The sequence below is a fragment of the Rhamphochromis sp. 'chilingali' genome (genome assembly GCF_963969265.1).
Source record: "Rhamphochromis sp. 'chilingali' genome assembly, chromosome: 17".
Taxonomy (NCBI): Eukaryota; Metazoa; Chordata; class Actinopteri; order Cichliformes; family Cichlidae; genus Rhamphochromis; species Rhamphochromis sp. 'chilingali'.
This window is the reverse complement of record NC_137944.1, coordinates 29,351,321-29,423,409: the sequence shown is the minus strand read 5'-3', so window position 1 is coordinate 29,423,409 and position 72,089 is coordinate 29,351,321. Positions and strand designations below refer to the sequence as shown.

The 72,089-nt window shown below is 38.5% G+C and overlaps 3 protein-coding genes, 1 long non-coding RNA gene and 1 pseudogene across 5 annotated transcripts; 3 read left to right on the top strand and 2 right to left on the bottom strand.

Moving 5' to 3' along the window:
• Positions 1-15,150: 15,150 nt before the first annotated feature.
• Positions 15,151-19,378, top strand: LOC308384528 (C-type lectin domain family 4 member E-like; the record flags this gene model as incomplete). The annotated part of the gene is made up of 7 exons (XM_080863050.1): positions 15,151-15,211; positions 15,335-15,415; positions 18,032-18,145; positions 18,382-18,468; positions 18,707-18,858; positions 18,966-19,090; positions 19,174-19,378. The coding sequence occupies 7 exons, from the start codon at positions 15,151-15,153 to the stop codon at positions 19,376-19,378; spliced, it is 825 nt and encodes a 274-aa protein (XP_080719176.1).
• A 4,515-nt stretch (positions 19,379-23,893) lies between these two features.
• On the top strand, positions 23,894-26,201 carry LOC308384875. The gene is made up of 3 exons (XR_013969415.1): positions 23,894-24,004; positions 24,420-24,512; positions 24,620-26,201. It is a non-coding gene; the product is annotated as an uncharacterized lncRNA (long non-coding RNA).
• Positions 26,202-40,778: 14,577 nt separating this feature from the next.
• On the top strand, positions 40,779-44,359 carry LOC308384584 (uncharacterized protein). Its single transcript, XM_080863122.1, has 6 exons — positions 40,779-40,805; positions 40,913-40,977; positions 41,817-41,939; positions 42,098-42,190; positions 43,656-43,691; positions 43,896-44,359. The coding sequence occupies exons 2-6, from the start codon at positions 40,947-40,949 to the stop codon at positions 44,261-44,263; spliced, it is 651 nt and encodes a 216-aa protein (XP_080719248.1). The 5' UTR covers positions 40,779-40,805; positions 40,913-40,946; the 3' UTR covers positions 44,264-44,359.
• Positions 44,360-53,522: 9,163 nt separating this feature from the next.
• On the bottom strand, positions 53,523-56,501 carry LOC308384586 (galactose-specific lectin nattectin-like; annotated as a pseudogene). The gene is made up of 7 exons: positions 56,468-56,501; positions 56,228-56,350; positions 54,861-54,938; positions 54,302-54,361; positions 54,044-54,192; positions 53,783-53,907; positions 53,523-53,694 (listed from the first exon to the last, which is right to left on the bottom strand). The product of its transcript is annotated as a galactose-specific lectin nattectin-like (transcript).
• Positions 56,502-61,719: 5,218 nt separating this feature from the next.
• LOC308384438 (C-type lectin domain family 4 member E-like) lies at positions 61,720-64,858 on the bottom strand (the record flags this gene model as incomplete). The annotated part of the gene is given in 6 exon segments (XM_080863005.1): positions 61,720-62,105; positions 62,108-62,184; positions 62,273-62,397; positions 62,493-62,644; positions 64,492-64,527; positions 64,843-64,858. Coding segments are annotated over 6 exon segments (501 nt in total). The 3' UTR covers positions 61,720-62,010.
• Between the last annotated feature and the right edge of the window lie 7,231 nt (positions 64,859-72,089).

Genomic DNA, 72,089 nt, shown 5'->3' with positions numbered 1-72,089 from the left:
AAAAATCCTAAAGAACTTTCCTGAAACCCAAAGAATACCTGAACTGTGCCCATGGAAAATTCACTCAATATTCAAAATATTGTTTAATATTAAATAACAAAGGAATAAGCTTCTTTCTTTTGGGGGATCAGGACTATACATAGCATTTCTACAGGTCTCTGATTTGTCAAACCTTTTTTTCCTGTTTAATGTTAGGTATTTGTGATTTTATATACTTTTTTGTTATGTTGACTGTAAAGGTTGTAAAGGTTGTAATGGTGGCTTACTTTGCTGTTTCCAAACTACTGGCTAGTGGAAGTGGATCACTCAGTTTTACTGTTACCAATAGATGTGTGACGTATGCTATGCACAGATACACCCACACACAGGTTGTTATCATCAGATTCCACATTTATTGAGAGTGTCCACGGAATTATAACAGAACACCGTCTGACAGCGGTCGGTTCCCGCAGCGTCTTCCTCCTCCGCTCCTCTCCACCTCACTATATAAAAGGAAGGAAAACCACCATCAGTCCAAATCGCCATCAGCTGTTCTCACCAGCACCGCCCCGTTGAGCTCACTGCACTACTTCTCCCCTGCAGCCGCGCCCCGGACCACACCTCCGCCACAAGATGCATTTAATTTTAAGAGTGGAGTCTACTGTGAAGTAGTTATGAGAGAAGTAAAGGAGAAGAGAGTTGATATGGAGCAATGCATTAAAAACATACACAGTTGTTTAGTGAAAATGTCTGTACAGACTCAGGAACACTGTTCACTGCAATGTCCACAGAGAATATATATGTAGACAATGCTGAGGATTGCATAAATGTGTTCCAATATAAAATAGACCCTCACAAGGCTGACTGTGTCGATCCAGGTATCCTGGTTAAAATGTAAATCTACTTTTCCTTCTCCACAGCCTCCAGCAAAGCCATGGACTCTAGCGTGCCCCTCGTCCTTTTGCTGCTCATGTGCAGTTCAATCATGGTCGAAGCCCAACTCAAGGTGTATGATCTGCGAGCGACTGATCTTCCCACCGTTGTCCTGTTAACCACAGATGCCTATGTCAAGGTGTCCTCTGGTTTTACTTCTCTGGGTAAAACATCTGTACGCTACAATGACGCGAACCCCTGGTGGGAAGAGGAATTCTCGTATTTCAACATTAAGGAAAATGACACGCTGACCCTCAAGGTTTATGACGTAGACTTGGTCTTTGATGCTTTGCTGGGAGTCTGCAAAAGGAAGCTGAAGGTGGGAACCTATCAGCATGACTGCTTCCTGACCAAAGGCGGGACTCTCCATTACACTTATACGCTTGGTTGAAACAGTCAGTAGGCATGCAGAGATTTGTATGACATCTGATGTCCATAGGCAGCCTTCATTTACCACAGCTTAACAATGTAGACTGTTATAGTAGATCTGAAATCCATTTTCAAGGTTTTGATCATGCTCACATTAACCAAAAATATTAAACCTCTTAAAACCTGTAAAGTTTTTCTACTACACTTCAGTCCTTGCTGCCCTGTTTCACCAATTGAAATAAAGTTTCTTGCAATGAAAACATGAAAAAATAAAAGAATGACTAAGCAAATATTCAGAGAATGTCTGACATGTATGATTTAATAAAAGAAACATATTGAGAATATTGTGACTGACAAACAGATTTTTGAAGAGATTAAATATTTCTATCCATTTGAATTAAAAAGAAGTTATGTTGAAATTAATGTTTATATGAGAATACGCCTATGGTTACTAGGATAAATTGAATGAAACATGAAGTGACTGTATGTTCATATACATACATGGAATTAATAATAAGTCACTTTAAGAATGCCTGACCATCGGTTTGTGCCTTGAAGCTCAAGCAAACTTGTGCAACAGGGAAATGATCAAAAACACAGCAACAAATCCACCTCTGAATGGTTAAAAAAACAAATTCTGGAGTGAAACATCAAAGCCCCCAGTCCCCTCTGAGGTTCCAGAAACTGGGACAATCCTTTTTGTCCTTTTTATGGCTTTATAGTGGGAGTAAGGGCGCCCTCCGTTTGCGAGGTGCGCCTGCTGCTTGCGGCACAGGGAGGAGAGGGCGGGGCGGTCCAGAGGGAGTCTTCGCCCAGGGCGCCAAACAGGTTAGGACCGCCACTGCGTGACATTTCTTCTCATTGTGTTTGTTATTTTTCATATTCCAATGAAGGCTTTAAGTGTTTCAGAGTGATCACATACAAGAAAATAAACCTTCACAATAAAACAGGAAATGATAAGACACACATACTAAACATATACGGAAAGATGCACACTAAATCTATCTGTGATATCAGGATTCACCATGGTAACAGGTAAAAATAGAGCAGCACCATCGTTTTAATCCAGTGAATATGTTTCATTGTTGACTGTGATGTTTATCTTCAACAGAGAGATGAAAATAGTCATTGTCCTGTTGCATGACTTAAATTGGGCCAAGCTTTTATGTTGTAATAAAAAACAAAATGTCATTAATCACAAAATGAAAAGCCAGCCAAGAAACACCAGAAACCATTAAATAGTAAAGACTGGCCCTGGATATGCAAGCTGTCCAGGCTGCCCAAGTTGCAAATGATACTCGTGATACTGAGGTTACAGTGAGGCTGGGGCTGCACGAGGCCCACATTCAACTCTGGAGGCTGGGGTTAAGGTTCTTGCCTGAGCGATGGGTGCAGGATGATCAGCATGCTCATGATGTTCTCCATTTTGAGAATACACAGGATTTCCAAGGAACTCAAAATTCTCTCAAAATGATGATCTTGATTCTCAGCCAGCTGTGGAATGGGTTTCACTGACTGCTTCTGAACCAAATATCACAACCAAGCAACTATAAAACCCAGCAAGTCAAAGGGAAATTATTAAAAATACATATGTGTGGCAGTTTGGTCTGCAGCTCGGCTACAAGGGAGGGGCAGTCCAGTGTGTTCAGGGGCAGTGATAGGGGAGGCTGGCCGAGACAGCCGGGATCCATCATTCTAATCATGCCTGCCCTATTTCAGTATTTCAGTAGCTGCTGGGGCCCAGAGAAGGAGTTGGATTTTGAGCAGCTGACTGTGAGGGTGAAAAGTGACATCAGCAGCCAGTAAGAGGAAGAGTGAATGAGCAACAGAGACAGTGACAGTGATAGCAAGACACAGACTACCAGTCAAAGGTTTGGACACGCACTCATTTGATGTTTTTTCTTTATTTTCATGAATATTTACATTTTAGATTCTCACTGAAGACATCAAAACTATAAATGATCACATATGTATTGAACAAAAAAGTGTGAAATAACTCAAAATGTTTCATATTTTAGATTCTTCAAAATAGTCACCCTTTGCTTTGATTCCTGCTTTGCGCACTCTTGGCATTCTCTCAGTGGTCACCTGAAATGGTTTCCCAGAGATGCTGAGCACCTGTTGGCCCTTTTCCTTCACTCTGCCGTCCATCTCATTCCAAAACATCTTGATTGGGTTTAGGTCAGGTGACTGTGGAGGCCAGGCCATCGGGTGCAGCACTCCATTACTTCTTGGTCAAATGCAGCCTGGGGGTGTGTTTGGGGTCATTGTCCTGTTGAAAAATAAACGATGGTCCAACTAAACGCAAACCAGCTGGGCAGCTATTTGACCATGATTCACAAAGTCCCCTCTGAACAGTTGATGTAGAGCTATGTCTGCTACTGTAACGCCGTGTGGCATTTATCTGGGCTCTAATCTGAGGTTCTGTTAACTTGGGATTTCTGAGGCTGGTGACTCAGATGAATTTATCCTCAGCAGCAGAGGTGATTCTTGGTCTTCCTTTCCTCATGTGAACCAGTTTCGTCCTAACACTTGATGATTTTTGCAACTGTACTTGGGGACACATTCAAAGTTTTAGCAATTTTCTGGACTAACTGACCTTCAGTTCATAAAGTAATGAAGGACTGTTGTTTCTCTTTACATAGCTGATTGGTTCTTGCCATAATATGAATTCTAACAGTTGTCAAATAGGGCTGTCACCTCTGCTGCCCTAGTTCACAAACTGCAGCTTGTTTAAAATGCTGCTGCGCGTCTCTTAACTGGGACTGGTAGGTTTGAGTCTATTATTCCAGTTCTTTCCGACATGCACTGGCTCCCATTAAATATTGTATTGATTTTAAAATCTTATTGATCACTTTTAAAATCATAAATAATACCGTGCCCAGCTATCTTACTGATCTCCTCAGCTTTTATACCCCCAGGAGAGCGCTTAGATCAGTAGGCCAAATGCTCCTGGTGGGACCTAGATCTCTGCTTAAGACCAGAAGTGACCGCACATTTGCCTCTGTTGCACCCTACCTCTGGAATAATTTCCCTCGAGCTATTCGTGCTTCTGATCCAATTCAATCTTTAATATCTCAATTAAAAACGTGTTTATTTAGCCTAGCCTTCCCGGCTGCCTAGAGCCCGCATTTGTAAGTGTACTGTATTTTATCGTTTTGCTCTGATTAATGTTTATAATGATTTAACCTTCAGCCTTTTGGCTTGTGCCTACTGTGTGCCTGCTGTGCCTGTTGTATTATTGGTTAGTTATGTCTCCCACCTGTCAGTGTATTTGTACCTGTTATTGCTCTTAATTGGTTCTGTGAAGCACTTTGGCATACCTCTTGTTTTTAAATGTGATATACAAATAAAATTGTATTGTTGTATTGTGTACTAGCTTGACTTTTTCCACAAGACAAGTGATGGTCCCAACCCCATTAAGAAGGCAAGAAATTCCACAAATGAACCCTGACAAGGCACACCTGTGAAGTGAAACCATTTCAGGTGACTACATCATGAAGCTCACTGAGAGAAGGCAAAGGGTTTGCAGCGCAGTCAACAAAGCAAAGGGTGTCTACATTCACGAATCTAAAATATAAAACACATTTAGAGTTATTTATCATTTTTTTCTTTGCTACATAATTCCATATATCTTGCTTCATATATCTGATGTCTTCCGTTTGTTTCTACTATGTAGAAAGTAGTAAAAATATAGAAAAAACATTAAATGAGAAGCTGTGTTCAAACTTTTGGCTGTCAGTGTATATCTATATGGTAACGTGTGGATTTTAAATCATTTAATATGCATCTGTTAATCCTACAACTTCAGCTGCTTGAGTTGAATAGTAAGTAAGTAAGTAAAATTTATTTATGTAGCACTTTTTAAGACAAGAAACTATAACAAAGTGCTTCACATGAAAATGTAAAAGCATATCAAACAAACAATATAACAATATAAAGGTGGCACATGGTTGTGGACGGATGGCTCACTATGAATTCTGGGATAGGTTGGACCACGAAGGATATTTACCTCGCCTTGTTTCTTGTGTTTTGGTATCAGCTGCAATAAAGGCTCGTTTTTTGGTTTACTCAAGTTATTTTCCACGTCCCATTTTGTCAGCATTTAAATCCATTATTCACTCTTCACAAAATCAGCTTCTGCCTGGCTGTTACAATTTTTTGTCTTTTTTACTTCCTCACATGCATACCTAGACTGTAAAAACAAATAATAGATAGTTAGAACAGTATTGGAGGTGAGAGTGAGCTCATGAGGAGGGGCAGAACCCACAAACTGAGTGGAAATGCAGCTAAAGTAAGCATTCCAGGTGAGGCTGGAGGCCACTGTCAAGAACAAAAACAACATAAGAAATCTATAAACAGGAATGCAGGTTAATAGTAAGGTGAGCCTGATTACCACCACAGAGATCTGTTGGTCATTCAGCCAAATACTTCAGGGGTTGATTGCAATAGTTCAGAGCAGGTGTGAGAATGACAGACAAGAGCGCTCCACCTTGATTTGCAACTTGAACTCAGAACCACCACAGGAAAAATTTAAAAAAGACATAAAGTAACCCAATCTGCCCGAGCCATGACAACAAGCAGTATTTTTGTATTTGTATTTTTGTTTTTTACAAAGATTAAGTGAAACCTTAACTGTTACTGGCATGTATAGGTTTCTTATTTTTAATTTACCTAGAATTTGCACTCATAAGAACCATGGGAACCCTCAGAAACCTTGAATTGAAGCTGGAAACTGTAAAAAAAAAAAAAAAACCCTCTCCTATAGGTAAGAATATGGAGCTCATACACTGCAGCATTATATCAACCTTGAACTGTGTGACCATCAGTGAAATTTAATCTTCTGAGACACAGCTATTATTATTATTATTATTATTATTATTATTATTATTAAATGCACATTTTCACTCCTGCTGTCTCCAACTCCTACAAATATGAACAGTAAATTCTTCTTTGCTGCATTCCCTCAAAGATGAGCCCTTTCTAAGATGTGAAGAAGGTTGGGAGCAACACAGGGAAACCTGCTATTATTTATCCACCAGGAAGTTGTCCTGGAGCAAGAGCAGAGACGATTGCAGAGCTGAAAGGGGAGACCTGGTTAAGATAGACAGCACGGAGGAGCAGGTATAAAACATTGCTGTAGGTTCATGTTTTCTGATTCTTACATTTTTGTCATCTTGGCACAGAAAACAGAGTAATGTTAATCAAAATTTCCATTTAGGAATTCTTGGTTGAAAAAATAAGATACAAAATGAAGGATTTGGAGGACAAGTTCTGGATCAGATTAACAGACTCCTCACATGCATACCTAGACTGTAAAAACAAACAAACTGTACTGCCCTGCACAGTGAAAACTAACAGTTAAGGAGGATCAAGTGACAGCAAGTGATCCTTACAGTGGCCTATGCAACAAGTTGGATGTGACACGGTTTCACAGCACTCTGAGAGTTTGGAGAAGGTGGCCAAACAAGACACCATAAGCAGATGTTCCAATTCGGACATATTATATAATCATGGGAGTTGAGCAGGTTGTGTGGCCAGTGTATTGTTGACATAAAGCTGATAAGTCAGCCTCTAAAACATCCTGAACAGCAGGTAACGTGGCGAGAGACAAGACCAAGCTACAGGTAAGAGTTTAGAACTGCTTCTTGCTTTCTGCTCAAATTAAAAGTCTACAGTGTAACGTTTTCCTTGTTCTAATCCAATCAGAATAACATGTGCTCTAAAAGCCATTTGTGACCCTCTGATTTACTAAGATGGATCCAAACTCATAATTCCCAGATGAGTTAGATCAGCAGTTCCCAACCCCCGGGCCGGTACCGGTCCGTGAGTAGTTTGGTACCGGGCCGCGAGAGTTGAGGCTCAGATGTGAAATGTATAGTTTTCAGGGTTTTTATCGGTTTTCAGCGTTATTTTGTTATCATTTTTATCGTTTACTTGGTTTTCCTGGGTCTTTTCATGTGTGTTATGAATACATTTTTTTTTTCAGTACCGGTACTAGTTTTATTTTGTTGTATTTATCCGCGACACCTTAAAGGCCGGTCCGTGAAAATATTGTCGGGCATAAACCGGTCTGTGGCGCAAAAAAGGTTGGAGACCGCTGAGTTAGATCATGTTGTTACTGTTTTTAGTTATGCTAAATGTTTTATAATGTGAACAACAGAAAACATTTTGCTTTGAAAAAGCTTTTTTCCTATAACACACAGAATTGACTGTGAATAGGCAAGAAGACATGTTACACATAGCATGAAAAATCCTAAAGAACTTTCCTGAAACCCAAAGAATACCTGAACTGTGCCCATGGAAAATTCACTCAATATTCAAAATATTGTTTAATATTAAATAACAAAGGAATAAGCTTCTTTCTTTTGGGGGATCAGGACTATACATAGCATTTCTACAGGTCTCTGATTTGTCAAACCTTTTTTTCCTGTTTAATGTTAGGTATTTGTGATTTTATATACTTTTTTGTTATGTTGACTGTAAAGGTTGTAAAGGTTGTAATGGTGGCTTACTTTGCTGTTTCCAAACTACTGGCTAGTGGAAGTGGATCACTCAGTTTTACTGTTACCAATAGATGTGTGACGTATGCTATGCACAGATACACCCACACACAGGTTGTTATCATCAGATTCCACATTTATTGAGAGTGTCCACGGAATTATAACAGAACACCGTCTGACAGCGGTCGGTTCCCGCAGAGTCTTCCTCCTCCGCTCCTCTCCACCTCACTATATAAAAGGAAGGAAAACCACCATCAGTCCAAATCGCCATCAGCTGTTCTCACCAGCACCGCCCCGTTGAGCTCACTGCACCACTTCTCCCCTGCAGCCGCGCCCCGGACCACACCTCCACCACAAGATGCATTTAATTTTAAGAGTGGAGTCTACTGTGAAGTAGTTATGAGAGAAGTAAAGGAGGAGAGAGTTGATATGGAGCAATGCATTAAAAACATACACAGTTGTTTAGTGAAAATGTCTGTACAGACTCAGGAACACCGTTCACTGCAATGTCCACAGAGAATATATATGTAGACAATGCTGAGGATTGCATAAATGTGTTCCAATATAAAATAGACCCTCACAAGGCTGACTGTGTCGATCCAGGTATCCTGGCTAAAATGTAAAGCTCTATTGTTCCTTCTCCACAGCCTCCAGCAAAGCCATGGACTCTAGCGTGCCCCTCGTCCTTTTGCTGCTCATGTGCAGTTCAATCATGGTCGAAGCCCAACTCAAGGTGTATGATCTGCGAGCGACTGATCTTCCCACCGTTGTCCTGTTAACCACAGATGCCTATGTCACAGTGTCCTCTGGTTCTACTTCTCTGGGTAAAACATCTGTTCGCTACAATGACCCGAACCCCTGGTGGGAAGAGGAATTCTCCTATTTCTACACTGAGGAAAATGACACGCTGACCCTCGAGGTTTATGACGTAGACTTGGTCTTTGATGATCAGCTGGGAGTCTGCCAAAGGCAGCTCAAGGTGGGAACCTATCAGCATGACTGCTTCCTGACCAAAGGCGGGACTCTCCATTACACTTATACTCTTGGTTGAAACAGTCAGTAGGCATGCAGAGATTTGTATGACATCTGATGTCCACAGGCAGCCTTCATTTACCACAGCTCAACAATGTAGACTGTTATAGTAGAGCTGAAATCCATTTTCAGGGTTTTGATCATGCTCACATTAACCAAAAATATTAAACCTCTTAAAACCTGTAAAGTTTCTTTTACTACACTTCAGTCCTTGCTGCCTTGTTTCACCAATTGAAATAAAGTTTCTTGCAATGAAAACATAAAAACAATAAAAGAATGACTATGCAAATATTCAGAGAATGTCTGACATGTCTCACCTGCTCTTGTTCCCTTGCTGTTCCTCTCTCTCCCTCTTTGTGCTGACAATCAAGCCAAACACCAACATCATCAAATATACAGTTGAAACCAGATATTTACACACTCTTCAGATAAAAACACACTTTTTTAATTGTAACATCAAATCAGACTGTTACATTACATTAATAAATATTTTAAGAAATTGTTAAAATTAAGAGTAAAGAGAGAAATTGTCTGTATTACCCAAATTGTATTCACAATTGAGCCACACTTATGGAGCTCCACAATTCTTTTCCTGGTGTTTTGGTTGATATCGCTTGATTTTCCCATGTCAAAGAAACAGGCTCTGTGTTTTGCCTTATATGCATCCACAGGTGTGCCACCAATTTACTCACATGGACTCTACTAACCTATCAGAAGCTTCTTAAGCTCAGAATGGAATCGTCTGGAGTTTCTTATTAATTACCAATAAACTTAATATATATGTACTCCTTAATTTGATGAAAGTGATTAAAATAGACAGCTCTTTCTCTCGTTATTCTGACATTTAACTAATTCAAAAGATGTTTCAATATTTATTTATCTTAGAACAAAACAAGTTTACTCTAAATTGATGTTTAACAGTAACAGTAAAAAAAAAAAAAGTGTATGTAAATATCTGGTTTCAACTGTGAATATACTGATGTATGCTGAAAATGCTCTTGTTTTGCATAGAAATATACTAAACAACATACAAAGCATAATATATAAAATAACATCTACCTGAGTTTTTTCTTGAAAGAAGCCCCTTATGTCCATTGTTGTGTTCATCAGTACATACCTGAAACCGATTTAGAGGGCTTTATTTAGCCGTGGAGGGTAATAACTGAAAATATGAAATAAACACACATGTAAGCTAAGACTCTCTAAAAAACAGTATTGTTGTTGTTCGGCTTTTCATTTCGCCATTTGTTGATTCACTCAAAGAGCAAGTAACGTAATATGGGTCAAGTGATCAGTTTGATATCAATCTTTTGTGATAAACCGTCGTATTTACATTATTTGTCCAGTACGGATGATTTGCTTCCTGGTCAAACTGAAGCTCTCCTCTGTCTCCCTGGCTGCACATTTCCAACAGCACACTCGCAGGCAGTAGCTCCCCCCGCCCCCTCGCTTAGTCGCCTAGTGCCCAAGCTCGGATCATACCAAAATTAGGGGGAATTTACGCACAGTCGTAAATTCCCATAGTGTGCGCAATGTGCTTCGAATATTGTGTGTAGTTTTCGTTTTATACAGTTGTCAGTCAGGCATCTAACTATGAAACAAATTACACTCCAAAACAGTCAGAGCTGAAGAGAAACTGAGGGTTGTTCTTATTTTCTTCAATCAGTGACGAATAGTGAGATGTTCTGGCTTTGTGGAGGACTTTCTTATAAAGCAGCAAACTATTTCTCCAGGCTAAATGATGATCCTCTAAATTTGTGACACGCCATTTCCTCTCCAGCTTACGAGTCATCTGCTTTAGGGTACGTGTTTGAGAATTATACCACGGAGTCAGGTACTTCTGATTAGAGACCTTAGTTTTCACAGGAGCTACAGTATCCAGAGTCGTACGTAGTGAGGAGGTGAAATTATTAACAAGATAATTGACCTCTGTTGGGGTAGCGTTCAGATAGCTGCTCTGCTCTATGTTGGTACAGGGCATTGAAGATGATAACAGTGGGTGGATTATATTCTTAAACTTAGTTACAGCGCTTTCAGAAAGACATCTACTTTGATAAAGTCTACTCTCCACTGCTGTGTAATCAATTATTGTAAATGTTATCAGGAAATGATCAGACAGGAGAGGGTTTTCAGGAAACACTGTTAAATGTTCAGTTTCTATGCCATATGTTAAAACAAGATCTAGAGTGTGATTAAAGTGGTGGGTGGGTTCTTTTACATTTTGAGAGAAAGCAGTTGAGTCTAATAACAGATTAAATGCCATGTTGAGGCTGTCATTTCTAGAATCTACATGGATGTTAAAATCACCCACAATAATCATCCTGCTGCAATCAGGTTTCTGTAAGGCAGAGTGAATCGATTTGTTGATCAATTGATCACCTAATATTTAATAATCCACATTTCACTGTTTTACTCTTTGGTTCAGATGTGGATACTTTATTGTTCTTTCTTTGTGATTGTTTATGTTTAAGTTGTTTGTTGCTGGTTTTTAGTTTGTTTTTGTCTGTTTGGGAGCTGACACAGTCTCTATGGAGATGGGTTTTTGGGGGGGTAGCAGGAAGAGAGAAGCTGCAGAGAGGCGTGTAAGACTGCAACTCTGCTTCATAGTATCTCTATGAACAATATTTTTCTGTCGCGGTCTCTAAGTACACATCCCTCTGTCAGTGCGCCCCAGGGTGGCTGTGGCTACAATGTAGCTTGCTATCGCCAGTGTGTGAATGTGTGTGTGAATGGGTGGATGACTGGATATGTAAAGCGCTTTGGGGTCCTTAGGGACTAGTAAGGCGCTATATAAATACAGGCCATTTACCATCCCTGTCTTATGGTGTGCCACAAGGTTCTGTGCTGGGGCCCTTATTGTTTTTAATATATCTACTTCCTCTCCAGCATGTTTTGAGCCCTTTGAGGATATTTGCTACTACTGCTACGCAGATGACATCCAGTTATATATTTCTTTTGAACCTGAAGATGTTTCTAAGCTGCAGATTCTAAATGTGTGCTTAGAATCCATCAAAGGCTGGATCGCTGACAACTTCCTTCAACTTAATGAAGAAAAGACTGAAGTCCTTGTATGTGCTCCGGACAGACATGTACCTAACATAATAAATGCTCTTGGTGTCATGGTCCTGGGTCGTGCGACCCGGTGTTTTGTGTTTAGTCTATTTTGATGTTTATTGATTGTTTAGGTTCATTAAGGTAGTCCAGCCATTTGTATATATCACCCTTGCATTACGTCTCCCTTGCCCTTCGTGTGTTTATGTCTGTGCGTCTTGTACTGTCAAGTTCATGCTGTCAGTATTGTCACCTCCCCCTGTACTACGTCTCCCCGGTTCGTGTCTCATGTTTCCTGTTTTACTTTGAAGGCCTGCATTCACTGTCAGTGTATTCAGTTTCACTCCTCCTGTCCTGTCGTTAAGTTCATGTGTGTCAGCTGCGTTCCCATGTGTGGCCACTTCCCCTGATCATCCCTCATGTGTATTTAGTCTCTGTGTTTCTTACAGTCTGTGTTGCGTCGTCTGTGTTCCCACCCTCCGTGTTTCCATGCCTGGTCTGTTGTCTTCCAAGCCATAGCCTCACCATTGTTTGTTCCCAGTTTAGGTTTCTGTTTAGCCACGTTATCCCTGCTGTATTTGTACACCTTGTTTTCAGCCATATTAAAGGCTCGCCTTCTGTTAAAGCTCACTCCCGTCTGCTCACTTGTGTACGCACCTGGGTCCATTACACGCATTCTCCACTCGGTTCGTCACAGCGGACCGTGACACTTGGTCCTCTTTCAACATTTGTGAAATCGTCTATCGGGAACCTCGGGGTAACCTTTGATTCTGCTCTTACTCTGGATGTTCACGTCAAATCTCTGGTTCTTTCCTGCTTCTATCATTTAAGAAACATCTCTAAATTGAGCCCTATAGTATCTCATACTGAACTGGAGATTGTTATTCATTTCATCACGATTGGACTACTGTAATTCAGTTTACATGTCTAAACAAAAACTCCCTGGAGCGTCTGCAGGTTGTCCAAAATGCTGCTGCAAGGCTTCTGACAAAAACATCTAAGTAGTCCAATGTGACACTGTTGCTTATACAGCTGCACTGGCTCCCCGTTGAATTTAGAGTCCATTTTAAGGTACTCGTTCTGACATTTAAAGCTCTTCAAGGACAAGCACAAGCGTACATCATTGAACTTTTACAGCCCTATGTCCCTAGTAGGTCCCTGAGGCCTTGTGAACAGGGCCTACTTGTTATTCAGCATACAAGGCTGAAAACCAAGGGTGGTAGAGCTTTTGCCACTGTGGCCGCCAGACTGTGGAACTCTCTTCCTCGGAATTCAAGATCTGCAGACTCAGTGGTCACTTTTAAAAAAACAACTAAAAACACATCTTTTTAGAATTGCATTTTATTAACTTCTGTTTTTGTTTTATACTTTGGGAAGCAGTTTGAGATCTTTTATCTAGAAATGTGCTATATAAATAAAATTGTACTTACACCAGAAGAGGGCAGCATGCCCATCTGTTTTAAAGAAATATCTTACTATGAAACTTGACACATACCTCATCAAAACTCAAGACACTGTAGTAGAAGATTTAGACATGACAATCTCTGACGAAACATGTGCCTCCATATTCAAACACGTAAACACAACATCATTATGTGCCCGCCCTGGTTTAATCCAGTTTGCAGTGGTGCAAAGAACCCATTTCTCAAAATCCAGATTAACTTGTATCTATCCTAAAATCTCTCCATATTGTTTGTGACAGATGCAAAACTGCTGAAGCCTCACTGATCCACATGTGCTGGTCTTGTCTCTTGTCCCAGTCTCTTTCAGTTTAGAGAAAGTGTGTGAATGTGGCATGTTGTACAGAGCACTTTGAGTAATCTGGGAGACTAGAAAAGTGCTATATAAGAGTCAGTCCATTCATTGAGTTTCATCATGTTACTTTTGCATGTTCTGGCACATATTGTTATGACATGGCTTGATTAAAGTACACAATAGGCTTACATCTGGGCAGCACAGAACAGTGTGTCTACAACTGGTCCGTGGCTGCACACAACTTACACATGGCCCACATACCGCAAAGAATGACGGCCCTTTGGTGGCCAAGATTAGGTTTGCCAGAGGTAGTCCACACATGGGCCAACACAGAACCACCAGTGTGTCTGCAAGTGGCCTTGTGCTGGCCCATGTGTGGGGTCACATCTGGCAAACCAGATCTGGGCCACCAAAGGGCTGTCATTCTTTGCGGTATGTGGGCCTTGTGTAAGCACATTGTGTGGGCCAGATCTAGGCCATACCAATTTTGCTAAGTGGGAAGTGTTGGGCTAACTACCCCAAATGTATAGATCATATGTAACCCTTTTCTTCTCTTTCTGTTTATATGTATGAAGAAAAAACTCTTAATAAAAATACATTGTTTAAAGAAATATCTCACTATGGCTCTAAATACTACAAAAACTTTCTGCTGGTTGTCAAATGATTTATAAAAAGTTAATGTTTACAGGACTACAGTTCTTACAATGGAGAGACAGTTTTAACATGGCGTCACGAACGGTCCACAGATCTGCATTTTAGGTTATTCTATTACTCTAAACTGCCTGCATTCTTATTTGTAGTGTAAGTAGACTGAGTGGTTTGTAAGATTAGAAAAGCTCTGTGTACATGCCAGTGTTGTAACTTAAAATAACGTAAAACTAAAACCAATGATATCATTTGACTATAGAAAAAAAGAGAGAACTCAATTAGCTTTGAAAGTTTCAAGCATTTAAGGCAAAGGTCAACAGCAGAACAAACTGAGGAACTGTTGTTAACTATGTGTGTGTGTGTGTGTGTGTGTTTTTTTTTTTTTTTTAAATTTGTTATCTGATGCAACAAGTCTTGTGCTTCTGTCTGGTTGGTTTTAATTTCTGTGTCTGGCAGCTTCATGTTGTAGAGTTATTTATGTTGTTGTGTCCACTTTCTGCACTTGAATATGCTGGATTTTTGTGGCTGAATGGATCAGTGGGAGATTGTGTCAAGATACCAGTGTGTGTCAGACCATTTTGTTAGTAGTGAAAGCTGAGCCCAAGATCAAGGTGGTGGACAGGACTCTTTCTGTTTCCATTAGACAGAGTCAGCCTGAAATGTCTGTGACACGAGACCAAGACTGGACAATGTGAAAATGTCTTGTCATAGGAATTCATTTTGGATTATGTCTGTTTGTGAATTTAAGAGACCGGGAAATCATTTTGTGGCAGGAGGTTTTTAAAGCCCTCCTCTTCTTTCTGTTTGACAGGAAATGCTTTCTATTTTGAATCTTGTCAAAAGTTTCTTTCAGACTCACTGAAAGTCACACAACAGTAAAATGTCTGAAGCTGGAGTACTATACTCTGATGTGAAGTTTACAAGAGAGAAGAAAGCTAATGGTGAGTTTATCTCATCATTGGAGAAAATCTCCTAAAAACTGTTATTTTTCTTTTTTTTGCCTGCATTTAATTACCAGGCTTCATCACTTTGAGCAGAAATCTGGTTTCATATTTTTGTTACAGTTGTCATGTCCTCGTTGCCTGACACCACTTACTCTGAAGTAACAATCTCAAAGACTCAGCGGTCCACAACAGAGTCACTTGGTAAGTATGGAGCAGTAATGATAGATTTTCTTGATTGCATAGTTATATCTTGTGTTATATAATACGCATATGCAGATTGCAGACTGTGTGTGTGTGTGTGTGTGTTTTTGCAGTATTGCACAGCAAATCCAGCATGTCCAAATTAACACTGTCGGATTTGATTTCAACACTATTAAAGTGTCTATATGGGTCCACACCAGAGAGTGTTAATTTAACTCTTTTTGGAGAGTTGGTACCTTAACTCTGATTTAGTGTTAAACACCAAATCTGTCTGGAGTTGATAATTTAACACTTGGTGTTAAGAGTTTATATATTAACTCTCAAAGAGTATTTTAGTTTAACTACGTAAGCGTTATCTTCTAATTAATTCTAAAAAGCGGGAATTTTACTGTTCTGAACTTCTAGAAATTTCTTTTGGAAATAAACATTTACTAAAAAGACGCAATGTTTTTTGAAAAACATTTATTCTGAACTGTGCACCACAATTTCAAAACATTTTCTGAAAGATGTAACAGTATACATGTTCTCACTTCATTAGAATTTTGTTTATCAAAAGGTCTGACATAGGTGAGCTGGTAAATGCAAATAACAGCATTCTCATCACTTATTTCTTCAATACAATATGCTTGTCCTTCATTCATCCCTTTGTGAAACTTCAACGTACTTCTGCTGTCCCCCATATTCCATCTTCACAAGCATATCCTGTGCGGAGATTGAATAAAAATTAGTTGACACTAATTAATGGCACAAATAATCCAGTAATCAATTGCAGCACAGTAAAAAAAAAAAAAAGAAAAAGGAATCCTCTTTGAGCCATTACTCGTGTAAAGTATTTTCCCAAAAGACAAAGACACAGGCAACAGTTAATACTGAACTAAATGTAAAACCTCAACCTTTTTAATTTTTACCTAAACCGTGTGCACAAAACTCTGGAGGGATCTAAATGCTAACGTAGAATCCAGTCAGGACGTCTGCTACTGCTGTTTGCTCGTTTTTTTTTTTTTTTTTTATGGGCGATCGTTTTCAGGCTTCAAGTAGCACCATTATACCAACATTTCACATTCTAGACATTGTTTTAGGTGTATTTGACCAAAAGTTTGACTGAAAATTCACATGCAAGCTTTTTTCAAGGCTGTGGTATTTGCCTGCAAACAATACCTTTCAGCTAGCTAAAACAGAATATTATGCTATCACCGAGCAACATGGCTAATGCCTTTCACACAGCTTTGTCTCAACTCCAAAGAGCCACAGAAGTAAAAGGTAATAGAAATAATTGAAACAATCTTTGAAAAAATGACTTACCAAGCATGGCAAACAACTCAAATATGTAGAGCAAAATGTTCTGAAACGGCTTCACTTCAGCTTCGATTGGAGCCGTGCTGGGGGCGGAGTCTGTGAATTTACTCTGTTGGTGTCATAGCCCCTGTAGGAGTTCAGAGTTAAGAGGTCAAGAGTTACCGTAATGTTTCCATTGTAACACCTCCAGATTTGACAGAGAAACACTCATTTTTAACACTCGATTTTAACTACTATCATTTTACACCTCAGAGTTACATTAAAAGAATGTGACTCTACTTAGAGTAAAATTAACTCTACTTTTGCAAGAAGACTATTAACACCAAAACATTTAACAATTTTGAATTTGCTGTGTGCTTTCAATCAGAGTTAATTAATAGAGTGAAGTAGTGTGACTTTACCGAAAAAAGAAACCCAGTCAAAATGTTTTTCACCTGTCAAAATACAATATCTCAGAAAAATATTGGTCAATCACTCTTTGAAAAATAAATAAAAATCTTTTTCACCACTAACACTAAGACATCAAATTCTTTCTACTTTCATCAAAACCTTGAGGACGGACTGTGTTCAGACACAATCATGAAATGTGGCTCTAAATAAATAAATAACTAGAACTGAAATTAAGAAAAGTAAAATGTGAGATATGATAAATGGTGATAAATGTTAAACTACATGCATCAGACAACTGAACAAAGATAATGCAGTACAGTAAAGTCATACAACATATGTAGTGGTGAATTTCTATTCATATAGTTCATACTTGTTTCTAATTAGCAAGTGTGAAAGAGAAGTCGACATTTAAAAAAAGAAAAGAAGAGGAAATTGCTCTGAGGAGTGAGATCTCGCTTAGCATGTGGGTGGGTGTCTCTGTGTGCCCATGTCTGCAATTTATTTTGCATTTTAAAAAATGTTGATCATATCTGCTTCACACTTGCTTATATTTTTTTTACTGAACCTAGAGACTTTCTTTAATAATCAGATTTCACAGTTTAATCTATTTTGCACTGACATTTGAACAAGGCTGTAAACATGGGGAATGGCTTTCTTTTGAAACAAGCCTCAAACAGTCATTTGAGGAACATTTTTGCTGTTCACTAATGTGTCAGCGGGTGACTTCTTGTTAAAGTGCCAAACCACTGTGGTCACTGTTCTTTTTCTCCTTATAGTAGCTGATGTTTACTTATAATTTTTCAAACATGTTGAAAGGTCATCGTTGTCTTAAATCAGTATGATTATTTTATATGTGTGGTTTGTATAAACTATACATTTATTAACTTTTTCCACATCTCTATAACATTTCTTTCTCTGCTAACTTTTCAGAGGGGTACCAACAAGATGTGTTGAGCAAAAGGTCAAAGGTCACCACAGAGAGATTGGCCTTGCTGGTTGTCAGTGGTCTACTGGCTGCTGCCGTCATTGGTCTTGTTGTTACTGGTGAGTGGATGCGATGCTAGTTCTTCTTACTAGTAAATACACATGGTGTATAATTTATAACTAGCCTTTATAATGTGGGTTTTTTTTCCAACTTTTCTTTTTACTTTTTAAGAGCTGTTTTTGTAAAATTGTGAACATTTTGAAAGAATTCAAAAAGAGAATCTGTCTTATTTAAGTAAAACAAAAACAAAAACAAAAATGACACAGAATAATTTGTATTTTTCTTTTTTAATCAGTGTTTGACAACATAAGATTGAAGCAAATGTTCAAAAAACAAGATGATCTCCAAAACAGAAATGAAAGTGGAAACACAAATGTCTCAGGTAAACGTATGTGAATGTTCTCAGTGATCTAGGCCATTGTAGTTGAAGGAGCTTGGATGTAAGCATTAGAGACTCCAACGTTGCAACGCTGGATTAAACTTTTGGACTGCTGATTGACTCGCCCTCTATAGTGTACACATTGTTTAAAAAGGTTGGCCTCCTGCTGCCTCCAAATCACACAAACATGAACAGTGATTTCATCCACCTGACTTAAGTCGTTGCTGTAATCTCTTCAAAGATCAAGCATGTTATAAATGTGAAGAAGGCTGGGAGCAACATGGAGGAAAGTGCTATTACTTCTCCATCAGTCAATCATCCTGGAACAAGAGCAGAGATGAGTGTAGAGCTAAAAGAGGAGACCTGGTTAAGATAGACAGCAGGGAGGAGCAGGTATGAAACACTTTTCACGTTCTCAAATGTTTTAGCACATCTTTATATTTCACCTTCTCATCACAGAAATTATAACAAGGTAATTTTAATCTTCTTTTACTGATCAGACTTTCCTGAACAGAAGACTGAGAGATGTAATGACTGAAGCTGAGGACAAGTTCTGGATCGGACTGACAGACTCAGCAGTAGAGGGCAGATGGTTGTGGGTGGATGGGTCACAACTAAATCAAAGGTTTGATTGTTGTGAAAATATATTTGTTAATTTCCTGTATTAAACTTTCACTGAACCAGTTCTGTCTGTTCTTCATATCTTAGTTTGACGTTTTGGAGGATGAAGGAGCCAGACAATTGGAACGGGACACATGGAGAACATCCTGATGGAGAGGACTGTGTGAGGATGGGAGAAAAAAGTGAAGCTGGTAGTCTGGAGTGGTGGTTTGATGCATTTTGCTCAAAGCCTCACAGAAGTATTTGTAAGAAAGCAGGAGTAAGGGGAAAGTTTAAAAAGGTATGTGACTGAAATTCAGTTCAGTCTAATAAACACCAGAGTGGAATGATGCGGTTTATTTTTAAGTTGTCTCACAAACAGAATAAAATCAACATATTAAAATAAAATTTGAGTAATATTTTGCATCTGATATTTTTCCTTTTTTAATTGTTTAATATATACAAGAAATGTGGGAGCACCTGCACAACTTGAAGGAATTATAACATCCCAAAACTTTTTTGATACCCCTGAAATATATATGTTATAAGGAAATATATTTGTTGCAAGGAAATAATATTTAGATATTAACTATATACGTATTTTTATTTTGTTACTTTCTTTCTTGGAGTCCATTTTACAGTTAATCTATAGTAAGGGCTATAATTTTGGACAACTACACTGTTTTTCTGTTTGTTTGTTTGTTTTTTGCCTCCATACACCGCCACAATGAACTATTAAGATGTGAGCAAAGAAAAAGTCAAAAATCATAAATCCAAGTAGCGGGTCTACAATGTGATTATTTTCCTGGTAATTGTTGTGGAAAATTTAACAATAACCTGCAACACATCCAGTGAGCTTGATTTGAAGTGAGCTTAATAAACACATTGCAATGTGTTTATTAAACCACACCAGGACCATCTCTGAATTGTGGCCACCGCCCTTACATCTTATATACGCAGACACAGACACTCTTAAACAAAGAACATTCCACAGCAGATCAACTATTAGCAGATCCTTAACTGTTCAGTCTAAGAAAAGCTCCGACCAACCATCACCTCATCTGCAACAGGATGTCCAGAGCCCTGAGTCTGATGTGGAGGTGCAATAAAACTTGAGCCCCACTTACGATCACATTCCACATGCATACAAACTGGTGACAGGAGTGCTCTTACTATACTAAAGTGATATGGTTGAAATATGTGATTAATACATGAGAAAAGAAATCTGCCACGACATTACTTTCTTGGTTGCCAGAACTGAATCTTCAGATGATTTCTTCTGCACATTGAAAAAACCAGAGGAAGAAATAAACTGAATATTCCTATGCACCCGTCTCTCCTCCTCTCTGGACATCCAATAACCATTGCTGACCTGATGTCCAGCCACATCTTATCATACCTCACTTTTTCTCGTCAAAACTGTGTTTGTCAGCCACTGTATACTCAATGTAATTTCTCTTATTAAGTCACACATTTGCTTAGTCATGCTCTTTTGTTGCAAGAAACTTTATTTCAATTGGTGAAACAGGCAGCAAGTACTGAAGTCTAGTAGAAAGAGTTTACAGACTTTAAGACGTTTGATTTTTTGGTTAATGTGAGCATGATCAAAACCCTGAAAATGGATTTCAGCTCTACTATAACAGTCTACATTGTTAAGCTGTGGTAAATGAAGGCTGCCTATGGACATCAGATGTCATACAAATCTCTGCATGCCTACTGATTGTTTTAACCAAGAGTATAAGTGTAATGGAGAGTCCCGCCTTTGGTCAGGAAGCAGTCATGCTGATAGGTTCCCACCTTGAGCTGCCTTTGGCAGACTCCCAGCTGATCATCAAAGAGCAAGTCCAAGTCATAAACCTCGAGAGTCAGCGTGTCATTTTCCTCAGCATAGAAGTAGGAGAATTCCTCATTCCACCAGGGGTTCGGGTCATTGTAGCGAACAGATGTTTTACCCAGAGAAGTAGAACCACAGGACACCGTGACATAGGCATCTGTGGTTAATAGGATAACGGTGGGAAGATTGCTGGCTCGCAGATCATACACCTTGAGTTGGGCTTCGACCATGATTGAACTGCACATGAGCAGCAAAAGGACGAGGGGCACGCTAGAGTCCATGGCTTTGCTGGAGGCTGTGGAGAAGGAAAAGTAGATTTACATTTTAGCCAGGATACCTGGATCGACACAGTCAGCCTTGTGAGGATCTATTTTATATTGGATGGAACACATTTATGCAATCCTCAGCATTGTCTACATATCCTCTGTGGATATTGCAGTGAACGGTGTTCCTGAGTCTGTACAGATTTTTTCACTACACAACTTAAATTGCTAAGCTCATCTGCTTAGCAATTTAATTAAAAACTTTTAAATACATTATTTTTTCATAGTATAATCTTCACGTGCTTTATCCGAAGCACACTTTCTGTGTACTCACTACCTAATTTATAGCCAAAGTATTCACTCACTGTGTTTAGCTTAGCTTAGCTTGTAGCCGACTCGTTAACACCATGGCTACTTCACCTGTCCCTCCTGCACATTGTGTCAGATGTTTAGTTACTCCTCAACCTCCTTTAACAGTAATGATACTTGTAACAAATGTAGCATATTTGCAGCTCTGGAGGCCAGGATTACTGAATTGGAGACTCGGCTTCGCACCCTTCATTCACCCGTAGCTAGCCAGGCCCCTGTAGCTGGTGCAGCCGAAGATAGCATAGGCCCCGCTAGCTGTTCCCCGGCAGACCTCAAGCAGCTGGGGAAAGAGGGTGGCTGGGTGACGGTGAGGAGGAAGCATAGTCTTAAACAGAAGCCCCAGGTACACCACCAACTTGTTCATGTGTCTAACTGTTTTTCCCCACTCGGCAACACACCCGCCGGGGGTCAAACTCTGGTAATTGGGGATTCTGTTCTCAGACATGTGAAGCTAGAGACACTGGCAACCATAGTCAATTGTCTTCCAGGGGCCAGAGCAGGCGACATTGAAGGAAATGTAAAACTGCTGGCTAAGGGTAAACGTAAATTCGGTAAAATCATAATTCACGTCGGCAGTAATGACACCCGGTTACGCCAATCGGAGGTCACTAAAATCAATATTGAATCGGTGTGCAACTTTGCTAAAACAATGTCGGACTCTGTAGTTTTCTCTGGTCCCCTCCCCAATCAGACCAGGAGTGACATGTTTAGCCGCATGTTCTCCTTAAATTGCTGGCTGTCTGAGTGGTGTCCCAGAAACGATGTGGGCTTCATAGATAATTGGCAAACCTTCTAGAGGAAACCTGGTCTTGTTAGGAGAGACGACATCCATCCCACTTTGGATGGAGCAGCTCTCATTTCTAGAAATATGGACAAATTTATTAAACCCCCCAAAATATGACTATCCAGAGTTGGGACCAGGAAGCAGAGTTGCAGTCTTACACGCCTCTCTGCAGCTTCTCTCCTCCTGCTACCCCCCCAAAAACCCATCTCCATAGAGACTGTGTCAGCTCCCAAACAGACAGAAAACAAACTAAAAACCAGCAACAAACAACTTAAACATAAACAATTACAAAGAAAGAACAATAAAGTATCCACATCTGAACCAAAGAGTAAAACAGTGAAATGTGGATTATTAAATATTAGGTCTCTCTCCTCCAAGTCTCTGTTAGTACATGACTTAATAATTGATCAACAAATCGGTTTACTCTGCCTTACAGAAACCTGGTTGCAGCAGGATGATTATGTTAGTTTAAATGAATCAACACCCCCGAGTCATTCTAACTACCAGAAATCTCAAAGCACAGGCCGAGGGGGCGGTGTGGCAGCAGTTTTTCACACCAGCCTATTAATTAACGAAAGACCAAGACAGGCTTTTAATTCATTTGAAAGCCTGATGCTTAACCTTGTCCACCCCAGCTGTAAAACTCATTGTCAAAATTGACTGAATTTTCCATGTGCATATGTGTAACATGTCATCGGCTTTGCGTGCTATATGGAAAAAACAACAACAACAGTATTGGACAAAGTATTCCAGGACAAAAGCTGGAATACTTTGTGCATCTACATGTCATCATTGTTAGTGCCAAAAAGTTCACAGTATCATTTGCTGAGCCCTCAGGTTTCAAGGAAATGTGTGTGAAAAGATTAGTCTGCTAACAGCTGGTGTTGTTTGGACGGTGTTTCTGTTCACCTTGGTGTTATCACATGCTTTATTAATGGGGTCTTTTCCATAAATGTGACCAACACTGATGACAAGCATCTCTATGCTCTAAAACAAACAAACAAACAAAAAACAGTTAACCAGTTCAGGGTTGCAAGGGTCTCAAACATAATATTTTCTATTAGAATGCTGAGTTAAAAAAGAACAAGGCAGCAGATTATCTTTTATATTTTCCTCAAATTAATGTGGTAACAAAATGAACTCAGGCATATGAAATAGTACAAATGAAAAGAGTTGATTCACCACACAATGTGATCAGATTATTATTAAAACACAGGAAGTGTGAGCAAAATTATGGGAAACAAATTTAAAGGTTTAAATAGATCTAGATGATAAATTGAAGACAAAAAGATCTTCATTTTATAATATTCTACTATCATTACAATTTAATAAAATTAAAAAACATTTTTCAAAGCGACATTTTTTGTTGTCTTCACATTATAAAACATCTAGCTTAGGCAACAACAGTAACAGCATGATCTTTTTTTTCTTTTTTATTCTCTTTTATCTTTTCTTTTAAAAGAGAGCTGTTTAAAGGTTTAAAGTTTTTCTCCTAAATAGAAATCATTACAGAACGCCTAGTCCTACTTAAAATCCCATTCATTTTTCTTTTCTTTTATCATCTACTCGAACTAAGGAAAACGTTTGACTAACTCAAAGACAATTTCCACGCCTCCCCTGCCTGTCTGCAGAGGCAGTTTTGAATTTAGGAGCGGCAAGATGGCAGCGGCAAACCCTGGCGATTCTCCGGTAAGTATATTGTTTTTTTTATCTTCAAGTTTGTCTTTTGAAACGTTAATTTTATTTAAATCCGTTGCTCACGTATAAAGTACACAGACGGGGTCTTTGCTCAACTCGTCTGAGGCGTGTCTCACTAAGCGCTACATGCTAGCATCTCGCTAACCGAGCTACCCTTTACATGCTGTGCTTTAGAAAATAGCATACTCGGTACAAAACCATACTCCGCAGATATTGATAGATAGACGAACACTGCAAATATAATGTTGGAAACGAGAACGGCCAGACCATCTTGATTGAATGTAACTTCGCTCCACACAAGTTTTGTGGTGGACATATTCATATTGGTATCTAATAAATGATTAATTCTTAGATTTTATCAAACGTTAATTTATAAATTGTTTCTGTCTTTATGTGTTTGTTTCAGATTATGCAAGATGAAATTATTCAGTCAGCAAGACACTTGCTGCAGTTGCTGACATTCCAACCGAACTGCTGCTGTGATGAATCAGAATACAAGGTACTTTAGCAAGACTTATGAGTTAATGCTACATTTAACTAAAATGCTATATTTTTTGTGTCCAATATTGTCTCCATATGATTTTGTTTTTTTGCAACATCTTGCAGAGAACAGAGTCAAGGTGGCCAGGGTACCAGCTTGGTCAACCCTGAAAGACCATCCGTTCATCAAGAAATGACCAGGTGAAAAAGTCATAAACTAAACGCATGAGCATGGAATTCAGGATGCAACTTTATATCTTACCTGCTCTACACTCAGGGCTTGAATTACAACAACAGTCAATCACATTAAAAAAAAAAAAAAAAACTTTTGGTAGTTCTGTGTCTCTGTCTCTCTCCTCCAAACCCAGATGGCTGCTGGTACTGAACCGGGTTCTGGTTCTGCTGGAGGTTTCTTCTTGTTAAAGGGGAGTTTTTCCTCTGCGCTGTCACTTCATGCTGCTCAGTGTGAGGGATTGTTGAGGTTGAGTCCATATGTCCTGGGAACAACTGCTGGGCAATGACACCATGCAATCTTCTGGGATTCCTTAGATACAAAACCTGTGAACTGCACTTGTCCTTGGTCTCCACAGCTCACCTTTATACAGTTTTTTTTTTTTTTTTTGCAGAGGGAAGAAATTTTCCTTTTTGACTGAAGTGTGTGGCTTGTGTATTGTGTTTTTGTGACGTTAAAGACTTGTTGCTGTCTACAACATAGAAAGTGGAGTTACAATCTCACCAGCGATTAGAGCATTGTCTGTATGAGATGGTTGTGTGCTAAAATCGTAGTAGATCATCAGTGTGTGAAATAGTTATTCCCCGTTCTGGTGCTCAGTGTCAACGTCAGCGGGTTGTTTTGAGTTGCTGCTGTGTGACTGGCTAATTAGATTTTTGCTTTAACATACAGCTATACCTAATAAAGTGGCTACTAAGTCAATCAGTCAATGGCCACAAAGTCATCAGATCTGACAGATGTGTAGTAGAAAAACAAGCAGCTGACATTTTAGAAGAATAAATACATTTACATATTACAGAAGTATAAAAAAAAGAAAACTATTAATGCTCCCGAACCTTGTCAGTAAATGCAACATTTGTTTTAAACATTACTGCACTGTAAGTGTGTCCTATGGCACGTGTGTACTCATGTACTTACGTCCTTGTAGCCGTCTGCAGATGGACCTTTGTTGTACACGATTTTTCTTATTAATTTTTTCTATTTTTAGTTTTCTAATATATAATATCTCAATTTCACATTTGTGCTGCTGTAATAAGTGAATTTCCCCAATGTGGGATTAAATAAAGTCCATGTCTATGTAACAGTATGATCTAACTCATCTGATTATTATTAGTTTGGATCCATCTTATCTTTGATGCACAAATTTCTTTTACAGCGCAGGCTACTCTGATTGGATTAGAACAATGAAAACCTTGTAATGTACACTTTTAATTTGAGGAAAAAAGCAATAAGGCAGTTCTAAACTCTTACCTGTAGCTCGATCTTGTCTCTCACCACATTACCTGCTGTTAGGGACGTTTTAGAGGCTGACTTATCAGCTTTATGTCAACAATACAATGGCCACACAACCTGCTCCACTCTCACCATTATATAATATGAATCTAACAGGAATAAAAAAAATTATATTCTCATATTTTTGAGCACTTCTTTGTATTTTTTTTCCAGTACAGAAGTGTCATAATTCTGCTTCCTTTTGACCCAGCATTTTGAGTTTCTTATATCCTAGTGATGTTTTGGTTTATGTTCACGTTTATTTATAGTCTTATTCTATTTTTGCATTTCTTTTAGTCCCTGTTCAGTTCTTGGATTATTAGGTTTTATTATTATCATGTTCTCCTGTTTCCATGTTCGGTGTGTCTAGTTGTGTTTCCCCTGTGGCGTCATGATAATTTGCTTCAGCTGTGTTCTTATAATTTCCCAGTCTAGTTTTGATATTCCTGGAGAGAAGACTAAGAGACATAATATATTGTGTGGAAGTGTAGAAGCAACACACATCCATCCAAGGTACAGTCTGAAAAAAAGAGCAATGAGGATTATGAATAAAACCACTTCAAGAGAACCATCAAATCCGCTTTTTTAGTAAAATTAATATTTTCAAATTTAAGGATTTGGTCAACCTCAAAACTGCACAATGTACAAAACAGCAAACATCTTTTCACTAAATGACACTTCCATTTTTTTGTTGTTGCTCCCTCTCATACATACGAGGGGCAGTTGAAGATATGAACATTGATGTGGTGGTAATTCAACTGCAAGGTGAAGAGAAGAGAGCTTTAAATAGATCTGAGTGATCATTATCAAACAATAACAAGACTGCAAAATGAACCTGCATGCGTTTTTACACACACACACACACACACACACAGTGTGGAGGAGGTTTAGTCACTTTGTGGTTTCAGCGGAAGTTGTGACGAAGGAAACCACAGATAGAAAAAAAAAAAATGACAACAGCTCTCTAAGGTTGAAGTGTGGCAAATTTGCTTCTCTTTTGTGAAACGTTTCCCTTTATTAAAAAAAAGAAAAAAGAAATTGCCACCACAAAGGTTTAAGCAACGACACAGTATGTACTTTTAAAGCTGAAAAAAGTGGAAAAGGAAATACTTATGAGTGTAGACATTAAATAAATAGCTCTCAATACTACAAAGATATATTTTTTATGTTTATCCGAACTGTTACGGGAAGCAGGGCACTGATTACTGTTAATCTCCACAGACTCAAGAAGTCAATTTTCACAGCTATGGGCCAATTATGAGTTGATACTGTTGATATTTTTATTCATTGATTTAGCACACAACTAGGCTAGGTTATGTAGATCCTTTTCTCTATACTTATGTTGGTAAAATGATCATTGAAGCTACTGCAATTTTGCCTGACAACATTTTTATGACAGCTATATTTGCCTGTACTTTCACATATATCATAATACATTGACACTCAATTCTCTGTCTAGAGAACACTGGTTAGCTAATGCTGTTGTCAAGTACCCTATCACTAGCAAACAAACAGCAAGCCAAACGATTAATTCATATATGAAATTCCAATGTTACATGAAAATATGTATAATGCGTACCGGCTATTAAAGAAAAGTATCTTGAAATCCAAAGAATTCAAATTGCTGGATCAGCGGATAGAGGCGGTTTCTCACAAGTGCAGTAGTTTTTTAGTTTTTTTTTTTTTTCTTTTAAGGCGGTTTTTCCCGAAGTTGCAAAAGTTTGACGTCACAACAATGAGCTCCATCACTTGCAATGTTGAATCTGGAACAACATTAATTATGACGATGTGGGAACAACACCAACATGAGGATATCAGATCATGTGGTAACTTCAGGTTTAACCCTGTTTTCTGTGTGAAGGTAGTTAACTTCTTCCTGGAGTAGATTTGATTGTAATTGCGGTTTTCTTTTGTTCTGCTTTTTAGCTTAACAGAGGAATGTTTGAATACTCAAAAGATTTTTTATCAAGTTGTGAATACAGCCAAGAAGAATATGTTCCGACAGCGACAGTTCAGCAGAAAGTACAAGTATGAGAAAAAGTAAGAGGAAATTACACAACTAAAAATATAAACCCATCTCTCAGGAACATACAAAGAGAAGCTGTCTTAAAAGGCACTCTCAGAGAACGGATACAAGTTCCATAACAGCAACTACTACTAGAGATAGTTTTGAATCACGTGAAGAGCCCTTGTCTGGGTTAAATAAACCTGGAGAAACCATCTCAGCTGTAGATCTGTTATGGTCATGACACTTCAACAAAAAAAAAAACATGGTGGTGGACTGTACAAGAAAAACATTTTATTGTTGTTTTTGCTTTAAACCATAGATCAAAATGGCACGCCATTTGGGATCTAAACAAAGATAAACCCAAAGTGTTGAGAGCAATCAAATTCCCCAAGGAATCCAAAGAGCCAAGATTGCAGTTTACCTTACTGACTAACAAAGGTAACCGGGCCCATAATAATTGTGTGCTTGAAGAAGGAAAAGGTCCACTACCTCCTCAACAATGTTGTGCATTAGTGAAGGCCAGTGACTACCTAACTGTGAGAATTACCTGAAGAGAAAATCCCTTTGGAGGTATATGTAAAGATGTCATCTAAACGAAATAATCAAAGCCATGAAGCCTGGAACATCCAGAGTACAGTCTATTTGTTAATATGCTGAACCACTCCCAAGTGGTGTAAATGAACGGTTTTGGAAACTGGTCCTTGATAAGACTGGTGTCGCGGCCTTTTACATTCCAAACACCAAAAAAGTCCAAGAAAAGGCCATGGGTGGCAACGGGAGATTTGTTTTAGAACGCACTTCTGACTCCATTGTTTAAAAATCATATGCCGTTTATTTCGTGGAAAATTATAAACAGAAATCAGCCAAATAACTTCTTAAAACTTAAAATTAACGAAAGTTAACTTAATTTGCTTTAACAACTTCTAAAGTGGTCAAAATATCATTTTCTAACCCTCCCGTCTTCCCATCTGACATTTGGCAAACAAAAAACAAAAAACTTCTTTACCACACCCATCCAGGGTGCTCTTAATCTCTTGATTAATGGGAGGGTCCATAAGCTAATAAACCAATCACTTTCCAAAAGCTTCTCCAATAAATTACAAATTTACATAACAAAACCAGGTCAGTATATTCTTACACCTTTAAAGAAAAAACAAAAATGAATACAAATTGCATTTTATAAACATTCAACAAAAATGGCCACAACAACTGGCGATGAGATCACCAATGTTGTCCACAGTGAGGAAAAACATACTGAAACTTGGGGAAGACCTCTTCAGTAAGCTTTGACACGATGTTGTAAAACATGAATCACAGGGCGACCGTGGCTCAGGGGATAGTAAAGGTATAGTAATCATTCCCAACTATTTTCAGTTGAAGATGATAAAGGATTCAGAAAGTTTATTCATGCAGGCCTATATGACAGAGAATGTGCATCTTCTTTTTGTTTTCATATTTTAATTTATATTTAAAATATTGTTTTGTGTTCAGTGTAAATTTTTTAAAAGGAAAAAGCTGAAAATTGAAATAGTTATAAGTTGAAATGTAAAGTCAAAGTCAACTTTATTTGTCAATTCTGCCACATGTACAGGACATACAGAGAATAGAAATTTCGTTACTCTCAAACCCTAGATGAAATAGCAAATGAACATTTAAATATAAGAGAGTGATTAAAAAATGCAAATAAAATGATTAAAAAGTAAAAATTTAAATAAATACAATACAATTTAACAAGAAAGCTATGCAATATACAATATACAATATTCAGGTAAGGGTAAATGACATTGAGTGTAAACCAGGCAGAGTAGTGCAAATAGGCAAATAGTGCAAATGGAGATCTAGTAATATACGGTAAGAGATAGTATAACAACAAAGTCTTATGAGGTAATGGCAGTCCAATGCTCCACAAAGTGACTGGTAACTGGTGCAGGCCAGTGAGTGAGTCAGAGAGTGTGTGTGTGTGTGTGTGTGACAGAGTTCAGTGAGACCATGGAGGAGAAGAGGGGAGAGGGGGCAGAATCGGGAGGGAGTTAAGCTTCCTGACAGCCTGATGGATGAAGCTGTCCTTCAGTCTGCTGGTCCTGGCCTGGAGACTCCGCAGTCTCCTCCCTGACGGCAGCAGCTTGAAGAAGCTTTGCATTGGGTGCGTGGGATCAGCCGCTATGCAAAGGGCTTTTTTAGTGAGACGGGTGCTGTAAATGTCCTGGAGGGAGGGGAGAGAGACACCAATGATCCTCTCTGCAGCTCTCACTATGCGTTGGAGGGTTCTATGACAGGACGCATTGCAGGCTCCAAACCACACAGTGATGCAGCTCGACAGGATGCTCTCGATGGTGCCTCTGTAGAAAGTGTACATGATGGGGGCTGGTGCTCCTGCTCTTCTTAGTTTGCGGAGAAAGAAGAGACGCTGCTGTGATTTCTTGGCCAGTGCTGTGGTGTTGTACGTCCAGGAGAGATAGTTGGTTTTTGTATTATATGATTTATTACATTTTATGTGGAGTGAATAAATAAAAGTATATTTACGGTGGCCCCTAGAGACAAAGCACGTACAAACTCCAAAGCACGTACAAACTCCGGAGCACATACAAATTCCAAAACATGTACAAAAGACAACAGAAGTGCTCCAGGATGCTAGGCGCAGTGTTGAGCTTTCGTTACCTAGTGGCTACACAAGCCAAGAAGTACCAATGATTGGATTTGGTGTGTGGTATTAACAGGTAAATGAACTTTTTTTTTTTTTTTTAATTATTTGAATATATAGGACTGCTTGTGTATAAGTACACAAACAATACACATATGCTTTCAATTGTGTAATTTAAGTGATCTAGGTAGCGCTGTTTTGGAAGTTCAGTTAACTCTAGATGTTTTGGAGTTTGTACATGCTTTGTCTCTGGGTGCCACCGTAAATATTTATATATAAACATATATAAATAAAACTCCTTTTTTACATTAGTAATTCCTGTTGTGCATAATTTTATATTGTTGTTAATAATAAATTAATTAAAGCAACAAAACAACCCGAAGAGCTGGTTGGGAGCCGAAAGAGCCGGCTCTTTTTAGTGAGCCGAGCCGAAAGAGCTGGTTCTCTAAAAAGAGCCGGAAATCCCATCACTAATGTGGACGGAGATATTTTTTTCAAAACTCCACTTGTGGACAGAATGTTTTTTTTATTTTAACTAAAACGGACAATCTCTGTTTTCAAAAATACCCGTGTACGTGTGGACGTAGCCTTAAATAACAGAAAAAACCAACCATCTTTATGGCGTAATTATTTTACATGGTTTTTTTTTTCCTGTGCAATAATATTCAACATTGCTATCAATACATTTTTCAAAAAAATGCCTCTCTGTGCAAAATGGGTTTAAAAACATAACTGTGGGATACTGTTTGTCCGTGATTTGGACAGCCCACGAACTGATGCCAAGAGTGTGCAAAGCAGTAATCAGAGGAAAAGGTATCTATTTTGAAGAATCTAAAATATTAAATGTGTTTTGAGTCATTTCAGACTTTGTTTACTACAGAATTCCATATTTCATTCGTTCATCTACAATGAACATAGGCATGAAAATAAAGAAAAACAATTAAAGGTGAAGGTGTGTCCAAACCTTTGACTGGTAGTGTATGTGTATGATTCCTGATACATCAGAGATAAGAATTAACTGTTTTAGTTTGCTTTTAAAAACACAAATAGCAAATATTAGTTTTGAACTCATCTGAAAAATTTGTTTACAGGCGAATCTCTGGATTACAGAAGAAATGCACTAATGTTGGAGAGCACAAAGACTCACATCCAGTTGATAGTTATCTGTTAAATTAGGGGAAATATGTCTGGGGACATTCTGCAGGTTTTAGATCTCACCCTGGGTCAACACACCTGAATCAAATGATTAGTTCATTACCAGGCCTCTGGAGAACTTCAAGACATTTTGAGGAGGTAATTTAGTCATTTAAATCAGCTGTGTTGGATCAAGGACACATCTAAAACCTGCAGGACACCGGCCCTTCAGGCTGGGAGTTCGACGCCTGTGACATAAATGATGGTGAAAAATTATGTTTTTTTGTTTGTTTTTTTATTAGATTTTTTATTTTTTTTTGATTTGTTGTCTATTAGTCTGATGAATACCATCTGATCCCCTAAAGCGGGTCTCCAACTCCAGTCCGAGCTACTGTCCTGCAGCTTTTAGATTAGGGGTGTCAAACTCCAGTCCTCGAGGGCTGGTGCACTGAAACATTTCCATGTGTCCCTGTTGCAACACACCTGAATACAATTAGTAGGTCTTTAGCAAGACTATAGAAGTTGAATTCATGCTGAGGTGGCAATTTGTCCATTTGATTCATGTTACAGCAGTCAAGAGTGAAGGAACATGGTGCAATAAAAGTACTTTTAGAGCTACATCTTTACATCTCTCAAACTTTACTCAATTCATTCTTCTTGCTTCCTCCACATCCGAGAGAATTAATGTTAAATTCTCTCGCAGCTGCTCTATTCCCATGTTGTTGCAGTATATTAATGACTAACCTCGTATTGTGGATGGATTATCGCAGTTGTTCTCCTGACTAAAGTTTGGTCCGTTTACTGCATTCTGCCATGCAATTCTTTGTCCCTAACCATTGGGAACCCTCATCGAGTGGAAAAAAGTTAGCGTTCATCCTCGAGCTTCACTGTGTTTATATTATGCTAACATAGCTGTGTTGCTAGCGACCACGTAGCACATCAATATATACCAGCTAGTCCAACTTCAGTAACCCTACAAACACTACTGCTGTTTAGTTTTCTGTCTTCATTTATGTTGGAAGTGATAACAGAGCTGTACGTTTTAATTTTTCCAGATAGCTCTCCGTCAGAACATCCCATATCATGTTTAGGTGGAAACTAGCATTTCCTAACTGCATTAAATTTAATAAATTCTGTTTTCATGGATGCCTGGATGTTAAACTCATTTGTTACACCTGGTAAAGCGGCAACACTGATCATTTTATTAAGGATGAAAGAATTTAGACACTTTAACTCTCAGTGATGCCGCAGTGTTCATTTAACTTCTGAACCTGATTTGATAGTAGGGCTGCACGATTTTGCATAAAATGAGGATCACGATTCTCTCACGATTTTCTTTTCCAATATAAATATTTATTGCGCTTATTAACTGCACATCAACTTCGTAACAGTTGAGACTGAACATAAAAACAATAAATAAACATAAAAACAACAAATGTCTCACATTTTGTCGTTGCCGCAAAATGTTGTACTGCTTGAAATTCCGTCTCCACCGTTGCTCGACACTGCGTGTATAGAGCAGGTAGTGCAACAATAGAAAAATAGTTGCGGGACAGCACTGTGTAGCGTTTGTCTAGGGTGTTGATCATTTTCCTAAATCCCTCATTTTGCACAGTGTTGATGGGAGCCATATCTTTGGTCAGGTGATAAGTGATAGCCTCCGTAATTTCTTTGTGCCTGCGGGAGTTCGACGGGTATAGGGAGGCGCTGTATAAGGTTCCCGTTATTGATGTTTGGGTGGTTGACCGGGATGGATTTTCTCCTGTCACTTTCTCATCATCCCTGACGTGCTCGCCGTTGTTTTTCCCCTGCTAATTTTAGCAGCCAGCTTCTGTATCACGTGGTATAAGGCTCTGCCCTTGTCATTTGTTGAGCAGGAAGAGTGAGCGCTTGTTTTCATGCAGATTAGTCCCGGATCAAAATGCGGTACAATCGTCGTCGTCTTTTTTTCTCTTTTTTTCTTTTTTAAATCGTTGTCATTTGGAAATGAGATCGCACATAAGTATGAATTGAGATCGCAATTTTCTAACGATTAATCGTGCAGCCCTAATATTTACATGCTTCCCGCTCCCGTACATTTTTCTTGTAAAACAAAGGGGGCCTAGCAAAAAAAGTTTGGGAACCACTGCTATGGCGAATTCTTTAACTGGTTGAATGACACATAGTTGGACCTCAGGTATCACTGCAGCTCAGTGATACCTGGGATTCTTTCTCTCTATTGTTGTTCAGGTCTTTATTTTACAATATTTTACAATATAAAGTGTTTTGAAGTAACTGTTGTTGTGATTTGGCATTGCATAAATAAAATTGTATTTAATTTAATTAAACTGTTCCAGATTTGGGTCATTTCCCAGGACATAATCCTTTATCTCATTAGGCGCATGCCCCAACATTGCCAGGCATGCATACACGGCTGTGAGGACATAAACTACTAAGTACCAATTTGAGTTACTGGAATTAAATTTTGGCAAATGGGCTAGCCTGCCATTTTTTCACCATGATTTTCATGTTGTCATTGAATTCAGGCCTCTGTGGGTTGATTATTTTCATTTCCATTTAACAATGTCAACCAACGAGGGCGATCGTGGCTCAAGAGTTGGAAGGTTCCCGGTTCGAGCCCCGTCTCCGACAGTCTCAGTCGTTGTGTCCTTGGGCAAGACACTTCACCCGTTGCCTACTGGTGGTGGCGCCAGTGTCCGACAGCCTTGCCTCTGTCAGTGCGCCCCAGGGCAGCTGTGGCTACAATGTAGCTGCCATCACCAGTGTGTGAATGGGTGGATGAGTGAATGTAGTGTAAAGCGATTTGGGGTCCATAGGAACTAAGTAAAGCTCTATACAAATACAGGCAATTTACCATTACCAATGTGGCATCGTTTCATTCTTAACACATTGCCCGAACCATATGACTTTAGATTCCCCGCATGATTTTTTTTTTCCTTCCAGTTGGGATCTGATGTGTTTTCATAGGGTTTTTTTTTTTTTTTCTAGCAGTGTACATCAGTCTTTTTCACTGACTGACACTAGGACTTTGATTTTATGGACGTTTGAATTCTTGTTTGTGTTTTCATCGGTGTTTGATATTTAGGTTTTGTTTGCTTCATTAACTCTTGTTGTATTTTAGTGCAAGTTGGTATTTATAGTCCGGTCAGTGTTTTCTGTCTCATCTTCCATTGTCTTTTCCTTTTTCTATTTTTACTTCCTTCTTGTCTTCCACGATCTCCTTTTGTTTATAAATCGTCCTGTCCTTGCTCTCAGTAACTGTCTCAGCGTCTTTTCACCTTCTCTTGTGTGCTACTTGTTTCTCCCTTGAAGTCTACAGATTTGCTAATCTTTGCTGTTTGGTGCCATTTTGGATTTGCATGAACTGAAATAATTATTATTACATTCTGTTTCCATCCATCCATCCATCTTCATCCGCTTTATCCGGGGCCGGGTCGCGGGGGCAGCAGCCTAAGCAAAGAGGCCCAGACCTCCCTCTCCCCAGCCACCTCCTCCAGCTTATCCGGGGGAATACCAAGGCGTTCCCAGGCCAGCCGAGGAGATATAATCTCTCCAGCGTGTCCTGGGTCTGCCCCGGGGCATGCCTGGAACACCTCACCCAGGAGGCGCCCAGGGGGCATCCTTGTCATTCTGTTTGTTTCTTGGAATCCTTTTTTACAGTAAATATACAGTTCAGGCCATAATTGTTTGGACAACACAGTTTATGTATTTTGGCTCCATATACCGCCACACTAAAATATTAAGATGTGAGCAGAGAAAGCATTGGTTGCTATAATTTCAAAGCTCAATCTTCAGATGATTTCGTCTGCACATTACAAGCACTAGAGGAATTGACAACCCAAATAAGCATCCCTCTCTCCTCCTCTTCTCCTTCTCTCTGGACATCCAATCACCATTGTTGACACACAATAACCTGATGTCCAGCCACACTTTATCATACCTCACTTTTACTCTTCAAAACTCTGTGTTTGTCAATCACTGTAATCTCAATATAATTTCTTTTATTAAATCATACATGTCAAACATTGTCTGAATATTTACTTAGTCATTGTTTTTTTGTTGCAAGAAACTTTATTTTGATTGGTGAAACAGAGCAGCAGTACTGAAGTGTAGTAGAAAGAGTTTACAGACTTTAAGAGGTTTAATATTTTTGGTTAATGTGAGCATGATGAAAACCCTGAAAATGGATTTCAGATCTCATATAACAGTCTACATTACTGTGGAGAAGGAACAATAGAGCTTTACATTTTAGCCAGGATACCTGGATTCAGCCCTAGTGAAGGTCTTAATATTATGTTATTATTATATATTATATTGGATGAAGCACATTTATGCAATCCTCAGTGATGTCTGTATATCCTCTGTGTATATAGCAATGGACTGTGTTCCTGAGTCTGTTCAGGCTTTTTCACTACACAACTGTGTCTGTTTTTAAGTGCTCCAAGTGCTCCAGGGTTATTAAGTGGCTTATCGGTTGTATTTTTATCCTACCTGTTTACTCAAAACCTCCTCCCTGCACAGACTTTATAACCATGTCAACTTTCTTCTCCTTTACTTTTCTCATAACTACTACACAATAGACTCCACTCTCAAAATTAAATGCATCTGTGGGTTGCAATAACCTGCAAGTTTAAGATCTTGAGCTCATCAAAATGAGAATATTTCATTTCTTTTAATTTTCTTTTTTAAAACTGAGTGATCCACTTCCACTATTCAGTAGTTTGGAAACTGAGCAGTAGGCCATTATAACATGAACCTTTAGAGTAAACATAGCAAAGAAGTATGTAAAATCATAAATATCTAAAATTTAGAACAGGAAACTTAGTAAACCGGTTTTACAAATAGGAGACCTGTAGAAATGCTACATATTAGCCTCCTGATCCCAGAAAGAAAGCTTTTTTGTTCTGTTAATTGATATTACAATTATATTTTGAATATTGACTGAATTTTCCATGTGCATATTCTGAATTAGGCCTTCTTTAATTAAAAAAAAAATAAGCTAAGATTTTATAGTTCAGGTATTCTTTGGGTTTCAGGAAGGTTCGTGGGTTAGGGTTTTTAATGTTGTGTGTAACATGTCTTCACAGTCAGCTCTGTGACCTATACCCAAAAAACAAGAAGGTATCCCAGGACAAAAGCTGGAATACTTTGTGCACATACATGTCGTCACTGTTGGTGCTAAAAAGCTCACAGTATGATTCGCTGAGCCCTCAGGTTTCAAGGTAATGTGTGTGCAAAGATTAGTGTGCTAACAGCTGGTGTTGTTTAGACTGTGTTTCTGTTCACTTTGGTGTTATCACATGCTTTATTAATGGGGTCTTTTCCATAAATGTGACCAACACTGATGAAAGGATGAAAAGCTCAAGCATCTATACATCAAATTTTCAACCACTTAACCAGTTCAGGGATGTGAGGGGCTCAAAAAAGGCAGCAGATTATTTTAATTAATTTTAAAATATAAAAGAAAGTGTTGTAATAAAATGAACTCAGACATGTGAGATAGTACAAATGAACGTGGGTTTACTCACCACACATAAATCAGTTCTGTGATCAGATTATTATTAAAACATAGGGAGCAGGAGCAAAAATACAGGAAACAAATGTAACTGTTTAAATAGATATAAATGATAAATTGAAGACAAAAAGATTTAAATTTTGTAACATTCTTCATTAATTTTCAAGTTTTTCAAAGCAAATGTTTTCTGCTGTGTGCAACATGTCTTCATATATCTAACATAACCAACAACAGTAACAACATGATCTAACTCATGTGATTGTTATGAGTTTGGATCCATCTTAGTAAATCAGAGGGACACAAATGGCTTTTACAGCACAGGCTATTCTGACTGGATTAGAACAAGGAAAACTTCCTTGTACACTTTTAATTTGAGCAGAAAGCAAGAAGGCAGTTCTAAACTCTTACCTGTAGCTTGGTCTTGTCTCTAATAAAAAAAATAAATAATAATAATAATAATAATAATGGATTGCATGAACTGGAAACACTTGTGGAAAAAAAAATATTAATTAGGTTTAAAAGAATAACACATAGCATATAAGGTAAGAACTGTCACGGTTCTGGGTCCGTTGGACCCAGTATTTTGAGTTTATTATGTTTTGGTTTAATTTTGCATCATGGATTGTTTTCTTGTTCTCTTGTTGTGCTGGTGTTGATGATGATGATGATTATGATGATGTTTATTATTAGAGTTTCATGTTTCTGTTTATCCATGTTTTAGGAATTGTGGTCTCATGTATTGTTTGAGTTTCATGTATTATTTTCTGTGTCGAGTCTGTGTCTTTGAGTAGTGATTCATGTTTCCTGTTTTATTGTGAAAGTCTTTGTCTTATGTTAGTGTGTGCAGCTTTGTTCCCCCTGTCTCGTTAGCCCTGATCTCTCCCAGCTGTGTCTCCCTCCTGTTGCCCTTTCCCTCATTACTACCCTGTGTATATAAGCCCTGTGTTTTCCCTTGCTCTGTGTCATGTCGTACCCTCAGATTTTGCCTGTGTGTTTTTGTGTCAGTGGTTCATGTTCATTGCCATTGCTCAGTTTATGTTTTGTTTTATGCCAGCAATAAAGCTGAGGTTTTGAGTTACAGTTCAGTGTCTGAGTCCTGCGCTTGGATCCTCCTCTCTGCCTGCCCGCACACAGAGCCCTGACAAGAACATCAATGTGATGATAAAGGAGCAGGAAAGTGAAGAAGAAGATAGAGATTTAGTCCGATCTGAGCGGTCATCAGACAAACTACCACCCGTCACTTACTGAACAAACACTTATAGAGCATAACATTTGATATAAAACAAAATGATCTGAATATGACTAAAGCATCATGGTGGTGGTTAGCACTGTCACCTCACAGAATGACGGCTCTGTTTAATCTTATCTGGAGTCTGGACAGATTGCATCTTCTCTTTGTGCCTGTATGGGATTCCTCCCACAGATTGTTTTAGTTTCTCAAAGTTTCCAGTGTGTGAACCTTTTTCAGTACTCATACTGCTAACTGTGATGACTGTCAGACCAACAGAAAGCATGTTATTTTAGGTAACCACATGTTAAAATATCACACACCTTTGGGGACTGGCTGACTCCAAAGCTCCTTTGTCTGTAACGTTTAGATGGTGGAGAGGCATGCTGGAAAATATATTACTTATATTTCCTGATTAAATGTTGACTACACTACTAATAAGCAGTGCTGGCAAAACTTTGTTGAGCAGATGTTTTGATGAGTAAGTAGTTTATGTTTTTGTGAAGCTCTGAAATATTGTTATACTTTGAAAATGTGCACCCCTACTGTAATATGTGTGTGCAATTCATCCAGCAGCTCATCCTTTGGAAATGATTGTTTAATGTGGAATTCTATAAATGACTGTGCTTGTTTGCTACAGTGACCCATCCAGTGTGTGAAGGCCTGTGGTTAATAGACTTCTCTCTTTTGTTACATGCTTATACACATTACAGTTGTCTTTATTTCACTTTAGTAAGGTTAAATCTGAAAATCTGGTGATTTAGCATGAACTTAATTAAATATAAGCTGTCTTCCTCTGACGTCTGACTGTGGTTGCTGTCCATGGTGCTGATCAAAAGCTGGGTGTGTGTGTGTGTGTGTGTGTGTGTGTGTGTGTGTGTGTGTGTGTGTGTGTGTGTGTGTGTGTGTGTGTGTGTGTGACTGACTTTGGGCACTCATATTGAAGTACAAAGATGTTATATAACATATCCAGTGAAAAAGATTCATAAGTGTGAATTGTCTGATGAAAAATATGTTGTTGAATTTCCAGAGAATTCCAAAGACATATGGAAAATCTACCAGAGGAGAGCAAAACATCCAAAAAGGTTTAAATTTCAGGTCAAATTTATTAAAATAAATCAAATTATTACTTAAAATAATGAATTGATCGAATCTTCTAGAAATGAAAACTATTATTTGCTAGCGTTGTTGTCTCACAGCAACAAGGTTCTCTGTCCAGTCTTTAATACAGCTGTGGTCCTCAACAGCTGTAAATGTTCATCTACCTGTATAAAACTACACTGTTGTGTTACTGAAAGCTTACATGTCCACTTTATGTCTTCTCTTAACGTTTATCGAGTGAAACTGACTCTCAACATGCAGAGTGAGTTTGCATAAGTTTTCTTAAAGATATGCTGGATGTGGTGTGATAAAGATGAAAATAATACTACTTAAAACTACCATGTTTCTCTTGTGCCTTTGTCAGGTTCATGTGTCATACCCTGTGTTTCCTGTTTTATTGTGATAGTCTCTTGTCCTAAGTGCATCATGTTCAGTTTTGCTTCCACTTGTGTCATTAAGTGCATTCAGTTCAGCTGTTTCTCCACAGGTATCTCCACTTTGCCCATTTCCTTCTTATGTATTTATATAACCTTAGCATTAGGTTTCCTAGTTCCTAACTGTAATAAAGTGCTTTCATGTTATGTCTCCTGCATCCTGCACTTTGGCACATGAGACGTTGGTGTAATACAGCTGTGGAAAGCATGTAGAACTGTGACAAATATACATGAAGTAACAGATACATGTTCTTGTATCTGCACTCAACTACAGTGTATGTTACAACCATCTATTAAATACTTACTGCCAATAAAGCCATTTTCTACATGCAAAACTGAAAAGACTAATATTGATGCAGTCCAGAACCGCAATATTTCATCCCTGCTTTACTGGCCAGTTTCTCTGTCTGGAACTCAAAGTCCTACTTAATACTTTTTTTTGAGGCAGTAACCCCCCTTGCCGTTCCAACAGAGGGCAGCATGTCCACATCTATGAAAATAAAACCAATCTTTAAATCAAATAAATGAAAACACAGGAAACCATCATCTGTGACCTCAGTTCAAGTCAAAAGAAATTATTTGTTAATCTGAATAAAATGAGAAATCAAAATGCAGGACCCAGGCTGTAGTAAAAAGCCTGCTCATCTCCACATTTCCACAGGAAGTGTTGTAAGTGTTGCAATTCTCTTTTCTTCTTCTTCTTTTTTTTCCTGAAAGCCCAAACCAGTGAGGTGCAGAGGACATTCAGTATGTGTCTTGATGCTCACAAGGTTATTTGATGTTCTGACTCTGCAAACTGAATCAGTAAAGATACAGGAGAAATAACACCAGGCTGTTGTATTTTTGTGATTCAGAGATAGTGACTAAGTCTGAAGTCAGGATCTCAGCATGACGAGCCGTCCACAGAGCTACATAGAAGGTAAGAACATTAAATCTGGTGGTAAATCAGTTAATCAGATCCGAGTGGTCCTTTCATATAAATTGAACCCAAACTGGAGACTAAGTATGTTTTAATACATTAACATGCAACTGAGTAAGAGACGCAAAGAAACCTTCATGAAGGTTTATGAAAGAACAAAAAAAGAGTCATATTTCCTGTTGGTCTAATGTAGCTGTGGTTCTCTGCACTAGAGTTGTGGTATATGCACCTAACTGTATTACAATGTATGTCAACCATGAATTAAATATCTATAAATACTAATAGGATCTGGCCATTCATACTAATAATACATTTACAAAATATAAATTCATACCTTGTATACATATTACTACAGGCTGGAGGAAAAAATATGTAGCCTGTACTTATTTTCAGGGTAAACTGACACTTTAAGGTGAAGTATTGCCAGAAATAATAGATAAACACACAGTTAAAGACATCAAATGATTTCAAGGTGCTTAAGGAGGGGGACAGGATGTGTGATGTGACTGCTATGAGCACATTGTCATTTACTGAACTGTGGTTTTCCTGTCCTTGTAAGAAAGATTATTTAAGCAATTTTTAAATCACATTAGAAACTTTGTGTAAAACTGAAATCCAAATATATTACAGAATACAGACAGATATATTGATGTGACGTCAGTGGAGCTGTTTGGAGTCTGGCGGGATCATGTGTCACAGTTGTGTTTTTATATAATTATTCTTTTGTACAGCACTTTGGTTCATTGTGGTTATTTAGTACTTTACAAAAAAGCTGGTATAATAGTTGGTTATTGTTTTGTCTAACTTCTGCACATCTATTTCCTCTAAATCTTCATCAGGTGAAGATCCTGACTCTCAACATGCAAAATCAAAAAGAGGGTCAAAGGTCACAACAGAGAAAGTTGCCCTGCTGGTTCTCGGTTCCCTCCTGGCAGTTGCTTTCATTGTGATTTATCGTCTCTGTGAGTGTCGTTTCACTTCAACAGAATGACCTGATTTACTGTAGATTTAATGATGATGAAAGTTTCAGTTGGTTGAGCTGTTTTAGTCCAGCTGATGTGTTTTACTCTTTCTTAGCAGAGTTGTCGACTAACATGAACTTTTGATTTCCTTTAATCAGCTTTTGAACACATTAGAACAAAGGAAATGCTAAAAAATCTGCAAGGTCTCAAAAAGGAGTGTGAACGTGTCATCAAAAATCAAAATCTCACAGGTAAGCAGAGAGACTAGGACTCTCTTAACTCTGTTAAGAGTTCTCTCAGCTGGATGTTAATCCAGCCTTGCTTAAAGAAGTCCAGACGCTGTTCTTTCCAAGCTCCTTGGACAACTGATACAGTTGTTACTGTTATGCAAGGCTGGAACTTGGTACTTACAATAGGCAGCATCTGAGGAGTGTTAGAAAACAGTGATAAAGGTCTCCAGGAAGGGAAGAGGAAAGGAATGTACCGCCCATTCATTTTTACTGTGACTTATGAGCACATAACTTTCTTCCTTAAGCCTGAACTACCAAACATTCAGTATTGTTGCCTCTAAATCTGGACTACCTATAATCATACACAAATAAATTTATATACATAAATAAATGTGTCTAAGTGACTTTACTCCAATAGAGGTATTTTTCAGCCAAGCGGTCAGAGTATACAAAGGAACTCACGGTGACTGCAAAGCGATTTAATGTTCTAACTAAAGCCTGTAGAGTCTAACATATAGCATAAAGCTTCTGCTTTTACACAGGTGATCCCACGTGTTGATGATCAAATATTCAGGTGCATTTGATTCTTGGAAGGATATGATATTGAAAAAGACAATCACCCATTGTATGTATAAATATGTCAACTCGTATTTAAATTATAAATATCGTGCCAGCCTTGTTGATATAAGTTTTCTTGTGTATTGTGTGGAATATGTGATGAGGAGAATTAGGTAAATATGTGGGATTAATAAGATGTTGAGCAGGGGTAGGAGTTAATAAGTATGTGCATACTTCTTCCTACTCCTTTTCAGACCAAACAACTGTTATCTCATGTCAGACGAATGTGTTTTATTTTATTATATTTTTCTTGTTTGTCTGTACAAATACGTGTGTGTGTGTGTGTGTGTGTGTGTGTATATCTACACATATATTCATATTCGTAAATGAAAATACATGTAGATGAGTATATATTGGTTTTTTTGTTTGTTTTATTATGTCTGAAATAAATAAAGATACAAATACAAATACAAATTAGCACCTCCTGCCTCTCACACTCTTGATTCTTAAACGAATAATAACGACTTGTTAATCTTTCTTTTATTATTGAAGATTATTTTTATATGTGCTGTGTATGTCAGGGGGAGATTTCTACAGCACTCTGCACTTGTTCACATTATGTTCTGTAAAGTCAATTTAAAATGAACTGTGGGTGGAAATATAAATGGGAACCCCCTTAGGAGACAGGCTTGACCTGCTTCTTTCAGGCTCCCTGACCGGTGACTTGCTACACTTTGACTTTCACAATTTGCAAGATTAAGAAAAGAGAGACGGTGTGTCATTGTAAAACAGGCCAGACTGCCAATATTGTTCTTCTGCAACAGAAAAACAAACCAGCCCATCCCCTCTCTGACCACCTTTGGACTTTGTGTTTGAACATTTTCATCATGACATTTGACCATTTTTTTTCGTCTGGTTTCCTCCTCAGTTACTTTTCTGTGCATCCACCAAGTGTCCAGCTGCGGTAAGGATTGATCTTGCTTTTATTTCAGGTGTCAGTGTCTGGTGAACGAAATAAGCAGTTAAATTGCAAAGTGCACATTATTTTTTTTTTATCTACAAGAAAATCTGTAATAAATTACGAAAAAATAACAACATGGTGAGTGTTGGCAGCATTTCGGTTTGATATTAATTGTGCCGTCTCATACATTTAATGTGTTTCTTACAGATTCTAGCTGCACAAACAATCCTGTGTTTACTCCACCTGCACTGATAGTGAAGTATGGTGACCCAGCCAATGCTACATGTGTTGTATGTGAGGTGGGATGCCATGGAAATCTTTCTGGTTTGGAGCACGCTGTGGGAAAAGTCACAGAATATATAACCACCTTGTTCTGGACAGTTGACAAACTGACTGAATGGGAAACATATGTCATGTGCTATTATAACACTGATGCTGGTGATCAGTGTTATAATAGCACTCCCAGTATAAATGTGTATCGTAAGTATGTTCATGTGACACTTGCTGGTGAGTTTTATATTTATAATCGGAATTTGATTTCTGTTGTATGTGTAAATATAAAGTCATTCTGCTGATGTTTTCAAGCCTCTAGCTTACATGTTGTTCTTTACATTTTTGTTTCTTTCCCTGTCGACTCAGAGTCTCCAGAAAGTGCCTCCATCAGCTTTGTAAACCACACTGAGATGATGTTTGAGAATCAGCAGTACACCCTGCAGTGTAGTGTACAGAACGTAGCTCCTGTTCAAAGCCTCACTGTGACCTTCTACAGAGGAAACACAGCACTGGGTCACCTACAGTCCAACAGTGAACAGAAGAAACCCGTGAATGAAACCTTCACTCTGAACATCACCCCCAGTAGAGAAGATGATGGAGCCCAGTACTGGTGTGAAACCAAGCTGGAGCTGAGACCAGCTGGACCACAGCCCCCTCCAATGGTGACATCAGAAAGTGTCAATGTTACAGCCTACTGTGAGCATAAAAGAATGAACATTTCTTTTAGATTATATTTGTGTTATTTTTGTTTTTTGCTTTTATTAAAAAAAAGACACGGTGGCACGGTGGTTAGCACTGTTGCCGCACAGCAAGAAGGTCCTGAGTTCAATTCCACCATCAGGCCGGGGTCTTTCTGTGTGGAGTTTGCATGTTCTCCCCGTGTTTGCGTGGGTTCTCTCCGGGTACTCCGGCTTCCTCCCACCGTCCAAAGACATGCAGCTTGTGGGGATAGGTTAATTGGATAATTCAAATTGCCACTAGGTGTGAATGTGCGAGTGAATCTGAGTGTGAATGGTTGTCTGTCCCTATGTGTTAGCCCTGCGACAGACTGGCGACCTGTCCAGGGTGTACCCCGCCTTTCGCCCTATGACAGCTGGGATAGGCTCCAGCGCCCCCCGCGACCCTGAAAAGGATAAGCGGTAGCGAATGGATGGATGGATGGATAAAAAAAGACATTTCCATCATAAAGCCTTGTCCTGTGTTTGGTTTTGCTTCAGGACACTTGCTTCAGTTCCCTCGCCTCACCGTCATTCAGTTCAGTTGGTTTTATCTCTATATTCAGTTCCTCTGGAAATATTGCTGTTAATAATTCATGTGTTTTATATTATATACAGTCAGACTTCATTGAAACAGTAAGATTGATCTTATTCACTCTTTGGGGATCCTGTTCTAACTCCTGTCCCTGCTAGGATCTCCTTCCTCTATGATGGGTCATCAGATACTTTTTCTTACTGTGGACCCATTGTCATTTTTTTATAGTATAGTATTTTATAGTAGTAAATAAAGAGAACTTTTCTGTCATTTAGTTGTTTTTCTTTCACTTAATTACTTTGCGAAAGCATGAACAGCCATAAGAGAAGTTCGTGCTGTAACACTTAAGAAACAGTTAAAAGTCCAAAATGTTTCTCTCCTTGCATTCAACAGCTGTCAAACCTTTTTGTAAACCTCAAAGTCTTTTTCATGTTTATTCGCATTTCTGCTCTTATTCACAAACACTTTGTTATTTGACCTCCATCAGTTTGCACTTCTAGTACATATATATTCTACACAAATGTTTATCAGTTGAAGAATCAGACTCCCTTTAAACATTATATTTGTACTAAATGTGTATGTAAATATGGTGTCTGTATATTTAATGCCTATATTTGTGACTGTGTTTCTGTTGTAGTTTATTCCTGTATGAATATTAAATACTTGACTGAAAGTATTAAAAATGTATTTGCATTGCTTTACAGAAAAAGGGAAAAATCGTAGGACTGTGGGGGAAAGAGTGATTACCTCAGTTAAACAACTCGTGTAATTATATTAGGTTCATCTTTAAGGAACTCTGCATGTCTCCAAATAGCTTTGAATGTCTTTGAAATGAGAATAATACAAATAGAAAAAGAAAAAAAGTGGACACATGCAGACAAAGTAAAGAGATGAATATTCAGTAAGCTATAAAGATTCAAAGGTCTCTCAGTTTTTCTCAAATGTGTGTGAGGACTGCTTGTTTGTACAAACAGGAGACATGCAGAGTTCCTTAAAGATGATTCCTTAAAGAAGATTAAAGACTTTCATTAGATCTGCAGTTTACTGGTTCTCTAAGTACCACCCAGGAAGACATGAAATAGCTTTAGCTGAGAACTCCTCAACCAAACAACCTCAAACACAACGCTTCACTTCCTGTGGTTTCCAGCATTGCTCTTACTTTAGCATCAGATTAAGAGTTATTGAGAAATGTTAAAAGAACACAAGAAAACCTCTGAGTAAATGTTTGATTTTGTTTTTAATATTTTTATGATCCACTTTGTGATTTTGATCCTGAAAGCTCCTGTATATTTATATTTTACCTTTACCTTTTGCTTGAAGTGAGATGAAACTCCTTTAAAGATACTTTCTCAGCTTCCTTTTTTCTGGCCTTTTTCTGGCTTTATAAAATAGGCGAAGCGAAGAGTGACAGGAAAGTGGAGGGAGAGAGAGGGTAAGACATGTGGCAAGGCCTGTGATGAGCAGACGATTGGCAGCTCATTCCAGTGAGCTAAACCAGCATCCACTTAAATGAAAATTAGACACCAGTATATCTCGATGCTATACACACACACACACACACACACACACACACACACACACACACACACACACACACACACACACACACACATATATATATATATGTATATATATATATATATATATATATATATATATATATATATATATATATATATATATATATATATATATATATATATATATATATATGTGTGTTTATAATTACATGTAGACAATATCAATATCAATTTTATTTCCATCATTTTAACACTGACAGTCTACGACACCACTATAAGTTTGTTAGTAAACAAATGCACATCTTTCTTTCCCTTTTACGGGAACGCTGTCCATTGAATAAAATTCTGTCCATGTAATTTCTCTTTAACTTAATAAGGATATTTATTACCTTCTATTACCTTATTATACTTTAGATTAAAAAAAACTTTCTGTTTTTTCAGTACTACTTTTAATGTTTGAAGCCGATTGGCAAATTGCTCCCTTCTTCTGGGTTCTTCCTTGTAGAGTCTTTATTGATTGTTGGGGCTGTTTTTGTGAAATGCTGCCATATAAATAAAACTAAATGGAATTTAACTGATCTATTTGGTGCACACATTAACTGTAAAAATGCTATATACAGTAACATACAGCAAGATTTTTGGAGAGATTCAAATTAATTCATCCCCCCCCCCCCCCCCCCCTTTTTTTTTCATTGATTCACTCTCATTTTTTGTTTCCAAAGTCAGCGCTCTGTGTGACTTAAGAACATGTTTTTATTTTTAAGTAAAAAATACAAAATAGATTTATCTGATGGCTGTTTGCTTCCTGATCGATACTGAGTGCTGTTCAAAGTTCATCCTCCTGTTAAATAAAACCTCGTCTGTACCTACCAGACACATCTGTCGTGGACGGCTGAGTCCTTGAAATATTGACTTGAGAGAAAGTGGGATTAGCCACTGGAGAAGCTCTTTCTACAACACAAAACATGAAACCAGACTCTTAGTTAGTTAGAAATTCTTGTCTGTTGATAAATTTTATTTTAAAAATTCCCTACAAGGTTGTACTTAAAAAATAAAACAAGAAAACCACAAGAAACTGCTATTTTGAGTTTTTTTTCTGAGAAATCTTATTACTTATTAGAAAGATGAATATACAGACTCACCATTGGTCTCCCTCTTTGCTTTTATAAACCTCACATTAGAATAAAGCACTTCTTCTTCAGGCATTTTAATGCTTTGTGCTACCATCAGTGAGACTGAAAGAGAAGTTACACAACACGCAGACAACATGAAAAACAACTTCCTGTAAAACGGAAGAAAGGGGAGGGCTTTATAAACCACAACTCCACAATATCTGACTTTTTCAATCTCATGTCATTTTCAAAAGAAATGTTTCACATCCATTTTTTGTGTGGATAAAATAAATAAATAATAAATATATAAAAAACGAAGAGGTAATTGAGATGACCAGACCGAATAACTGTTCGTAAGCACAAAGAAGTTGTAAATAATTCTCTTCATCTGTAATGAATCAGTGTGCAATGCTTTCCTTTAAAAGTTAAGATCTTAAAATGTCGAAATGTCTTTTGTTATGACCTAAGATAATCTGTTGCCTCGAAGGTGTGTGTGTGTGTTGGTGGAGCTGCTGATTGGTTTGTAAAAGTTCCTGTGGCTGGATTGGATAATTGAATGGACCTGAGCATCTTAAACTCCAGCTGACAGCCACCTCTGTCCACTCCTTGTCGCGTCTACAAAGAACAAAGAACCAAGCAGTTGCAAGTAGCACCAAGTAGTTGTATGAGAAGCCTGAACAGAAGTCCATTAGGGAATTTTGTGAGCTAAGTTGTGTTTCTGATATGCTGTTAGTTAAGAGTGTTTTGTAGAGAAATGTAAATACTTATAAACTGCATATATTGAGCACTGCAGCAGTAGCAGGAGTGAGACGAGTGTTTGTGTTGAAATCCATTTTGGTTATTGGTTAGAAACATTGGTTCAATAATTGTTTTTTGTTTTCCTTTTATTGTCGCTTAGAGAACAGTAGGGATCACTGGATACTTTTATTTGTTGACATGGCACTGCTAACCTCCAAAGCAGATAAACTGCTGCTTAGCATCTTCAGCTGTTCTGTGTTGCTAGCCTTTTCTGGGAGTGGCAGGAGTGAGGAGTTGTGCGTCATGTTATGTCGAGGGTACCCCTAGACCACTAGGCAAAGTAACACTTTCCTGTTCTAGGCAAACAGATAATTTGTTATTACATAAAATAAGCTGTAAAATCTTTTAATTCTTTTTATTTAGCAAGTGTAACTCGTGGCAAAACCTGCAACAGACAGCCCATCATGTCCATTTCAGGCTTTGCCTCTCCAAAGCACGAAAAGCACACACATGCAGAAGTTGCAGTAACAACAGATACAGATATTTTATTTCAAGGCAACATAAAAATAATCACCGGAAAGTGATTAAACAGACATTATTAACACATTTACATATTAGCATCTACAGCACCTGGGAATGTACTTCATATGTTTTTTTTTTTATTCACTAGCAAATTCTTGGCTTTAAATATTCTCTCCCCCTGCTGGTAATGAAACTTCTGCATGCATATCCTTTCACATTTTGGGAAGGCAAAGCATTTTGAGCACACCCCACCTCCATTTTTGACCTATTTTTGATGGTTTGAGGTCAACAAGTCATTTATAGCAGCTTAAATTCCTGCCATAATTTTTTAAGTACCACAAATCACTTTTGGCAAGCGATCACTTTTTGGCACTGGCACATGAAACAAGCATTCCTCAAGCTGCTGGGTAAGGTGCTCGTAGCTTTGCTCATTTGTGTCAGGGAAAAAAGTCCCTCGCATGAGTGCGGCTTGAACCGTGGTGTCCCAAGTGCACTGTCTCTCGATGAGGACGTGGTCCTCTGCGACCAACCCAAATGCATCAGTGGCATCATCATCATCATTGTTGTCATCGGCACCATCGGCAGTGTCGCCAACAACATCAGCAGGAGTAGGACCGAGGACCGAGGACACAAAACGTGTGTCGGAAGGTGCAGCAAGTACATATGTAGGGGTTGTACTGTGCTGTACTGTCCCACGTGTGCAAGCTGGGTCTAGGCAGGTAAGCATTGTAAGTTGGTGTGTAGGTAGGTGGATAGAGAGCAAGTGGTTTCAGGGACACAGAAGAAAAAGAAGAACAAGAACAAGAACCTCATGGTGGGTCAGAATGACTCTTCTGTTTTGTTGCAGGTCAGACTGACCCATCTTAAAATTAAATAATCTAAATTAAGTACAAGAGCAAAACAAAGAGTCAAGGCCGCAATCAGTTGCAAAAGCACTAGAGTCTAAATGAATGTTGTCTCTGTTGTCATGAGTAAATGGACACTCGCCCTGCAACGCCTCTGTGTGTGTATCGGGCACTTGTCACCGTTTTATTTTCTGGAAGGCACCATGTGGTTCACTTGAGTGCTGAACTCAGTCCTGTTGCGTCTCCAAAGACAACATCCCACCCCCAACAAAACTCACACCCAAACACCCAAATAGTGATAACACTTATACACCCACCCAAATCCATCAAGTGAATGCTGGTGTGATACACTTTTAAGCTTGCAACCACGCAATTTAAACAGAGCTTTAAAGTCAACATTTGGCATTACAGTCTTTGTTCTTCAACAAAGGCTGAACTCTCGTGAAACGCTTTCATGTTATTTCTTTAAGTAGTCTCCAGGACCAGTTCTCCAGGCTTCTTAAATGACATTCAAAGCGCTTCTTTATATGTTTGCTGTCATCTGTTACTTTAAATAAATTTGGTGATTTGCAGTACAAAATGTATAAATGGTCAAACTGACTGTAAAGTTTCATCCATTTATTTTACATTTTCAAAAGTTTTTATATTTTAACAGGTGAAAATATTTAATAATGAAATGTGTTAAAAGAATGTGAAACTATAAAAGTCAAAGTTTTTGTGAACAAAGCGCCATCTGTAGATGACACTCTGCAATTGCATTAAAGTGACGTATGTGCCGTGGAAAGTGCATACCAGTGGCAATTCTAGGTGGCTGTATCTGTGAACAGTAAACATTTTTCTTTTTAAAGAAAAGAATTCAAAGTGCCAAAAAAAGACGTGTTATCACCCCGGGATCATGATATATGTGTTGTGCAGTGATAGTGCAGCAGAAAATGTTAGCGGTAAAATCGTGTGGATACAAGTACCAAATCAATTTTTACAACCATTCATCATACTCTTTTCATGAAATCCATTAGTCAGGCTAAATTTAAAAAATGGCAACCATTTTCAAGATGGCCACCAACCGGTAAGAACATTTAGAGACAAATTCAACAAGACTGGGCTTTGTGAGTTTCTTCATGCTTAGTCTTGTAAAAGTTGAGTTTAGAAGTCTAAAAGTGTGTGAGTATAGGGGTGGGATTTAATAAGTTTTCTTCGTCCCACTCCTTTTTCAGGCAAGTTTTGTTTTTTGTTTTGTGTATTTTATGTTCAATATAGGTATTTGTTGTGCCTGAAAATGAATAAATAAATGAATGAATGAATGAATAAAAGTAATCAAAAGCTATATAAAGGTACTTTTGACTTTTTGTTATGTAGATGACCTTCCTGATGCAACCCTACCATGTATCCGGCTTTGGTATCACCACAAGGATGCCACCAGCTTGTGATAACCCTATGATACCCGTCTCTCTTTGTATGTCATTTGCTGTTCCCATTAAGTCCAATCCCTGCCTTTATGAATTCTCGGCAGAGCTGAAGATTTGGCTCCCACATAGCCACGGGCCAATAATAACCAACATATGAAATTATCTGGGAGGCTAGTATAACGTCCTCAGCCTAGGGGTAATTTGGGCATAACAAGAAATGTGACCGGAAGAGAGGACGCTCTGCTTATTCCTAAATAAAAACCAGTTAAACTAATCAATTAATCAATCAATATTTATTTCTATAGCACATTTAAAAAGGACAGTGTCCATGCAAGTGCTTCATATAAGGTAGCAAAGCAGATTACAACAAAAGGCAACAATAACAGTTTAAAACAATTACAGTGACAGTTAAACAGCACAAATGCAGACCAGGTGGAAGTCTGAACTAATTTGCTTCAAAGGCAAGATGGAACAAGTGAGGTTTAAGTGTGATTTGAACGATTGAATGGATTCTGACATGCGGACATTTATAGGAAGATTATTCCAGAGTTTAGGTGCGGCAATTGCAAAAGCTCGGTCCCCTCTAGTCTTTCGTCGGGGCCTTTGTTACACCAAGAGCAGTTGGTTAGAGGATCTGAGCGCTCTCTTGGGGCTATACACGTCAAGAAGGTCTGTTAGGTAACTGGGTGCCAAGTTATTTAAAATTTTAAAAGTATACAAAAGGATTTTGTATAGGGAACTGAGGACACTTGTTTGTCTAATTTGAGAGAGCTGTCAAGGACAACTTCAAGATTTCTAACGGTATAAGAGAGATGGCTGGCATAGGACCCCAGTGTATCAGTTAAACCCTTTTTCAGTACAAGCTTCAATGCATGAGAACGCTTCATTGGGCCATCGCTAGGTCTCATCTTAGAACCAGAAACACAACTCGATTTATATTCAATAACGCAATGTTTGGCTAAGATTTTCACACAGAAACACTAAAAGCAATGAGCAGAACCACAGGCTGTTTATTGGGTGGTGAAGCCCAGGACAGAGGGGCGAGGTGGCTGTCATCTGGTAGTTCACAGCTTGCTGTCCAACCAATTATCTAATCCTGGAACAGGAATAAATTCAACCCAACCACTCAGCAAGCCTTTGACTCGATCAAGACACACAAGGAGGGAACAGAGAGAAAAACCCACAACCATCCTCTGGTCGGAGGAGGCGGACATATGAACACACATGACCAACATGATGTTAGGACACCAGATGCAGTTGTACTGCGGGCCACCGTACATTTGACAGCCCTGCTCTAGGTATAAAACAAACACCCATCCATTATATATTCTGCAAAAAAAGTTTGATAAGGATAGTAAATAAAGTAAAGTAAATAAAGCCACTTCAAAAGAACCATCAAATACTTTTTTGAAAATTAAATTTGGTATTCTTAAGTTTAAGATTTGGTTGACCTCAGAACTGCACAAATAATGCTTAAGGCCGCAAAAACATCTTTGCCTCACAACTTTCAGAACTTGTGCCATTTAAAACCAAATCATCTTAATTGTCCTTATTACTGGCTGTTCAGCAAGCCAGTAATAAGGACAAATATAAAATACCAGCATTACAGTCACAGGAGTTAGTTTGTGGAAGAACTCTATAGAGGAATTTTTTAAAAAAAAAGTACATCAATGCATAACTTCATACCTTTTTTTTAAAAACAAAACAAAACAATAAATTCCATGAATATAGTCATTGAGAAGTCTCACTGTATTCTAATGAAGCCCTGTCTTCATTTTTGTTGATTAGAGCGAGAGTAACCCAAGCTGAAAGTATTCATTAGGATATGTGTTACAGAAATACACTTTCATATTAAACATGTACAACCAGAACTCAGTTTTTAAACAGAGAATAAAGTTTTTTTTTATTACAAGGCACAGAGATTTAGAAGTGTGTTAATAACAGGGTGTATAGTTCAAAGTAAAAATGTAGTTAGTTTGTAAACTTATATTGTTTTATGTGTGTATTTTGCATGTGAATAGACTAGGATCAAATGGTGTAAATTTCATCCTACTACTTTTTGAGCATTTAAGTGGTACACACAGATATTCATGACCACTCAATATCTTTTACAATGCATTCTCTTGTTAGTTCAGTTATATTTATATGTTTGAAATAAAACAGTCAGTCAATCTGTTTTTACCCATTTTTCGCATATGCTCTTATTAGGAGCTTTGCAAAACTTATCATACCAAGTCTTCAAGGGTTCTTCTCCTTCTTCTTCCCCCAGCCTTACACAATGCTCTCCATCAGGATTTTCATGAGTCCATGAGTTTCATGAGTCAGCCCAAAAAGACAAACTATTGGATGAAGGCCGAAAAGAAATGATCACGTTAACTTCCAAACAGCATATTGTAAATGGAAAAAAAATGTTTATGATAATCAAACCTTGTGTTTAGTGGTGAGCCATCCAACCACAACCATCTGCCCTCTTCCACTGCATCTGTCAGGCCAATCCAGAACATGTCGTCAAAGTTCTCCATTTTTCCATTCAATCTGGTTCTTAGAAAAATCTGAAAAGGAGATGTTTGAGTGTTATTGATATAACACTGATCTGTTTTGAGAGAAAGATCTTCTAAAGCACATTTTAAAATTTAAAGATGTGAAACAAATGAATGATGAATGAAATGAAAAGTATGTGATTTATACCTGCTCACACCAGTTATCTATCTTAACCAGGTCGCCTCCTTTAGCCCTACATTCATCTCTGCTCTCTGTCCAGGATGATTTATTGGTGGAGAAGTAATAACACTTTCCTCCATGTTCATCCCAGCCTTCATCACATGCACATGGCCCGTCTTTGAAGAATTACAGAAAAGACTTTAGTCAAGTGGAAAATATTGTACAATTCCAACTTTACAGTCATTAGTGGATATCAATTAGAGAAACACAAAATCCATAACTTACTTATATTTACTTTAGGAATTTCAGGACACGTGAGATTCTTATTGCTGCATGATTTTACTTCTATAAAAAAATAATATATATATCATCTGATGTGTCTTTGATTTAAGAAAAGCAGTTTGAATGGTCACAGAATATATTCTATTAAGTTGTGTTACTGGGAAAGATTTGTTTCCCGTTTTGTTTGTTTGTGTACATTAATGCAAAACTCAGTTGAAGAGGCTCCTGTCAGTCTGCTACTGTCAGCAGCATAAAGAGGAATTCACACAGGAAGGGACGAGCAGCTATGCAGAAATGAGAAATCACAGGTTTGGTATGGGGCTAGAAGTTAAATATATCTCAACTTTGAAATGAGCAACTAAAGCAACAGCCAATGGAAGAAAAATATACAGCTGAAAGACATGATGATATGCACTTAAATGCTTCTCTTACTTTAGTCTCACACTGCCCTAACAATGTCAAATAAGAAGTAGCACTAATGCTAGTTCTTCAAACAATAGTTAGGTTGAATACTATTTTCAGAGCAGCTGAATAACATTGAATCTTTTAGAGTTTCTCTCACCCGTGAGAGTTTTCCTCAAAGCTGCATTCTCTTCATTCAGTGTTTGGAGATTTTTTCTGCTAAGCCAGTTTTCAACAGCTGATTTCATAACAAGAGAAAAGTAGTTAGAGTAACACTTTTTGGTTTCACTAAAATGGGACAAAGATTTGTCCTTTCAGATCTTTTCATGACAAGATTTTAAAACAATGCCTTTGAAGTAAAAAAATGGAGGAAAACATCAAGGGAACATTTCTTTTTAAAGTCAAACTTATATATATATATATACACCTGTGCACACACTAGCTGAAACTGTTCATGAAAAAAAGACTGTCCCTTTTGGTTTGTTTATCTCGGTTTCAGATGTGTGTGTTGTTCGATTCAGGACATACACAAAAAAGCCTTGCACCAGTAATGAAGGGCAGAAAGGTCGAGTGTCTACTGCAGCAACCAAGTCATGGAAAAATGAAAAACGGTAAAGACAAAGCAGGCCCAGCGATACAGGATGTGCCAGTAGCAGCATCATTTCCATCTCCTGTTTGGGCCCGCTTTGGAGTTAGTGCTACCTAAGATGATGGCAGTAAGAAATTGATTAATTAAAATCCAAAAGTGTGCAAGCACTGTGCATGTTGCTTATGCCAGCTGCAACAAGTCCAATATCTATAGAGATGTCACCCCAATGTCTCAACTTTTAAACAGTCTCTCAGTGAAAATTCAAAACAAAAACACTGGCAGGTTTCATAGATAAAGATATCCAGGCTTATGTCATAGTAGAGGTGACAGAGTCAGTCATTTTAGTCATTATGTTTTGAACATGCAGAAAGGTCTTGAGGACGGCAGGATCATTGCATTTTTAGCATTAAGAAAAAACAGTCTTTTAGTTAAAATGCGATGGTGGATTATTAGTTATGCACTTGCATAATTTAAGTAAACCCTTTAAAAAAAAAATTGACAAACAAATGAAAAGCGTTTTTAAAGCATCAGTGTCTCCAGTTTTACTTTAACCTAACTTTAACATAAGAATGTGACAATGACGTCCAATCCAGGCTGCTTCATTCTTTCAGTTTTGCATGACTGCATGGCACGTCCTCAGTATGCGTCCTTGCATTTTAAACACTATAAATGGTATATGAATGGCTTCTTATATTGCACTTTTCTACTCTGAGCACTCAAAGCACTTTACACAACTTCCCTCATTCACCATTCATGCAAGCACTTTTTTCTTTGTTCTATGTATTTGGCAAGCAGACTGGAGGGATCGAACTACCAACCTTACGATTAGCAGATGACCTGTATACATGTCCTAATATATATTACCTGATACCAATAGATTTACCAAATTGAACCAAAAAAACCATTCCACCCCTTGTGCACACACAAAAAAAACTTACAGAGACGGTAAATAACAATGACAGCTGCTGCCAGGAGAACACTGAAAACGGACAGGGCTATTCTCTCTGAGGTGACCTTTGACCCTTTGGTTGATTTTGCATGTTGAGCGTCAGGAACTTCATCTGATGAATCACATAAAGAAGACAGAAAGTGGACACATAATAAATGGTTCTAACAAAGTCTACGTAGTGTAGTTAAGGGCAAATAGAGAAACATTTAACTGTTTACGAATGTTCAGCCTTTGTCTGGTAAAGGCTGGTTTGTCTGGTTCATCAAGCTGCCAACTCTGAGAACCACAGTTAGATTAGACAAGATGCATGTGAAATGTGACACATTTTCAGATCCTCATTTTAATTCTGACTTGAAGTCTACTTTTATATATCAAGTTAGTTTATATATCAGTGTGGGTTTATTCCAGTTAACTTCAAACTGCTGGTTCTACCCTTCTCCTTTCTGTTGAATTAACATAATATTCTTACCCTCTGTGCAGCTCTGTGGACTGTTCATCTTGCAGTCTTCAAGGTTCTGACTTCAGAATTAGTCCAGCTGTCTCTAAATCACAAAATCTAAATAACAAAAACTAAAACTATTTGTGCTTTTCTCATTTTTGTGATTTTTTTTTTAGATTCAGTTACATTTAAATGACAGATTAGCAATGAGACTCACCATAAATGTTTCCTTGACCTCGCCTTAGCCTTTTAAAAAGGAAATGCTAAAAAAAACCCAACAACTTCATGTTCTCAAAAAACAGCTTCCTGTGAATTAAAGAAGAAGGAGGAGACTTCAACTACAGTTCGTACCGTATGAGTAACTGTTTTCATTTTGACTGGGACAAAGTTTTCTTGTGTGTGGAAATGCTGCACACATGTTTGCCATCACTGAATATTTTATTCATGTGCATTTGTTTGTGATTAAAAAACACATTGTTTTTAACACTGTTTATTCTTTTAACTCTTTTATTATTTGATGTCTATGTTTGAGTTCCTTCATTTTCCCTGATAAAATAATTACTAATTTTCAGTATTTTCTAAATTAATTTCATTTATTTTGCCATCTGTCTTGGTTGGTGAGAGAAAAATGACCAGACAGCGTTCCTCCCTGGCCAAGATGTGTGTCTTTGCAGTCTATTTACACCTAAAGGCCAGTGGACACTCTTTCAAGGATGAGGATGTTCACATCTTGGACAGGTAGGAACGCTGGTTTGAGCGCGGAGTCAAGGAGGTCATTTACGTGAAAAGGGAAAGACCATCTCTGAATCGAGGAGGAGGCCTAAGGGTACATCGTTCGCCATCTTACAATGCTGTGATTGCAGCCATTCCCCAACTCTCTGTGAATGGTAGTCATGGCCATTGATCAGTGGTCTTTGATCAGGGTGTTGCGGGAACTGCCGTCTTGTGTGTGACTGGGTGCAGTAAGGAGTGTATGTGATGTGTGTGTGAGCATGCGCGTGAAGGAAACGCGGGGAGCGAAAGAGAGAAACATGGAGAGAGTGTGTCATGGGTAGAGAGGGCGACCGGGAGCAGCGTTCTAACAGGCTACAGGCTATGCAGTGTGTTTTTCGAAGTGTGCAGTACTGTTATTAAAGCCTCATCTCTTCAGTACTCTCCGGTGCCTCGGCTGATTTCTGTCTGCCTCACTACTCCACAAAAGTGAAGGGAGTTAACCCCGAAGGAGGACAAACTTCGGCCCTGGAGGAAGCATCTCCCCTCGTGTCTCCCGACCACGGTCAGGGGACTGACGGCGAGGAATGGTTAACAAGGGGGTTTTGGTCAATGGTTGTTGATCAATGGTCATGAGAATTTGCATAATTAAGATTAATGAACTGACCTCCCAGCCCATTGTTCCTTCGGTGGGCTGGTTTCAGTCATTATGCAAATGTACTGTTTATAAGATTGAAACCTGCAGTCAGCTGAGGCTGAAGAAGTCACCTGGATGAGAGACGAAACGTTTCTCCCACAAAACGCTACGTCCAGATGAACAGAATCAACTTTTGGAAATTTACTGTCCTGGATGATTGAGAATGCATCAAGAAGATTATGTATGAATGATTTTCCCTGGGTTGTGTGAAATCCCAGAAAAAAAATAAACCCATACAAACCGAATCGGTGCACTAAGGTGTAGGTCTGTTAGGTTATGTTGTGGTGATTCTCGGGTTAGGGGATGGGTGTTGACACTGGAGTGCAAAATTAACACCAATGGAAGATAGACATGAAAAGGTCAAAGTGAGGGAGTGTTTGCCCAGGGCACCAAACAGGCTAGGACCGCTCCTGTGATCATGTGACTCAGATAAAGACATGAGAAAAAGTCAGTCCCTTCACTGCTGCTTTTTGCCTCATTATTAACATGTGACTGTTCTAATCTTTCTTTACATTTCAGAATGTATTCTTAAAACACTAAAGGGCCCTCCAATTTGTTGGCATATAAATAAAACTTGCTAGTCTCACTGCCAAAAAAAATATAAAGAAATCAAATTCATGAATCAATGGTTAACCTATGTACATGTCTTTGGATTGTGGAGGCAGAGAAAATGCAAATTTCACAGTGAGAGCCACAGGAAAGTTTAAACCCAGAACGCTCTTGATGTGAGGCAACAGTGCTAAACACTGCACCACCATGTCAACTAAGTTTTATGCAGGTAAAAATATTACATGTTTTTCTTCTATTCTGGTAAGTTTTGTTCAGACTGGTGGTTGTTTGATGATGAACACTCACGTCTCACTGAAGCTCTGTTTTTCTTCACCTTCGTGTTGATGAATTTAAAGGACTGAGAGTTCCTCGTGCTTAAATATTTTCCTTAAATTCAGATCAATGAAACATTTGCATTCTGTCATTTTTAGGATATAGACAATTTGTTGGTCAATAAGCTGATATCTTTTAGACATCTGGTATATTTAGCTTAAATTTATAATACAGAGCGGGAATCTTTTAATGAAAAAAGCATGAGAGTGTCCCCTGAAACCACACAGTACATAATCTTTGTCTGCACTGTTTGTGTGGAAAAATGTGTGAAAGTAACATCAACAAGAAGTCAACAGACTGAAAGTGTTTATTACTCAAAAACACAGCACATCTAATATATGATGTTAGTTAGTTACACTATATTTATAATCAAAGGAGCTTGTAAAGAAAAGCATCTGGACTTCTTTAAGTTGCTTGAAGACGTTTCACCTCTCATCCGAGAAGCTTCTTCAGTTCTAAGGTCAAATGGTGGGGAGTCCCAGATTTAAACCTAGTGGGAGTATCCCCCCAAAGAGGGACAAAAGGACCCCCTGATGATCCTCTAATCGCCTGAGCCATCCATCCATCCATCCATCCATCCATCCATTCACTTCCGCTTATCCTTTTCAGGGTCGCGGGGGGCGCTGGAGCCTATCCCAGCTGTCATAGGGCGAGAGGCAGGGTACACCCTGGACAGGTCGCCAGTCTGTCGCAGGGCTAACACACAAGGACAGACAACCATTCACATTCACACCTAGTGGCAATTTAGATTATCCAATTAACCTATCCCCACAAGCTGCATGTCTTTGGACGGTGGGAGGAAGCCGGAGTACCCGGAGAGAACCCACGCAAACACGGGGAGAACATGCAAACTCCACACAGAAAGACCCCGGCCTGAGCCAAGGTGTGAAAATGGGTGTGGGTCCCAATCAGCCAGGATTTCAGGTGAGCTCATTGTGAAACCTGGCCCCACCTTTTCATGCGAATTACTGAGGTCAGATGGCCCAGGATGTGAGTGGGCGTTCAGGCGTCTGGGGAGGGAACTCAAAACTGGATTATAGATGTCAGACAGTTGGTGTCGTAAACCAGCGGTCCCTAACCCCCGAGCCTCGGACCGGTACCGGTCCGTGAGTTTTTATCTATATAATATATTTATAATATATTTATATTATATTTATAATATTTTATTATAAATATATAAGAGATTTTCCTTGTTTGAGGTGACCAAATACTTATTTTCCACCCTAATTTACGAATAAATTCTTTACAAATCCTACCATGTGAATTCATGGATTTTTTCTTCACATTCTGTCTCTCACAGTTGAAGTGTACCTCTGGTGCAAATTACTGACCTCTGTCATCATTTTAGGTGGGGGAACTTGCACAATCGGTGGCTGACTAAATACTTTTTTGCCCCACTGTAGCTGAGAATCACTCAAGCTCACTACTCTCCTGATTAACACAAGTTTTCCCCTTCTGTGTGTTTGCAGATGATATAATGCAGATGCAATTGCTGCAATGGTCCCTTAGAATTGGAAAGGATGCATTAAATTTGACAAATTAAAAGTATCTATTTCTCAAATAGATACAAACAAATTTACAATAGTTAAAGGATCATACTTACCAGTTGTCCGTTTAGAGAATATTGAAACAATTTCTCTCAGTTATCTCAAGAACTGTTTTTTTTTTCACAATTTGCCAGTTTTGGGGATTGAATTGCAACAATTTTTCTTGACACAGAAACAAAGAAGCTCTGGAGAAGTTTTTTTTTTAGTTTTGATTTGATTGCTACATAGTGCAAAAACAGAAATCAAGAGTCAAAACTCTGTTTTTTTCATCTGTTGATTCGTTTTAGATGAAAATAATCAGCTTTCTGGGATTTCCTTTTCTGAATGATTGAGTACGCATCAAGACATCTTAAATTGATTCAGTGGCTGAAATTCTGTAGTACAATAGCTGTTTCCTGTGAGGTAAATGGTGACCAATTTGAAAATTAAAATGGCTAATGGGATTTTTCAAATTAATGCCTCCAGAGGGACAAACATACAATGTTTGGTGCTTTTACTCAGAGCATTCAAAATGTTTTCAGTTATCAATAATACTGCTCAGTACTGCTCAGGAAAGAGCATCACTCCAGAGGGTCATCAACACAGCACAGAGGATCATTGGCTGTCCTTTTCTCTCCCTAGAGGAGCTGTATAGGTCCTGCTGCCACAGAAAAGCCTGTAGCATCCTGAAAGACACATCCCACCCCACATATCAACTGTTCCAGCTGTTACCCTCAGGAAGGCAGTACAGGATCATTAAAGCCAAAACAAAAAGACTAAGAAACAGCACATATGCCAGGGCTGTTGCATTAATAAGTACACTTGGGGGATAAATCACTGCGAAAACACAATCTTCAGCTGTACAATATTTTCTTTTTAACTGTGTGATATTTCTAAAGAACTGTGCAATATTCTAAGGACTAAATCACTGTGCAAAACCGTATTCTTACCTGTTTATATTCTCACTTGTTCATTCTTATATACAGTCCTGTAAATAATATATTTATTTTATTTATTTAATTTGTAATTTATTGTACATACATGCATCTTTCTCTTAAAAGTGCAATCTTTTTCACTTGTACTGAACGGGTTAGCATACAATTTTCATTGTTCGAAAGCACAATGACAATAAAGATTCTGATGTATATTTTGCAACATGAGCAGTCCGATTCTGCTGCTGTCTGCCTTTATGGAGTCATTATTTCAAGTAAACACCGCATGCCTTTTTTATTTTATTTTTTTTACATCCAGTAAGCAAACATTCTTCTACATTATTAAACTGTATCATTGGAACATTGTTTTTTTTAAATGAAACATTTTATAAATGTTACAAAGTTACAAAGGGAAACATAACTGTAACTAATGATTTTATCTTTATTTATTAAATACCAGTCTAATAAATGTAAAATGTGGTGACATTTTTGCAGCAGCTATAAAATATAACAATAAGATACATTTAAAAAAATCACAAGATTTTGTCTTCAATTTTATTTTTAAAAATCCAACCACTTTGAAGGTTATCCAGTTATTTCTGCTTTCTCACAAATACTTCTGTGAGCCACGTTGCAGGAAGCATCAAACCAACTGTTCAGATCAGAGGTTTCATCTTTTACCCCATTCTTGCACAATCCTCTCCATCAGGATAATCCCCTTTCCAATCATCTGGCTCGTCGTAGTCCCAATAAGTCAAACTAAAAAAAAAGAACAGAAAGAGGTGTTCAAGTGAAAACTGATAAGTTTGATGCTGTAAATGAACAAAAATATTCCCAATAATCAAACCTTTTGTCCAGTAGCGAGCCATCCACCCACAACCATCTACCCTCTTCTGCTGAGTCAGTCAGTCCAAACCAGAACTTATCCTGAGGATAATTCATTATGTCTTTCAGTCTTTGATCCAGGAATTTCTGAATAGGAAATTCAGATGAAAATTACCTTACAAGACTTCTAAATATGTGATAAAATAGACGTAAGAACATAAACCTGCAACAGCTTCTTATACCTGCTCCTCCCTGCTGTCTATCTTAACCAGGTCTCCTCCTTTAGATCTACATTCACCTCTGCTCACAGTCCAGGATGATTTACTGACAGAGAAATAATAGCACTTTCCTCCATGGTGCTCCCAGCCTTCTCCACATTTAGAACATGGCTCATCTTTGAAGATGTTAGAGCACAAAATTTCATTTAGGTGGAAGAAAGAACTGTGCATGTTTGTGTGATTTAGACTACGTTCACACTGCAGGTCTTAATGCTCAATTCCGATTTTTTTTTTTTTAACAAATCCAATTTTTTTTGTTTGGTTGTTCACACTACAAATAAAATGTGACTGCAAACGCGCTCTAGTGTGAACCCTCAAAGCGGCCCGCATGCGCACAAGAAGACGTCACACACAACACGCTCTGTTTAGACCCGGACCAAACAGTATTGTTTGACTGATGGCCTTAATACAAAGACTTGTTTCGGACTTTACGTTTCCCAATTTTCCTTTAAGTTATAAAGTTATTTTGTTATTTAGATGTGGCCTAATAATGATCCTTATTGGAGCGGTGCTTCAAAGGATAGTTGCAGATTTCTGTCAGAATCTGCAGATTATACAGTACAAATAAAATGTTCACGTTGTCTTCCCAACAGTTTCACTAACATCTACACGGGATGGCCAGGAAGCATTTGCGATGTCTTCTCGGGCGCTGATTGTTGGCGTCTGTCTTGTGTCAGTGACGTAAAAGACGGATTTAGTGCGACATGACCATTTAAATAGCAGTTGCATTCTAAAACATCTAATATGGGTCGCATAGGGTCAAAAAAGTTGGATTTGATGCGCTCTCGCCTGCATTGTGAACGTAGCCTTAGATGTGACAGGAAATGATTTCTGTTCTGCGATTACAATCTAACTACTTCAGTCATCAATGCTAGGCTGGTTAAAGGTATGAACAGGGGTGGGCCTAGCCAACCCACTCAGGTCATTTTGCCCACCCAGTCTAATAAAAAGAAAAAAAAAATCTGTATTAAAAAAAAACTGAAAAAAGTGATAAGCAGAAAAAAAAATTAGACAGAAAACACGAGTACTGTTTCTAAGATGTGGTTTGGTGTGCCTGGTTCAATGTTTTCTACTACCCACTCTCTTTACATGAACAGAGGTGAAATCTGAGGTGAGATCGGAAAAAGAAGAGACCACCAATCTGAAGTGGTGCTAACTCAGAACTCACAGGAAGAAGTAAATGCCGCACGCACGCACACATGCACGCACACACACGCACGTGCACACACAGCCCTACTGCTTGTGAAACAATGAAAAAAAAATTGCTTGACTATGACCACATTCATTCCAGCAGTATTTGAACTTCTTTTCAAAGAAGTAACACACTGTGCAGAGAGCCTTCATCTTTGTCTCTTAACTGTGTTTCTGATAATACACACACACACACACACACACACACACACACACACACACACACACACGTATGTACGTATGTATGTATGTATGTAAATATATATATATATATTCTTATTTTGAACTATTGGAACACTCAGAGCACTTTATACAACATGCCTGATTCACCCATTCATATCAGCACATTTTTCTACACCTAGTGCATTCTATCTAACATCCACATACTGGGGTTCAGCATCTTGTGTGATACCTTTGGTGTGCAGACTGGAGAAGCCAGTGATCAAACCACCAACCTTCCAATGAGCAGATAACCTGCATTACCTCCTGAGCTACAGACACCCAAATTGTACAGCTACAATATGTGGACCCAATAAATCAGTAAAAAAATTATATAATATAAATATTATTTGGGTGAAGTTTTTATTCACTATATGTTTTTTTTGTTGGAGATTGTGTAAAAACAATAATCTCAGAAATCATCAAAACAGGAACTCAGACCAACAACCTACTGATCAGTATAGCACATCTATAACCTACTCAGCCTAAAGCGGGGTAAATCCAGGTCTGCATCAGAGGATACACACATGTCAAAACAAAATCCATAGCTTACTTATTTTTACTTCAGGTTGGGAACATGGCTTTGATTCTGTTAGGAAAAAGAAAAAGAAATGCTTCTATCAATTTTTCAACAGGGTCGTCTGTTTTTTATTTGTCTTGGGTTTTTTTTTCAAATCCACTAAAGTTATAAAAATCTTCATGATGGTTAAAAATGTTTGATTCATTGTAACATCGTAGCTTAAATGTCAAAAACGAGTGACCAACAAGCAAAACCAGAATTAGTGTGCACTCTGCCAGAGAGTACACTGGGCGACCTGGAGGTCGAGGAGGAAGAAAATTTAAAAAAGTCCTGGAAGAGCAGAAAATGGTGAAGGACACAAAAGAAATGCAGAACAAAGTGGACGAGCAGACAGAACCATTAGCCGAGGCTGAGACAGAGAAAAAAGACACGGCAACCCCAGATTCCTCCTCAAAGTTGTGTGTCAACAAAGCTGTTCAGTTGATGGTTTCAAACGCCACAGAAAAAGCTGAACTGAACCAAGTGAAAAATGCACTCGAAGAAACGACCAAACTGGCAAAGAAAGAGTGTGAAGAGGCCAAAAAAGCAGTGAATGAAGCACAGGCAGCACTGTCAGAGGAGAAGACAATGGTAGAGGACGCAAAGAGACAAACTGAACAGGAAAAACAAGTGTTAGAAGAAGTGCAGTTTGTACTCAAAGATGAGACCAATCGGGCTTCAGCTTCAGCTTTGGAAAAGACACTGAAGCTGCAGAAAAAGGTGCGCGTCAACTGGGTTATTCAGTTGGTGGTTTTACTGGCCAAAGAAAAAGTCTCCTCCAAATACAAGATCTTCACAGAGCGCCTCACTCCTAACTGCATCAGCCATCGTCTGATTGAGAAAATCTGGCCTGAAGTTGAGGAGAAACACTTGAATTTATCCCACGACAGCATTTTCAAAGTGGGCAAGGCCATTCTCAAGGATCTTTGCAAAACACACAACTGCAAAGAAAACCTTTTGATTTTTAATCTGAGGGAACAGCTTGACAATATTACCGTCTCAATCTTCACCAAACACCTCTTGGCATTACCAGCAAGAGTACTCAGTGTCTCTAAAAACAGGCAAGAGTACAAGGAAGTTGTAAAAAATGTGACCAAAGATCTGGTAATGCACGCCATGAGCGAAGGAAATGAGACGATGACACTGAATCCAGTAGCATCCGAGTTTATTGTAGAGAGGCTTTTCCAGAAGATCTGGGACAAAATTTTGTCAAAAAAGTACAAAATGTCCTTGGAGAACATTGGAGAACTCGCCCTGACAATATACAATGAACTCCATGACAGGTGGGATTCTCCAATACTCTTAATGTGGTCAGAAAACCCAGTAATGGATGAAGCAATCGTCAGCAGCTTCAAAAAACATGCAAAATTGAGGAGCCAAAACATCATCTTTAGGGCTTTCTCATGTGCACGCTAAAATCGAACCAACACGTGCATGTGAATATTCATTTCAATTGGGCTTTCTAAATTTAATTTTGAAACCAGAGTGGTTAAAAATCACTACTCTTCTTCTCCCAACTTCCTTCCCTCATCACCAACTGGCCGAGGCAGATGGCCACCCCCATCTCAGAGCCTGGTTCTGCCGGAGGTTTCTCTCTGTTAAAAGTGAGTTTTTCCTTCCCACTGTCGCCAAAGTGCTTGCTCTAGGGGATTGGAGTCTTTGTGCATTATTGTAGGGTCTTGACTTTACATTATAAAGCACCATGAGGGAAGTGTTGTTGGGATTTGGTCTGTTTCTTAACTCAAAAAGTCCAGTTACAACAGGACATTTTGAGTTAAAAAACAAAAATAAAAAAATGGAAAAAAAAAAAAAACTTTGAATTTGTGCTTTGTTTCATTTACTATTTAAGAAGTTTGTTCTTCCTGCAACTTTTACAAACAACAAACAACAAATAGCTGAGCTGTTGGATTTACTAAGTGCATCCAAGAATACAAACAAGCAGTCCTCACACACATTTGAGAAAAACTGAGAGACCTTTGAATCTTTATAGCTTACTGAATATTCATCTCTTTACTTTGTCTGCATGTGTCCACTTTTTTTCTTTTTCTATTTGTATTATTCTCATTTCAAAGACATTCAAAGCTATTTGGAGACATGCAGAGTTCCTTAAAGATGAACCTAATATAATTACACGAGTTGTTTAACTGAGGTAATCACTCTTTCCCCCACAGTCCTACGATTTTTCCCTTTTTCTGTAAAGCAATGCAAATACATTTTTAATACTTTCAGTCAAGTATTTAATATTCATACAGGAATAAACTACAACAGAAACACAGTCACAAATATAGGCATTAAATATACAGACACCATATTTACATACACATTTAGTACAAATATAATGTTTAAAGGGAGTCCTGATTCTTCAACTGATAAACATTTGTGTAGAATATATATGTACTGGAAGTGCTGGGTATACAAGTCTGGCCTAAGTCTTCGGTCAGAAAGACTGCAGCAGTCCAGGAGTTTAGTTCACCGTCTTTAATGAAGCTTCACAGAAGAAATGGTTACAGCAGGGCTTGCCATGATTAATCCAACCGTGATACAGCCAGATATGCACTTATAATCGTGGCAGATGCAGTATAGGTGACTATAAGCATGGTTGTCTGGAAACAGAAACAGGTAATACTATAATTGGTAGGTTCCACAAGGGGTCGCTGTAAGACCAGAGGTTGGCTAAATAGCACATATCTTCCCAGTTGCTAGTACTAAGGCAAGAATGTGGCAAGCTAACAACAGTTAAACTAAACAATAAACAACAGAAAAATCCTTTAACCGCGGGATGTAATCATTGGAGGAGATTCTGGCAGCAATAATTAAAGCTGACATGGGCTCTTTCACAAAATCAGGAGGATGTGTGCTCATCTTCCAGCACCACACAGCACAGAGGATGCAAATATCACTCAGTATAAACAGGTGAAACGGCGCAGTCCTGTACCGCGTCTTCACCTCGGCAAAATGAAACCAGTCGAAATACCAAATGAGGCCAACAGTGGCTCGATGAAGCCATTCTCCACAAGGACTTTCCATGAAGTTCGTCTTGGCTGTGCAAGCGAAGAAGAATAAAACTAGCCAAGTGCAGATGAAGTGAGCGAAGATGAACCAGGGTAGCACGGAGGCGAAAAGAACGAGGGCAGTGAGACGAGAAGAGATGAGTACCAGTGTCACGGCCTTTTAAGTTCTGGCGTTTATTTCGTTGAAAAATATAAACAAAAATCAATCCAATAATTTCAAACATAAACGAAAGTTAACTTAACCTGATTTGAGAAGTTCAAAAAGTGGCTAAAATAAAATAATTTTAAACCCTCCCGTCGTCCCAGCTGATATTTGGTAAATAAAACTTTTCCACCACACCCTCCAGGGTGCTCTTAATCCCTTAATTAATGAGAGGGTCCAGAAGTAAACAAACTAATCACTTTTACAAACCTTTTCCAAAAGTAAAATTAATGGCTGGGGCAGCAGTCGTGTGGTGTTGCAAAGGACCCAAAATGCAGGCACTTGCTGTGATGCACGGGAGCTTTATTGTGGACGGTGAAAATAACAAAAGCGAGGACAGAACTAAACATAAACCTAAACTGAGGAAACCATAACTCACGGAATAAGACACAGGGGGAAAACATATGGAGTTGATATGGGGATGAGAGCGGAGACTGGAGAGAGAGACGCGATTACCAAACAACACAGATGGAGCGACGACGAGCAGAAGCAAACACACAGTAGAAATACACACCAGGTGATTAGGAAAAGACACGCAGGGGTGGACACAGCTGAAACTAATGGCTATAACGAGACACAGACCTTCCATCAGCGTGAATGTGTGTGTGAATGGGCGGATGTCTGAATAGCGTTTTGGGGTCCTTAGGGACTATAAGTAAAGCGCTATACAAATACAGGCCATTTACCATTCAAAGTAAAAACACCAGGAAAGGAAACAGGTAGGGATAACAGAAACACTAAACACAAGACCCAGCCCCTAAGAACGAATACAAAAACAGAAGAAACTAGAAAATAAAAACAATAAACTCAAAACACTGATTCAGCAACCCAGGACCATGACAATTACAAATTTTCATAGCAAAACTAGGTAAGCATATTCTTACTGTTATAACAAACATAACTTTTTAACAAATCTGTATTTTTATTGCAGTGAATAGGTAAGGTTAAAGTTTAACACTCACTTTTGAGATTTGCAGACATGAAAAAACGGGGATCCAAACACTGTCTCGCAGCCTTTTCTATTAAAATACCTCATGTAGCACTAAATCCGGTATCTGAACATAGTGAAATATCTTCATTTTTAACATATTTATGGCTGTGATGAACCAGCATCTCTCTCATGTGTTCTACTACGTGTGACATGACGGTCATGAGTCTGCACACAGACGTCGTGTCGATGGCGCTGTGGTGAGGTCAGAATAACTAAGAGCTGATTGCGCTCAAAACGGAGACTTTTTTTTTCTGATTGTAAACAGCCTTGAAAGTTAAATGTTGCTACCAGGGGCGTCATAGTGGAAGCAAAAGTGATGCTCAGATAAAGACACCCAAGGAGCCAAAGGAAGGAGGCAGCCGCAGGTCTCTCTCTTAAGGATGTAACACAAGATGAGCTCATACAGTGGCAATTAAACGTTATTAAAACAGCAAATATATTTTATCGGTGTGGTTGGTTTTAAGGCTGATTTAAAAAATTGCGTTCTTTTCTAAACAGAGGAGAGTTCAGCTTTTTTCATTATAACACAGAAAACGAAGACGTCATTTATTCATTGTTGAAAATCAGCGCAGTTTCAAGTAAACTGTGTGTCGGAAACATTAATAGATCAGTGCGCCCGCTTGTTTGAAATATTATGAGTAAGCCACAGGACCACAGGCAATAATCTGGGAGTGGGCAAAAAGACGTGATAGAGGCGGATAGAAGTGAAGAGAGCGTGGAAACTAAAGGTTTTCTACCACAGAGAAGAGCTTTTGCGTAAGTGGTGAAAATGGTTTTCGGGCCTTTTTCAAACATTAAAGGAAAGAGAGAATCAGGCCATGACGTCAGAAACTCTGACAGCCCGTTCTTTGTGGGCGTTACCTATTTTCAATGAGACAATATGGAACGTTGTTGTGGGCGGGGCCTGGTTCAAAGATGAAAGGCAAGAGAACCAGGCCGTGACGTCACAGTCAACCCAAGTCTATAAATTGCAGGTGAAACCCACACTGGACCAGCACGTTTCTTACAGTCACGAGCGATTCACTGGATGAGATTTTGTTCTGCTACCCTCAGTCATATTTGAATGTTTGATTCATTGTAACATTGTAGCTTAAATGTCAAAAACGAGTGACCAACAAGCAAAACCAGAATTAGTGTGCACTCTGCCAGAGAGTACACTGGGCGACCTGGTGGTCGAGGAGGAAGAAAATTTAAAAAAGTCCTGGAAGAGCAGAAAATGGTGAAGGACACAAAAGAAATGCAGAACAAAGTGGACGAGCAGACAGAACCATTAGCCGAGGCTGAGACAGAGAAAAAAGACACGGCAACCCCAGATTCCTCCTCAAAGTTGTGTGTCAACAAAGCTGTTCAGTTGATGGTTTCAAACGCCACAGAAAAAGCTGAACTGAACCAAGTGAAAAATGCACTCGAAGAAACGACCAAACTGGCAAAGAAAGAGTGTGAAGAGGCCAAAAAAGCAGTGAATGAAGCACAGGCAGCACTGTCAGAGGAGAAGACAATGGTAGAGGACGCAAAGAGACAAACTGAACAGGAAAAACAAGTGTTAGAAGAAGTGCAGTTTGTACTCAAAGATGAGACCAATCGGGCTTCAGCTTCAGCTTTGGAAAAGACACTGAAGCTGCAGAAAAAGGTGCGCGTCAACTGGGTTATTCAGTTGGTGGTTTTACTGGCCAAAGAAAAAGTCTCCTCCAAATACAAGATCTTCACAGAGCGCCTCACTCCTAACTGCATCAGCCATCGTCTGATTGAGAAAATCTGGCCTGAAGTTGAGGAGAAACACTTGAATTTATCCCACGACAGCATTTTCAAAGTGGGCAAGGCCATTCTCAAGGATCTTTGCAAAACACACAACTGCAAAGAAAACCTTTTGATTTTTAATCTGAGGGAACAGCTTGACAATATTACCGTCTCAATCTTCACCAAACACCTCTTGGCATTACCAGCAAGAGTACTCAGTGTCTCTAAAAACAGGCAAGAGTACAAGGAAGTTGTAAAAAATGTGACCAAAGATCTGGTAATGCACGCCATGAGCGAAGGAAATGAGACGATGACACTGAATCCAGTAGCATCCGAGTTTATTGTAGAGAGGCTTTTCCAGAAGATCTGGGACAAAATTTTGTCAAAAAAGTACAAAATGTCCTTGGAGAACATTAGAGAACTCGCCCTGACAATATACAATGAACTCCATGACAGGTGGGATTCTCCAATACTCTTAATGTGGTCAGAAAACCCAGTAATGGATGAAGCAATCGTCAGCAGCTTCAAAAAACATGCAAAATTGAGGAGCCAAAACATCATCTTTAGGGCTTTCTCATGTGCACGCTAAAATCGAACCAACACGTGCATGTGAATATTCATTTCAATTGGGCTTTCTAAATTTAATTTTGAAACCAGAGTGGTTAAAAATCACTACTCTTCTTCTCCCAACTTCCTTCCCTCATCACCAACTGGCCGAGGCAGATGGCCACCCCCATCTCAGAGCCTGGTTCTGCCGGAGGTTTCTCTCTGTTAAAAGTGAGTTTTTCCTTCCCACTGTCGCCAAAGTGCTTGCTCTAGGGGATTGGAGTCTTTGTGCATTATTGTAGGGTCTTGACTTTACATTATAAAGCACCATGAGGGAAGTGTTGTTGGGATTTGGTCTGTTTCTTAACTCAAAAAGTCCAGTTACAACAGGACATTTTGAGTTAAAAAACAAAAATAAAAAAATGGAAAAAAAAAAAAAACTTTGAATTTGTGCTTTGTTTCATTTACTATTTAAGAAGTTTGTTCTTCCTGCAACTTTTACAAACAACAAACAACAAATAGCTGAGCTGTTGGATTTACTAAGTGCATCCAAGAATACAAACAAGCAGTCCTCACACACATTTGAGAAAAACTGAGAGACCTTTGAATCTTTATAGCTTACTGAATATTCATCTCTTTACTTTGTCTGCATGTGTCCACTTTTTTTCTTTTTCTATTTGTATTATTCTCATTTCAAAGACATTCAAAGCTATTTGGAGACATGCAGAGTTCCTTAAAGATGAACCTAATATAATTACACGAGTTGTTTAACTGAGGTAATCACTCTTTCCCCCACAGTCCTACGATTTTTCCCTTTTTCTGTAAAGCAATGCAAATACATTTTTAATACTTTCAGTCAAGTATTTAATATTCATACAGGAATAAACTACAACAGAAACACAGTCACAAATATAGGCATTAAATATACAGACACCATATTTACATACACATTTAGTACAAATATAATGTTTAAAGGGAGTCCTGATTCTTCAACTGATAAACATTTGTGTAGAATATATATGTACTGGAAGTGCTGGGTATACAAGTCTGGCCTAAGTCTTCGGTCAGAAAGACTGCAGCAGTCCAGGAGTTTAGTTCACCGTCT

What these genes read in the sequence shown, in the direction of transcription:
- LOC308384584 (XM_080863122.1), top strand. Translation starts at nt 40,947, where the DNA reads ATGACGAGCCGTCCACAGAGCTACATAGAAG. An exon ending in CAAAAATCAAAATCTCACAG is followed by an intron (nt 42,191 to 43,655) that starts GTAAGCAGAGAG and finishes TTTCCTCCTCAG; the next exon opens with TTACTTTTCTGTGCATCCAC. An exon ending in CCACCAAGTGTCCAGCTGCG is followed by an intron (nt 43,692 to 43,895) that starts GTAAGGATTGAT and finishes TGTTTCTTACAG; the next exon opens with ATTCTAGCTGCACAAACAAT.